At 50.3% G+C, this 72089-nt stretch overlaps 1 protein-coding gene across 1 annotated transcript; it reads right to left on the bottom strand.

Annotated features, from left to right (window-relative positions):
• Positions 1-18396: 18396 nt before the first annotated feature.
• On the bottom strand, positions 18397-48931 carry LOC133341946 (opioid-binding protein/cell adhesion molecule homolog). Its single transcript, XM_061550789.1, has 6 exons — positions 48794-48931; positions 48200-48215; positions 45675-45806; positions 44472-44592; positions 41619-41770; positions 18397-29158 (listed from the first exon to the last, which is right to left on the bottom strand). Exons 1-6 carry the CDS (start codon positions 48929-48931, stop codon positions 29037-29039), a joined length of 681 nt encoding a protein of 226 aa, XP_061406773.1. The 3' UTR covers positions 18397-29036.
• Between the last annotated feature and the right edge of the window lie 23158 nt (positions 48932-72089).

Here is a 72089-nt window from a genome sequence, read left to right as displayed (position 1 = left end):
GCACCAATCGACGTTGTACATCGATCCGCGCGTCCACGTTGTACGTCAAAGGGGTTCGTGTCACCCACCCCAAGCAATGACCGCCACCCCCCCCCACAACCCCCCTACACTGCAGCCACGAGTGGCCGCTACGGTAGGACGGCGTTTGTTTGAAATGGAATTGTCGCGGCGGCGGCAAGGAGGAGGAGTTGGCCGGAGGTGTGATCGCTTTTTTGTTTGTTTTACGTCATAGGAACGGGGATGGATGGGGGGGAGTATTGATGGTATTGATGACGACGCTGAGTGGATTATGATTTTAAGTTGCTTAAGAATTCCTAATTCTCGAGGGATTCTATCGAGACTTTATTCGGCGAAGTACTCAGTAGCACTGCTACAGTTTTGAGTAGTTTTATTTTTGGGAGGGATGGGAGAATGCATTTATTGGTGCATGCTCGGGCCGCAGTCGTGATTTGAGTGTTGGTCCAAGTGGGGGGTGGGGGGGGGTGGATGGGGGCGTGGATTGGTGGGGGGGTGGATGGGTGGGGGGTGGATGGGTGGGTGGATGAGTGGATGGGTGCGGGGGTGGATGGGTGGATGGGTGGGGGGGTGGATAGGTGGGTGGGTGGGTGGATGGGTGGATGGGTGGGTGGATGGGTGGGGGGGGGGTGGGTGGATGGGTGGGGGGGGGTGGGTGGATGGGTGGGTGGGTGATCTGCATGTCCAGAGAGGTTGGAATTCACTGTCTAGAGAGGTTTAAACATTCTAATTATTATGTTGGTCCGTACGGATCAGATGGGGGTGGGAGTGGGGGGGGGGGCAGACATCACGCATCTGTTTGTAGCTGCGGACAAAAAAGGAAGCGAAGTGGCTCACGGTGAGATAACGAAGTTGGTGGTAATGAGATAACGACACTGGTGGTAATGAGATAACGAAGTTGATTCTAATGGGTTAACGTGGCTAATGACAATGAGATAACGAGATGGTATTTGGATAACGAGCTGACAAAATATGAACTCAAACATTCCTGATCGCGTGACAGTTTGTAGCAAGTGCACGTTTTTAAACTGAGCAACCACCCACACACGCGAACACAAAGGCAAAGATCCCCCGTGGAGCCTTCAACAGACTCGGGGCAAGTTCTGTGAGCGAGTAGCACCTATGAAGGCCGGCACGGCTCACCAGCGGGTAGGTGACCAGAATCCGACTTTAATCTCCCTCGTGGTGATATTTTTACACGCCGAACCATTTGAGGTTGAGTCGGCCTAGGGGAGTCCCAGGACTGGTTCAGATAATCGTCACTGGGTGTTGGCCGTGAGCAGGAATCGAACTCGGGCCGCTAGGTTGGTAGCGCAGTGCTCTAACCGCTACACCACCGCTCCCCCCCCCACACACTGACACACACACACTGCTAACAACACTGCATTACCAATAACAAGATTAAGACGAACAAATAGAACAACAGCAACCGTCGTTCGCCACTAAGTGGCGGTGACGTCGCCAAGGCGCGTGTGCCAGGCTAGGTGCACTTTGCTGGCAGGAGGAGGTCACAGGACAGACCCAGGTGCCATGGGTTGACTGCCGTGCCAGGCTAAGTGCAGGAGGAGGAGGTCACGGGACAGACCCAGGTGCCATGGGTTCACTGCCGTGCCAGGCTAAGTGCAGGAGGAGGTCACTGGACAGACCCAGGTGCCATGGGTTGACTGCCATGCCAGGCTGGGTGCAGGGGCATGTCACGGGACAGACCTAGGTGCCATGGGTTCACTGCCGTGCCAGGCTAAGTGCAGGAGGAGGAGGGAACGGGACAGACCCAGGTGCCATAGGTTGACTGCCATGCCATGCTGGGTGCAGGAGGAGGTCACGGGACAGACCTAGGTGCCATGGGTTAACTGCCGTGCCAGGCTAAGTGCAGGAGGAGGAGGGGACGGGAAAGACCCAGGTGCCATGGGTTAACTGCCGTGCCAGGCTAAGTGCAGGAGGAGGAGGTCACGGGACAGACCCAGGTGCCATGGGTTGACTGACTGATGTGGCTGGCAGATGCACCAACTGAGCTCCCTACTGTGCCAACTACAACGAAACATATCTCTGTGTTCAGTCCAAGTGCTTCGTGTGTTATCAAGGACAGTATTGTCAACTCGCAGTATTTACCACAGTATATAATTCTGTTTTTACATCAACAACAACAGTAGACACCACACACGGAGCTCAACTTCTTATCGCTGAATATTTACCCCCCGGGGTCGCTTTGGTAGAACTTGCAGAAAGTTGCAAGTGACTAGCAGCTCCAGTAGCCACGGCTCAAGCGAGATGTAATACTGTATGTGGTATGCCGGGTGGAGACTTTTTATTTTATTTATTTCCAGATTGTTGACTCAAAATGTTTTCGGCAGCGGTGTGTTAAATGCAGACGTTTGAGATTCGATTTTCGTGTCCGTGCTGTCCGTTCATAACGTATTGCGTCCGTTCAGTCCATTTCTGGATTTCTGGAACACGTAGTGAAGATATCAGATCTGATTTTGTTGCTTACATAATCACTATCATCATCACAGTAATCACCATCATAACCATGATCACTAATCATGGTCAGCATCACCAGCATCATCATAATTATCATCATCAGTAGCATGATCTTCATACTCAATACCAGCATCATCAGCATGGCCATCATCGTCACCAACATCATCAAGATCAATATATTCTTCAATATCATCATAATCAACACCATCATTATCAGCATCAAAACCATCATCACCAGCATCACAATTATCATCACCATCATCCTTGACATGATCATAGATCATCATCAGATGTACTTAGTCTGCTGCAGTTGCGGGAAGACAGCCAAGCTCATTCCCAGTCCGGTAAATCGTCTCAACCCATCATTCCTGCGTGGCAGATAAAACGTTTACCACTGTGTGATTATCCAACGATGGCTGTCCCTATGGAATGACATGCGACTGCCATGGGAATGTAGAATTTCCATCCACCGGCTGAGGGCTTCAGTGGAATTCCCGAGAAAGTTTGAACGAAAGCGACTTCAGGCTTTTTTTTTTACGCAACCAAAATATCGCACGGTCATCTCTCGATTATCTGGGGGGTGATGGGGGACAGGGGGAGGGAGGGGGGATCGGGTTGGGGAGGGGAACGGGGGGGGGGGGGGGTGTCGCGAATAAAAGAAATAAAACAAGCACACGGAAAATGACAAAAATATGCAAATAAGACCATACACCAATTAACGTGGAGTCACTCATCATCTGCGAGTGAGGAGCAGATGACCGATGAGTCCGAACCCTCCCCACCCACCCCGCTATAACATTCCCCCACCGGTAATCGAGTCCATTGCATCAACTCATTTCTATTCACTCGTGACGTGGTTTATATGAACATTAAAAACCGGCGCGGCCACGCGTTGCGACATTATTCAGCGGGCCCTTTTCGGGGATTGTTGGCGTCATTTGTTCGTGCCAATGACGCAATCGCCCCGCGGTGGCCAGGAGATGTTAACTCCCTCGCCTGGTATGCAGGATATCGTGCGTTAGATCCCGACCCTGACGCCTGCTGCTGCTGCTGTACATTTGGCGGTTCGCGTGTCTCTCTCCACGTGGTCGAGTGGATTTTATGCCCGGGTCGTCCGGTTTTTTTCCGCCCCTCCACATTTAGAATCAACGTCACGCGTTGCATTTCCACACGACGATGAGCCACTTTGTTGAGCTGTCATTTGTGGTGGCCAGGTCGCTTCTGAAACAGAGCTACGCAGCTCAGTAAGGGGCCTTACCTGGTCAAATAAAAATAAAAATCGCTTAGTCTCGTGTCCATGGATGTTGTACAATCCGACATGTTATCACGTGCTCCTCGTCCCATTGTATTTACGCGCGCGCACACACACGCACACACAGCCACAGGTGTCTGCTGCTGCTTTTGTATCGTCTCCTTCACAAGTTTTTGCCAATGATTACAAACGCAGCGCGGATTTGCGTACCGTCACGTTGTGGGGCCATCGTCAATCCCGGGAATCGTTGACAGTTTTTTGGGGGGGAGAATTTCGCCGTGGTGTGTCCCCGCGTCGCGCGTGCCGATTTGACAACGCGGCGGTCCACGGTCCGTCCCTCCGATACACGGCGCTGCGTGTCTTCACGACGCCAATTTCGATACAACGCGATCGAGTGAACGGAGCGACGTTCGCTCGAGTAGGAATAAGCGTCGTCGCGCAGGGCATCGGGGGTGCTGCTGGACGCTGCATCTCGACGCTACCCCACGCTCTTCTCTGTATTTGCTCGGCCTGCGTTAGGCATCTCGCGTGTTATCGCCGACTGTGCTTCACCCTATAACGCGGTGTTCTCCAGGAACGCAGCAACCACCGTCGCTGCAGGATAACAGCCTGTATGACCGAAGCTAACGACAAAAGATAGATTTAAAGCTTTCGTGACTGCAGGGATTCATCTTCTTGGTTCTTTGGGTAAATTCACGTAGAATGGAAATAATACAATAATAAAAATAAAACATAATAGAATAAAATAATAATAAAATAAAATAATAAAATATAATAAAATAATATTTCCATTCTACGTGACTTTACCGAAAGAACCAAGAAGACAAAAGATAGATATGCAATCGGCTCTAATCTTGTAGCGACCGATAAACACACGGCCGGGGAGCGTGTGCTGATGGTTCACTTATCCGAGGGTCAAACTACGATTACCAAAATGTATTTGGCTGGCGACTACACGTCAACACAAACACACCACGCGCATAGAGAATAAACGAGTAGACAAACGTTGCATCGTTAGCATATCCGTTTCTCTTCGCAACCCATCAACCGCGCGGCCTTCTGGGAGCGGGTACATTTCGGCAGCAATTGATTCAGCACAACTCTGGACCCGGTTTCGACTTTTCAGCGTCTCATCAGCAGAGTCGGGCTCTGCTGGAATCGATTGCTGGTGAACTGGCCACGTGTTGCATAGGCAACGGCTGGTGTCGCGGTTCAGTGTCTCGTCAGCAGGCCGATGACATTCTCTTCACGATACGTGGCGTCTGTTAAACCCACAAACCAAGGCCACTGCGGTCACTGCGTGATGAAATCATGTGAAGGTATAAACAAAAGTTTATCGTCGATGTATTTTCGGATAGGTCGGAGAGGCGGTAAGCAAGCCCCCTCGTGTGTCCTGTGGTTCGTGTGCAATGAAGCCTCTGAGTTACAGAGAGACTCATACAGAACCATTGTTACATCCATTGAGTTACGGAGACTCATAGAGATCCATAGAGTTACATAGAGGACCGTAGAGTTACAGATGGACTCATATAGTTACGTAGAGACTCAAACACTCAAAGAATTACATAGAGAACCACAATTACAAATAGACCCATATAGTTACATAGAGACGCATAGACACTCAAAGAGTCGCATAGATAACCACAGAGTTACAGAAAGACCCATAGAGTTACACAGAGACCCATAGAGTTACACAGAGACCCATAGAGTTACACAGAGACCCATAGAGTTACACAGGGACCCATAGAGTTACATAGAGACCCATAGAGTTACAGAGACCCATATAGTTGCACAGAGACCCATAGGCCACACCCCAAGACCGTTGGCAGTGACTTCAGCTATCGTGACATCGCAGGGTGGAGGGAACGTGCAAACTGACGAGGAGCAGCAGCAACAACAACAACAACACACCTGCTTACACACGAGACAACACGCCAAAACGTTCCTACAAGTGCACAGGCTGAACGCATCGCGCGGACATCCCATGCTATTGATGGCGACGAGAAGCACTCAAAGGGCGCCATTTTACAATTTTAAATCGTTCTCCTAGGGTGGGGGACAGACGGAGGCACATCGTCGTATATAGATGATGATGGTGGTGATGGCGGCGGTGGTGGTGGTGGTGATGATGATGGTGATGATGTCCGTGTGATTTCTAAAAAAAAAAAGTTCGATTGCATGCAATGGCCGGTGACGTGATTTGCTTGATGTTTAACGAGCGCGCGAGTTTTGTTTATTTGAATGTTCGAATTCTCGAGTTCAAGGTGTATACTTGAGTATATATATAAAAAAAATCACACGAACATATATTTTTTACGTTTTACTCCGCGATATAATTTTAATTTCGTTTGTTAACGCCACTATGCGCACATATATACACGAGTGCGTTTGCCTGAATTCCTGCAAGTGCTCTGTCCGTGAAACGTCGAGCGTTCGTTCGCGATCGTTGCGTGGCCGTGGCGATCGTCAGTCAGTGGTTCCAACTTTGGGGCGATTTTAGGGGCGAATCGTTTCCAGCAACTGTTGCCAGCAACGCCTTTGCCCAAGAGCGACTGCCGGCAACTCTGCAGTGGGAACTGGGTGCGGTTTCTCTCCGGTTCACGGCGACCCGCTGGCTCTTGACACCGATTGACCCACGGGTTGTGAATTATTGGGTGAATTAATGGGTGAATTAATGGATGGGAGCCACGGTGGCTCGGAGATGTTAACCTCGCCTGGTACACCGGTATCATGGTGTAACAAAAAAAGTTAAATGTTCGCAATGATTCTTTACTTTCTCGAGACTCGCAAACCCCGGTCCGAAATTCTCGCGGGGTGGTGGTGGGTGGTGGCCGGTGGTGGTGGTGGTAGGAGGTGGTGGTGGGTGGTGGTGGGTGGTGGTGCTGGTGGTAGGAGGTGGTGGTGGGTAGTGGCCGGTGGTGGTGGGTGGTGGTAGGAGGTGGTGGTGGGTGCTGGTGGTGCGTCAAAATCAGTTTCTCGTGATGTCGCAGCAGTCGGATGACGGAATGTTGACGGAATGTTTACGAGCGACTGAACGAGACGCATTCGCGGCCTGTCGCCGCATAGCATCACCCAGCCCTGATGTCGACGAATGGCCAGCTGGCTCCGTGTTCCAACGGCAAAGATTTGACTCCCTCGTGCCCTCTGTGCCGGACGGCTCATCGACGTCGTCTCGGGAGTCATTTCTCGGTGGACGGGTCTCGGCATCGCAAAGACGACGACTCTTGGGGAGCAGTGTCACCACCACCACCACGCCGCGTTCGTTCGTTCGTTCGGGGGAAAGCAGTTGCTGCCAAATTCCGGGTTGCCTCTTGGGGGTCGTCCATAAATGACGTCACGCACCTAGGGGGAGGGGGGTGGTCAGACATTTGTGACGAGGGGGGGTTTGAGAAATGTGACGTCACATCAAAATGCCCAACTTTTAATAAATATAGACAACACGTTCTACTTAATTAAATATACTTTTTAATAAATGTTTTCTCCTACAACATCAGAGTGCAGCGCCACGTTAAATACGCACTACAATGACAATAGTTGAAAGCGATTTGGAGCATGTTTTTTTTTGGGGAGGGGGGCAGAGCATTGTGACGTCATATTTGAGAGGGGGGGGTCTGACTTTTTGTGACGCCGTGTGACGAGGAGGGGGGGGGGGTAAAAATCGTCCAAAATCGCGTGGCGTCATTTATGGACGTCCCCTTGTGACGGAGAGAGCTCCGCATCTCACTCCAGGGGGCAACAGCGACCTCGTCAGGCTGCTGTGCGAGAGGATCCTAGCGGTGGTGAACTGGTGATGTTCTGCCGTACCGCCGATACGGCCATTCGGCGCTGCTGCTGCTGCTGCTTACTGCAGCGTTGGCTGGGATGCACAATAACAGATGACAAACACAACTCAAACCACTGTCCTCAGCCATACTGACCTTAAAAAGGAGCAAACATATATATATTGGAAGCGTTTCGAGGCAAATGGCCCTATGTCATTGCATGTAAATACAAACCTGTCAACCCCTTATCAGTGCCGACCTTATTACAAACCAATTCACACCTTATTGGTCACCCCGTGCCCTTATAAATCTCAACGTTCATCCTACAAAGTCCCATTACAAGGGAGAAACACAAACAAATGGATACAAAAACACACATTAAATTTCCCGTTTTAAAACGGCTGTAAGCCGTATGGACCTGCAAATTCAATTTCCCTGTACAAGAATACGGGCTACACCGTATGGGTTGACAGGTATGTATTAAATACAGGGCAGAGAGTGTCTCCAAATGTGTTATGGAGTGGACTATGAAGACGGCCCACATCGCCTGCACTTTCTGGCGCCTCGAAGTTACGTGTCCGTGAAGGTGGTCCATTGCCCGAAACGTCGTCTTTTTGCGTACCTTTGGCTTTCTTTGGGCCGCTGTGTTCTTTCTCACTCATTCGCAAGTGGGCATCGCATAACTTCACCGTTATTGGCCACGCAAAGAATAATAAATTAGCACCGCTTGCCTGCGTGCGGTGCGAAGTTCACCACGCCGGACGTACAAAGCCACGTGGCCACATCACGTGGTGCAGACACGTGATGCAGATCTGGTCTTGGATCGTGAACTAAAGAAGGGTTTCCCAAACGACGGCCCTCGAAGCTCCTCCACCACCAACCCACCAACACGCTCCGTCTTGACGCTTTTACCAACTTACTCCTCCCCCATTCCAAAAAAACAAATAAACTCGTGCCCACACTTCACGCGCCCGATGATTGTTAAGCACGTTCCACGTGACGCGCTAAGCAACTAACGCGCGCGTGCAACACGTGGACACACACGTACGCGTATAACACGTGTACGCGCACGCGCGCGTGCAACACGTGGACACACACGTACACTGAGATCTCAATCTCAATGCGAATCCGCTCTCTATTAACGCAGACGTCGCCGTTGGTTGCTGAGCGCGCCACGCGGAACGTGTTTAACAATCATCAGGCGCGTGCAGTGGGGGGCGGGGGGGACTGGCGTTTTGGAAACTTACCGGATAGGTCTGCAACGATTCACCCAGTCGACTAATGGTGACGATTCAATTCAGGAATAATTTCTCTTCTGAAACATAGAATCGTTGAATCTAACATAGAATGGTGTTGTGTCTTTATGTGTGCAATATACTAATTCGACGGCAAGGAACATGCTGCAACCCTTCGTGCCAATCCACTGCTGGATCAGGGCCTGTCCACGCCGCTGGAGTTATTTGACCATACTTCACCACGCTGGTCAGTGCGAGTTGATGAAGGCGGGGAGTCACAGACGCGGGACAATCGATTGTTTTTGGTATCGATTGGTCATTCCACGCCTGCACACGGGTGCCCTATAGCAGAGTTCTTCACTCATTTTTAAAGTGGGAAGTGGGGGGCACTTTGGCTGATAAGACATCGTCAGTAGTGTGAGGGCGGCCACACATTTTGAAACCATTGTTGGGTTTGACAGCAGCAGCAGCCTGGTGCCACACTGAAGGCCACCAGGGGTCTCCAGCGGCCCGCGGGCCTTGCGATGAGGAATACCGCCCTCTGGGGCGAGAAAAATGGGGCCAGGTGGGAATCTTAGAGCCTTTTAACAATGATATGCAATGCGTGTTTGGCCTGAGGCCAATGCGATGAACAAGACGGACAATGCAAACGAGACGGACAATTAAACCGAAGGTCGGAAAGACGTGATGAGCGGAACAATCGAGCCGGGCAACACATCCCAGTACATATGGAACGGCGGGGTCAACGTTGGGCAAATGTTGGATCGACGTTGGGCTCCAACGTTGAACCAACGTTGGTCCAACATTGCTCCAATGTTGCTCCAATGTTGCTCCAACGTTGCTCCAACATTGCTCCAACGTTGCTCCAATGTTGCTCCAATGTTGCTCCAAAATTGCTCCAACATTACTCCAACATTGCTCCAATGTTGCTCTAATGTTGCTCCAACGTTGGACCAACGTCGGGGTGTTTGTTGGGGTAGACAGATCTTAGCAAACGGCATGAACGAGACAAGAACCAACGAGAAATTACAAATGATACGAACAATTATTAACAATAACAATAAGTTGTTTTGTGTGATTGAATTAAAGTCATGGCCATATAATTATGGGCAAGGGTGAATCGTTACGTGAGACGATCTATTGTTGCAATGGTTTGGAACATCGCCTTGCTTGCAATGCAATTCCTGGTGACTAAATATATATATATGTGTGCGTCCAGAGCAGCGTTACGTTCGAACAACGAATGGTTAAACTTGATTAATTTATGTTCACATCTTGTTTTAACGCCTTATTCGTCTGTTATGTTCCGTGGTGCGTATTCGTGCTGTGAAATGCTCTCGATGAGGCTGAGAATACAAACAAATCAGAATCAAATCTCACTCCACCGTGTCAAGGTCTCCAGTCTTTTCTGCACGTGTCCACATCCGTGACCTCATTTATTCCGGACCACTTTTCGTGTTTAGTTTGAAGTCTTTACCCACAACCCAGAGGTCGCAACCGGGTACCCGATACCCGTACCCTACCCGATATCCGGCTACCCGTACCCGGGTAGCCGTTTGCGACCCTGGTGCGGCCGGGTACGGGTACGGGTAGGCCGTGAGTCACCGGTGAGTAACCGTTTGTCACTCATTTCGGGTAGGGTACGGGTAGCGTACGGGAACCCATACCAGGCCGGGTACGGGTACGGGTACCCGTTTGCGACCCTGGTGCGGCCGGGTATGGGTACGGGTAAGGAATCAAAACTCGTTTGCGACCTCTGCCACCACCCCACCCCGCACCTGCACCTCCGATTGGCACGGTTGGCTACGTACGGTTAGAAAGAAGTTCGACAAGGTCTACATACATTCCGCATTTCTGGGAGGTTCGTGGAACTGATCAGCTCCTGTACTCCCTCTGCCCAGCACCGCCTACTGTTGTATAGCCACGCCCACTTTGCAACCAGCACCGCCTACTGTTGTATAGACACGCCTACTTTGCAACCAGCACCGCCTACTGTTGTATAGCCACGCCCACTTTGCAACCAGCACCGCCTACTGTTGTATAGCCACGCCCACTTTGCAACCAGCACCGCCTACTGTTGTATAGCCACGCCCACTTTGCAACCAGCACCGCCTACTGTTGTATAGCCACGCCCACTTTGCAACCAGCACCGCCTACTGTTGTATAGCCACGCCCACTTTGCAACCAGCACCGCCTACTGTTGTATAGACACGCCCACTTTGCAACCAGCACCGCCCATACATTTGCATAGACATGCCCACTTTGCAACCAGCACCGCCCACTTTGCAACCAGCACTTAGCAACGCCCTTTTGCACGTAGCATTTGTCGCATATTATACAGTAAAACCCCCCTTACCGATCACCCCTGTTAACAACTAATCGCTTAACGATGGGCATCCATAGAGACCAAAGTGTAGTTTATAGTGCAGTGTATAGTAGTGTAGAGTATAGTAGTATACAGTAGAAGCCTTCTTAACAACCACCCCTGTTACGACTAATGGCGTCCTCTGGTCTAACACCGTTTTGAGACTAGGCTCAAAAGAAAGCTGTCTCTGGTGTGGACCAATCAGTTTCAAAGGCAATGCATATATTATCAGAGTATCTTTTTTGTTTGCATTCTGACCACAAGTATTGTGGTTAATGCAGACATGATTCCTTGTGAAAGGTTTCAGTTTGGTATTTCAACATCTTAACGTCTGTTTTGTTGCCAGACAAAAGGGGAAAACCTATTCTCATATTTTGCTACAGGCAAAGGAGGTCCCATGATGTAACTAATCGCTTAATGACCAGCCTCCGTAGAGCCTAAAGTATAGCATATAGTGTAGTGTATAGTAATGTAGTGTATAGTAGTATAATGTAGAACACATCTTAACGACCACCCCTGTTAACAACTAATCACTTTCCGATGGGCCTCCATGGAGCCTAACATGTAGTGTATAGTAGTGTACAGTAATAACAACCGCCATTCGCCACTAGGTGGCGCCCCCCGGCAGGAGGTCAAGGGGCAGACCCAGTTGTGACTGCCTGAGATGACTGGCCGATGCACCACCTGTGCTCCCTACTGTGCCAACTTGTTGTGCTTTAGCCGCCTCTGTGGCAACTTGCTATGTTTTAGCCATCCAGTCCTCTGCTCATTGTTGTGAGCGTTGCTCCTCTGCACTCCGTTGTTGCTGGAGGGTGACTGCCTCCAGTAGCGTTCTTCACGAGTCTCCGCCACAGAGGCTGCTCTTGACACCCCTGGTACCAGTCATCGGCAAGTACACTCAGCATCACTCCGACTCTTTTCTAGCCCATGCCGCGCCCGTTTAGCCCCCTCTACCCAGCCAAATCGAAGCAGTTTAGTAATGCGGTGGCTGCGCAGGCGGGCTACATAACCCAGCCAATGCAGCGTTTCCTGCTGGAGGAGTTCACCGATGGGACTTCGTCCAGATCTTTCAAGCATTTGTGAGCTCCTCACACAATTCAGCCTGGTTAAACCCAGGATGAATCGTAGGCAGGCCAGCCTAAATGTTTCTAACCGGCGAAGATGCTCCATTAGGGGGATCCCCGTAGAGAAGGGAGGGCATGACTGTGGCCGAGAAGACCTGATGCTTTGTGTGGAGCGACAGACCAGGTAGCTTTCTCGCTTGACTGATTCGGCGTGAGACCTCTGCTGCCAAACCAGAGCCGGTCATTAGCACACTGCCCAGGTATGGGAAACTCTCTACTCTCTCCACAACTGCACCATCACCAATTGACAATTGTGGGTGTGGAGTGTCTGATGGTATAAAATACCTAGGCAGGTGCTTAATTTTGGTGGGGCTGATGGTAAGGCCCCACTTCTTAGTGGCACTCTCCAGATTCAGCAGCAGCGCCTCCAACTCCTCAGCAGATCATCGGCATACATATCATGGTTGACCAATAGGGAGCCATCCCTTGACCGCATCCGGGCATCGATCAGCCTCCAATTGTATCTGTACCAGATGGAAATTCTTCCGGTACAGCCATCGAAGGCTTCGCAAACTACATTGTCTAAATTGATGTTCAATAATATGAGAGCCAGAGGACATCCCTGTCGCACTGTGTACAGTAGAACCCCTCTTAACGACCACCCCTGTTAATGACTAATCGCTTAATGATGGGCCTCCAAAGGGCCCAACGTGTTCGCTTACCGACCATTCCCCTGTTAATGACGGGCTTACAACGAGCACGCGACCCTCAATTTTGGACAGTCGGCGAGCTCCAAAGTGGTCTGACCAGGCCTCAGCCAATCGGCGATGTCCATGTGAGCTTTGGGGAATTGTTTACTTTAGTGTCTGGTGCGCTTCGAGGTGGAAACATCTACTCGCTCAATGACCAAATCACTTAACGGCCCGTTTCATGAAACTGTAGTGGTGTACGTAGTGTGTTTATTGCGTCGCACTGGCGGAAAGGAGGTACTGCAGGTGCGTGCCTCTCCCTAGCACTGGCGTGTACAAGTGAGGGGTTGGGCCCCTAGGGGGCATGGTCTGAGTGCCAGTGGGGAGAGGCCGTGTGAGGACATGGTACTCCAGGTGAACTCGGGAAGGGCACGTGACCGGACGAGTGGATAACGTGGGCCAAGGGGCATTTGACGGGCTGCGTGACCAGAGCCCCGACTCTACCAGAAAGATCTGGAAAGGGGGCGTGGCCATACTCCGCGCTTGGCCACGCCAGGACCGATTAAAGGTGAGTCACGCGTATGCTCGAGGCTCGTCTCGGGGAATGGATTCAGCGGGCTACGTCTACGATCTTCGGGCTTCAGTGTGGACCTGACAGCACGTGGCTGTCTGGATCTGAGATGGTATAGACGTCCCGTCGCGAGTGGGTGTGAAATAGCCGTGGTGTTCCCCGCCAAATATAGTTATCCCGTCAGTGGTTACGAAGTTACCCGTGGTGGTTACCGCTGTATATAGTCTCGCTATTGAGTGGTTATGTGCTACCCTGTGGTGGTCAACACCCTAAGTAGTTATCCAGTGGAAGTTGTGTTGTTCAAGAAATCAACGTGTTGCCTTCAAGTCTTGGCGTGTGTCTGAATAGGACCCACTACAGATCCAATTAACGTCGTTAACAGGGGTTCTAGTGTAAAAATGTTTTATTCACGCTTGTATTACGCTTACGAAGAAGTCTTCCTGTTTAACAATTCTGGAAAAAATCCCGATGAAGCTGGTTGTTGTAATCACCAGCGAAACGTTGTACTCGAATTGGAAATGTTGTGGGTTTACTCTCCAACACAAACACACTGGTGTGCTGAAGTAGTAACTAATTGGCTGTGTGTCAAGCCGTGCCGGGTTTAACGACGCATTTCTATTTACGAGATCTAACCCTGTAATGGCAGTTCACAATGGCATGCTCCTACGCATGATGCCACGGGGTCTCTTATATTTACTGTGAAGCAGATCGCGTGTATTCTTTTACGGTTAATACACCCACAGCATGACATAATGATCTAAGGAAGAGATCGGGATTTTTCAGATATAACTGTTCGACCCGAACTATTGATACTTTGATTTTTGCACTGTCCTTGTACTATTCGCCTTTTGGCGTTGTTATCGGGTTTAAGACCGAAGGTGAGAATGCCATACAGGAGGCTGCAGCTCTGAAGTAGGCCAATACGTTTGAAAAACAAAGAATACATTATTAAAACATTTTGTTTGAATGTTTTATCACATACATGTATGGATAATTTAGACAATGCGTTGTGTTTATTTTGTGTTTGAAGATCTTAACACCTTTTGTATTCTTGCGGGAAAGTTTACAGCCTATTTTTTAAAATGTATCATCAATAGGGATCTTTGTGTATGTGTTTGTACCCCACATTACATCGACAGGAATAGCACAACGTTCTGTTAATCATCCTTTGGGAGGAAACCGGAGAACCAACACAAAAAAACTAAACCAACTTGGCATACAAGGGGATAGCATGCAAAATTCCACACTGATGGATTCACGAAAGCGAGGACAGAAATTGTTCTTAATTGCTCATAAATCATTCGGCAGGCTGACATTATATTAAGATCAAAAATGCCGGAAGAGAATCGGTGTAAACCTCCAATGAAATATGCGAGTCGAAGTGACATCACAACGCTCTGGGCATGGCCCTGGTTGCTATGGTGACGTCATTACAACAACCCCCACACAAAATGGCCGCCATGCAGTCATCATCATCATGGCATAGACCAGTCTATTTGTTTTTAATCTTAAGTTCGTTACTTGTATTAATATTCATGTTAGTTATAGTATTAGTGCTACTGATATAGTTATGCAATGTTATTAATTGTTGGTTGTCTTTTTTTTACATCAACTTACGAGTGGTTCTGCCCGCCCATGAGTTATCTCTTAATTTCACAAGCAATCGTCTGAACTCCCGAGTGGAGTTACAATGAGTCTTATCTTACTCAAATGCGTAATATAATATTGGTGAAGACGGTGATTTGTGATGACACTGTCGTGGTAGAGGCTCTAATTCATAATGTCGGTACTACCACTCGTCTCTTGCAATCTAAACTAAATTAAAATTTTGTTTCATTTTACCAGATAAGGCCCGCTGAGCTATATAGCTCTTTTTAAGAAGCGACCTGGCATTCACAAATGGTAGCTCAACGAGGTGGCTTTCATTACGTGGACATGTAGATCGCAACACAACCGCTTGTGTTAATAATAATGAAAATAAATGATTCAAAATATCACGATCGAAACGTCGTGATATTTTTAATAACTTTATATTAAGTTCGCTTGCTTGCTTGCTTGCGTGCTTGGGTGCTTGCTTGCTTACGACTGTGCAAATCTTTCGGTCGTTTTTTAACCCACTTCCCGTGATCCAATCGAGCTGACATTTTGCACACAGACTCGTTGTGCGAGACAATTAATGTTCGTGAAATTTTTTTTCCAAAATTTTACACTGTTTAGGGAAAATAAATTAAATATGTAATTACCAATTGCTTAATACTGGCAGACAATCATCTGACCCATAGGTGGCAGCCATCTCAAGCCAGAGGACGAGAGGACTCTAGCCGCCACGCATATAAAGGATTTATAGTGAAAAACTTTGTTTTTATGAGTTATACTTATTAATCACTTTTTTTTCTATCTCCAAGCGGTTGTGTTGCGATCGAAACGTAGTGATATTTTTAATCAGTTTTATTATTATTTTTATCTACGTTACTTTACCGAAAGAACCATAGAATAGTAAGTGCTGTGAGCGAGCACTTACAAAGGCCGGCAGGGCACACGGGGGCGGGGGTAGCCAGCACCACGCCCGCACGCCTTTCTCTCTTCCCAGCACTGGATGTTGACATGCACCGCCACATGTACTCATTTAAGGCTGAGCCGACCTAGGGGGACCATTCACACACGCACACACTCACACGTTCCACATCAGCAACACGGAGTCACAAATGGGCCGCGATGGCTGTCGTTATGTCTGGTTGGTCACTGTATTATTTTTTCATTAATTTTATTGTTATTTTTTACACACATGTACGAAATAACTACATCGACTTATCCGTCACACACGCCGGGATCAGTGCTCACACCACGCGGAGTTTTTTTTTCTTCTTCTCCTTTTAATTCCGCGAAAACCGAATAAAAACGGAAAAACCGAAAACAAAACCGAAACCTCCCCTCCCACCCCATCCCGCCACCAAAACCCTCTTCCAAAAAAAAAAACCCCGAAAAATTAAACACATTGAAAAATATATCAAAATAAAAGTGTTTCTAGAATATAACCCAAACTCTGCGCATGCGTGTCTACCACATCAACAAGTCTACCAATACATGGACAGGTAAAGTGTATAGAGCAATAGGAGTGTAGGAAGGGGGGGGAGGTTGGTGGATTGGTGGAGGGGGAAGGAAGGGGAGGCTGGGGTGAAGTGGTGGGTGAATATAGTTGGGGGTGGCGTGTGACAGGTTCGGGTAGATGAGTTCCGCAATCGATTATTCGAGAAGGGGGGTTAAATGGGAATGCATGGGTCTGCCAGGGCATGCTTTACAATATTCGTATAGTGATTGTGTGTCTGTGTGAGAAGAGTACGTGTGTTCTGCGTGTATGTGTGTCTTTGTCGGTCATCTTAAACAATACTGGGTCTCCACTAGGTCGACTCAGCCTCGAATAAGTACCTGATGCGGTGTGTAAACATCGCCACTGGGGAGACAAAGGCGGTCGGGCGTGGTGCTGGCCACCCACCCCCTCGTGTGCCGTTCCGGCCTTCATAGGTGCTCGCTAACAGCACTTGCCCCAACAGTCTGTTAAGGCTACACGGGGAGGATCTATGTCTTTGTGTGCGTGTTGTGGGGAACGGTTGCACGGTGGTTAGCGCGCTACGCGACGAAACCCCGAGACCCGAGTTTGATTCCCGCTCTTGGCCAATATCAGTGACCAATATCTGAACCAGTCCTGGGCTTTCCCAAGGTCGACTAGGCCTTAAATGAGTGTAAACTTCACCAATGGACAGACAATTGCGGCCGAGCGTGGTGCTGGCCACTCCCTTTGATAGGTTCGCTAATTGCACTTGCCCTGACATCCTGTGTAGGCTATACAGGGGAGCTATGTCTTTGTGTATATGTATGCACGTGTGCAAGTGTGTTCATGTACGTGCGAGTGAATATATGCGTGCGCATGTGCACGCATGTGTTGGAGCGGTGGTGCAGCGATTATGACGGTGACCCCACAATTTCTGCAAGCTGGGTACGAATCCCAGCCACAATTACACAACATCAGCGGCGATTGATATCTGAACCTGTCCTGGACCTCCCCTAGGTCGACTCGGCCTTAAATCATTAGGCCAACATATTGCGCTACCTACTGCGCTGTATTTACATCGGCATTCGGCGAGATGAATATGGCCGCGCGTGGCTCTGGCGTGTGATTGGAGCGTATTGTTATTTCTTTCACGATATAATTACGGACACATTATTGTATTAAGCTTCGTCATAGTTTAAGTCAAATCTCAACACTCGTCCACCGCGTGTTGCTCAGAGGTGCAGCAATCCACCCAGTGGCTGCTTGATTATTAATCAGCTACACTTTTATCAAACGCTCGATTAATTTTCTCAACATTGTCGTGAATATAGCGGCCACCAGTGGCTGTTTTAGAGGGGTGTTCACGTTCTCTCCTTTGAATGCTCCGTTCCCGAATCGTTGATTCTCCCTTGCGAGGTATTGACACGTGCACGCTTCACGTATTGACAGGCGCATAATAATCGATATGCGAACCGATATTTATTCGGCGCATCATTATGCCCCTATTATTCCCAACGGACTGCATCAAAGCGTCCCTCCTGCAAGTTGCATCTATCGCAAACGATAGCATTGATCCCTCAATTAATCAATTGATTAATCGCCTCGGCTCGATTAACCGTATGCCGTGACGTGGTTCTGTTTGGAAGGACGTGGGGTTTAATCCCACAGGAAGCTGCCAGAACCTTGTGGGGTAGCGCAATCAAATGAATTGTTGTACCGTACTCCCTATGGCTCCCACGTTCCTGCTGTCTCCTCCTTGGCCCTGTTGATCACTCGAGTGGCCACGTCCTCGGTAGGCCCTCGTACCCCCCCTCCCCCCCCAAGCGTCATTGTTGGACAGGGATTCACAGCTACTACATGTGCACGCTACGGAGTTAAAATGCAAACAGATGTCCGTGACGTAACCCAGAACGATGGTGAGGTCAATGCCTTTATTGCGTGTGGCAAGAAAACTAGCGCGCCTGGAGAATGGCCCAACATATAGCGGGAATAACACATAACGTCCGCTATATATATAAAGGAGAAAGGGCAAGTAGATAATCTGCCTTCTTTCTGTACTGTCTGCAACTCGAACCCCATGCTGGAAAGGTCACGTAGGTGATCGCCCCCTGCTAAACTGGAAGTTTCAACCGCAGCGCTTCACGTGCAGCAAGAAGCCACGTTAAGTTAACAACCACGGCAACACAAAACGAACATTGATAACCACTTCCCGGTGTTTGATCGATAGCAATATGAAGGGGCGTCCGTAAAGCTACCACACTTCTGGGAGGCTCAACCGGGACACGTGGATGAAGCTAGGCAACCCCTCCCTAAGACCCGCCCACTTTTATAAAGTCACGCCCGCTCTGCCACTAGCACCGCATGCGCAGCGAGCGCATTTGGTCATTTGGACGTTGGCTTCGCCCACTACTCCGATCGCCCCTCCCACTGTTCAAACAGCCATGCCCACAACTCGGATATCCCGCCCACTACGGGGGTTGCCCCGCCCACTACGTGGCTAGCTCCGCCCTTTGCCTGGATCACGAGTTAAGAATGAGTCTTAAACCTGGGACTAAAATGCAGATATTCGCCAAAAAGCTTTTGGGGCACAGGAACGGACTTTCTGAAACCACTTGGACTGTCGCGGCCAGAGCAGGAATAGGAATGTTTGGGGTGTTGATTCGGATGGGAAGAGATGCTTTGTCCAATGAATGAAACGTGTGGTTAGGTGGGTGGGTGGATGGTTGATGTTGGTGGGGGATTTTCTCAGTAATATATATCGTACTGTAGTTCAGTGTCTCTATATAACAATAACGGTATTAATATACACGCGCGGACACACATCACCCACAAGTTATGTCCGTCTCCATATACACACACACATACATATATTGTGTTCATATGTACTGTGGACAGACCTTCAATATATATATACACATGGTAACAGAACCTTGGAGACCAGAACCAAGAGAACATGTCATATATTGAAATAGCATTTTTTCCCCCTTAAATGTATGTTAATCGAGCGCAATTCCTGAGAATTGCAATGCAAAGGGGCCAAACGTTAAGAGCGCAAATTATTATGTCGAGGCTAAGAAAACAAAAACACTATCCTGGATTAAGAAAGGTGATGTTAGTGATATTGTGCGCACATTTTTGTCCGCGTGTGTCCCTACATAGTGAGGGGGAGCGGTAGTGTAGCGGTTAGCGCGCTGCGCTACCCGAGTTCGATTCCCACTCACAGCCACCAACACCTGTGACCGTTATCTGAACCGATCCTGGGCCTCCCCTCGGTCGACTCAGCCTCAAATGAATATCCGAGGCGGTGTGGCATCATCGCCACGCGGGAGACAAAGTTGACCGGGCGCATGGCGCTGGCTCACCACCCCCTCACGTGACTTTCCGGCCTTCATCGGTCGTGCCGTGGACTTTAAAAAATATCCGAATGATGTTGGTGACTAAGAACAAACCTTGCAGCTCAGGCGCATGGCAACTGCAGGAAAACGAATTTGAACTGGCAAAAGGAAGGAAGCGATGGCGTGGTGGTGTGGTGGTGGCTAACGTAATAGGTGCTCGCTAATAATGGTGATGCTTCATACGTTCGAGTGAGTCGTAGGTGATGCAAGTTGCAGATCACAATCGCTGAGGAATCTCAGGCCAAGCTGGAAGACATGCAGCAGCAGCAGCAGTAGCATCAGCAGCAGCAGCGGCAGCAGTAACAGCAGCGGCAGCAGCGGCAGCAGCAGCAACAGCAGCAGCAGCGGCAGCAGTGGCAGCAGCGGCAGCAGCGGCAGTAACAGCCGGGTGGGGAGCTGGGACTACGAACAATTATACACTGGTCAACAACAAAAAAAGTTTTTTTTCTGGCCTGGACTTTTGCAGCTGTTTTAGACTAATTTCAGGGTGCTGATTCCAAATCTGTTTTCAGATTTGCTCTATCACATCTCATTTTTATGCTATCGGCATTACCCCATTTTCATTGATTTTACCCGAAATTAACTCTGTCACTTATGATTGCAAGTTGTTGCGAGTCAGTGACTGCTTTAGTGTTATTATAGTGTGTTTATAATATAATTTTATGTAGATATCCACATTTATTTAATATTTTTCTTCTGCAGTTTTGATTGAAAATGCAATATTTGATACCTCAAAAACCTGATGTGATAGACAAAAACTGATGCCAGATTTGGAATCAGCACCCCAAAATTACATTATAACCGTTGGAATACCTTATGCCAGAAAAAGTGTGTTGACCAGTGAATTATCAAAGCTCTGGAGTTCTCTCTATAGTAAGTTGTTTTTTTTTTGTCCATCCATGCTCGAGCTCATTACAGACAACGGCGAATCGTCGCCAACTGCATCTCCGTTGTTGTTGTTGTTGCGACTCGATAAGACATTGACAATCGATTGACAGTTTGTTTCTCATGGTTCTGGTCAAAGGAATCGAGGCCCGGTTTCACCACAAGATTGCACCGACCGTGAGGACTACGGCGGCGATTGAAATCGCGAAAAGCTCGGAGAGGTACAATGATAAGATTGGAAAAAAAACAAGACCTCTCGATGAGAAAATAAACCAACGCACGAACAAATCAATATCCTTGCGTCTCTCTTTTCTTGTATCTACACAACTTGCTATACGAGCTATTTATTAAGCTAGTTTAAGCAATTTTTTTTGTATTGTATAGGCATAGAGCCGCTACGTAGTTTTATTTTTTCCAGAGGCAACCTGGCCACAAATGATACGTCAATGAAGTGGCTCGTCACCACGTGGACATTTATTACTGCTAATCCTACATAATACACGAGCATAATATGACTTTGAGACTCCCCCATCACCTACACATTCCACAAGTAGTGAATAATCCCATATCTGCATTTACCATAAATATGATACATTCCTGTTGATATGCAAATTCCTTTGTCAAGGCTCCCTCCTCCTTTAACCCAGCTTAAATATACGCTGCCAAGCTTGGTGGTGTTCATTCGGACGCTGTCTTTCCGACAGCCCTGTTCTTCACCTGAGGACGGCTGCTTGCGTTGTGGCCGAAACGTCGTGAGAATTGTATTTTATATTGTTTAATATTTATTATTTTATTATTTCCCTTCTACGTGACTTTACCGAAAGAACCACGAAGATGAGCCCAATACTCTCAACGCGTGACGTTGATTCTAAATGTGGAGGGGAAGGAGGGAGGGAGGGAGAAAAGCATCACTGTCAAGCGGTGGAGCAGTGGATTGAGCATGGCTGTTGATGTTATCGGTGGAACGTGAATCTCAGGAGCTCGCTGGTGATGTCTCAACCAGTGGCGTCACAAGTGCTATGCACGTAAGTGCTATGAAGAAGAGGCCCTTGCCCGAAACGTCGCCTATTGTGTGTATGTATATATATATCTGTTTTTGTAAGGCAAAGTTATTGACCAATGTAATGAGTTAGTATTGTTAATTGTGATTGTGTGGCACTGCCAACGCAGCAGCGGAGCAATTTGAACTGGAACGCAATTATTGAAGGCGGATCGGGATCAAAAGTCCCCAATTATTTATTTTTAGTTTTCATTACTTTGCCCATATTTTTTTTTATGGAATTGGTATCGTGCCGCTATTAAACTCCAGATTGCTTCTTTTAATTGTAGATCGTAGTTTTAGACATCCTTGTAACTCAGCCTGCCTAAACGTGTGTAGTTACAAGATAAGATCGGGTGTTTTGAAAAAACGTATTTTAAAGAATAATTCTTTGCTCTAATAGAGGCACCCGATTAGAGACAATCGTACTTAAGAAATTATGACAGAATTAACTTTCTATGAGCTGAATATAGTTTTATAACCGCACTCACACAGACACACATACACACAGACACACATACACACAGACACACAGACACACAGACACACATACACACAGACACACAGACACACATACACACAGATACACAGACACACATACACACAGACACACATATACACAGACACACAGACACACATACGCAGACATACATACACACATACACACAAACACACAGACACACATATACACAGACACACAGACACACATATACACAGACACACATACACACAGACACACAAACACACAGACACACATACATACACACATACACACAAACACACAGACACACAGACACATACACACAGACACACTCCGGTACGCACCAGTATTATCCATATCGACATTATTAATAATATCATGAACTTCACCAACTTCAACACTGCTGAACATTAGAGTTCGTATCGATTGATTAATCGATTCTTTACGCTCGCGACGCATGCACCAATTCGCGCGGGAAATAATCGATGAGTGGTTGATTAATATGCACGCAATTGTATTATCTGGATTAGTCGCTATTCGAATCTACTCCACAAGAGAGGGTGGTGCAGGGGGGGGTGCAGGGAAGTGAGAAGCGAAATCTGCGGAAGCAGGAGCGAAACCCCCGGGGAAGGGACCACTCGGAGCGAGACGCGAATACTCTCGAGCCGCTCCCGCGGATGTCTAATATCCCAAACTGCTCAGCAATACACGGTGCTTAACACAAAATGTCACCACACTTATTCCGGGACTATCGTTTTAAATGGAAGAATAACGGATAATATACTACACAGTAAGTAACATGATAACAAATGCGATGTTAATAGCTTCAAAAAGTCTCCCCACTTATTCGCCATCGTTGTCAACGCGTGCCTGGAATCATCTACTCCGGGTGGTCTCCAGAGCTCGGAGGCACAAACATTTCTCGTAGGTGTCGTTGCAAATTCTCAGAAGTGTTAAAACAATATTTTGAAGCACCCTGTAGTTGAGCGCTAACCAGCCCGGGCATCTGAACGGGGAGATGATGACGACGATGACGATGATGCTGATGATGTTCATGCGCATCGTAGGGTGAACGAATTCTGTCCACCACCACCACCACCACTCCCGCCATGGTCTGTTGTTCCCACAGCGCTCAAGATCACATCGCAGTCGCGGTTGGCCAAAGCTACGAGTTGGGGGGGCCCCCCTTGACAACCAACATGAGATTTGTTTTCAACAACAGTGTCAAAGGACAATACACTTATTTAAACACGCGGTTTACATGTATATATTGTTTTGATAGAAATGCTGTCAATCACGTTCCACGTTATATTTGAATTTCATGAAATTCGAGCAGTAACGTTTGGCGACTGCGAGAAAAATAAAATATATATTTTTTTTGGGGGGGGGGGGTGCCTCTACCGATTGCCGCAACCCCACTGATAATGTATTCACTACACCACTGATAGATCGACAGACAGATGCGATACACAGATAAGGGTTGAGATTCTCCGTGGGCGAAAAATGAAGACGCAATCGAATCCGCGACCGGTTTCACAACAGCCTCGGAGCTTCTAACACGCGGCGAGAATTGATCGCAAGGCGCTGCAACACCAACACAATCTCCAAACCCTCACCCCGACCACCACGTGCACACAACAGGTCGAAGACATCAAAGGTGGGAGCGATGAAACAAATAAAAACACGCGCAAATCAAAGTACAAATCGTCGTATGTACATTTTGTTGTTGTTGTTGTTGCCTTTTGCATACTCATCGTCACTGACAATGAATGGACGACCGTTCAGGGAAGCATCAGAAGCTAAAGCCGTTTGTTGACGGGTCCACTGCGACTGTTCATGTTTGTTCTTGATGTTGTTCCACTTCGCCTTTACGAACCGCGCAGTGAACAACGCCAACGTTTGCCCAACGTTCAGCTGAACGTGGGGCCAACGTTGCAATGATTTTTCAACGTCTCCAGAAGCATCGTTTTCAACGCCAGTTGAGTCCGTTACGCGCTGCACTTGCCCGATGATTGGTAAACGCGTCTCGCGCTGCGTCACGTGGTACACACGCGCGCAATAGGCAAAGATCCCCCGTTCAGCCTCATGGGAGTGTTTGGGACAAGTGCTGTTAGCGAGCACCTATGAAGGTCAAACACGGCACACGAGGGGGTGGGTGGCCAGCACCACGCCCGGCCGCCTTTGTCTCCCTAGTGGCGATGTTTACACACTGCAACAGGTATTAATTTGAGGCTGAGTTGACCTAGGGGAGGCCCAGGATCGGTTCAGATAATCGTCACCGGTGTCGATGGCCAAGAGCGGAAATCGAGCTCGGGTCACGGGGTTCGTAGCGCAGCGTAGCGCTAACCGCTGCGCCACCGCTCCCCACGGTCCTCGGCTGCATTTGACGCGGCCCTCTGTTCGCCGCCGCCGTGTGAAGGCGCGTTTACCAATCATCAGGCTCGTGCGGCGGGCGTGCAACGAATCGTTTCGTGTTTGATATTCAGAATGAGGAATGTGTTGTCTCGAGGAAGGTGAAACCACACCGGCACATTCGTCAACGCACAGTGTGTGGCTTTGAAAGGAAAATAAATAGTCGACGTTTCGGGCAATGACACTTCGTCGTAGCACTTAAAGAGGACCATTGCCCGTAACGTCGCCACTATACATGTTATTTTAATAAGCCACAGAGTCATTATTGACAAATACGTTGGAATATTGTTGTTTGTGCACCACTGACAACTCAGCAGCCCGCATCAACACCACCACCACCACCACCGAAGGTCACGTTGTGATTCGTAACATTACCGCAGTCATCCCACGTTGGGCTCGCTTCAACACCCTTCACCCCATTGGCGTAGACGTCTCAACCTCGTGCCGTTATCATCCCCCGCCCCCCTTCGCTGTGGCATCTACGGAGGTACCACACCGCAGTCCCCCCACGCTGCCACTCCCTCTGTACGATTTCTCAATCGTGCCCCCCCCCCCCCAAATATATGAACACTCGTTCAGTCTTCCTTCCCATTGAGCCCATGAGTCCACTGACACGATATTTGACTCGCTGGGTACCACCCGATGTGGCATCGCTCTTTAGCCGCTGTCAAAGTCGTCACGTGGCCCAAGATCAGCGAAATGTCAGACTCATAATCTTTACATATCCTGGAGGAATTACATGACAATCGCTTGCAATGAGCGTGGGTGGTCAGGTTATTCACTCTCAATGGGGCGCGGTAGTGGTGGCGAGGAGATGGCATCTCCCTCACCCCCCCGCCCGGTACGCATGAGACCCGTGGGTTCGATTCCCTACCCTGGCGGTGCCTGTTTGTATATATTGGTGTCCGCGCGGTCTCTCGCTCTCTCTCTCTCTTCCCGTGGTGGTCGCGTGGATTTGTCTCCGGGTCCCTCGGGTGTCGCCCTCCTTCTCCACGCTTACAATCAGCACGCGTTGTTTAGATTAAAAATGTCTGCGACTCAAGATTCCACGCGTGACGGTGATGATGGTGATGATGGTAGCAGCCACTACGATGACGAGACCTCATCACGTGAGGGCCTAATCGCCTCTGAACAAGAGCCAGTAGCGCAGTGCGCTTGAATCCTGAACGAAGCTGTAATTCATATAATTTTTATCAGTTTTTTGGGGGGAAGGTCAGGGTGGACGTGTGGACAGGGGATTTGGGGCTGTGAGCGAGTTTATTTATTGTCGGACAGATCAGTGGGTCACGTGATCTCTGACTCAACATTAAACACGCGCACAGACACGTACGTCTAGCACGGCCGTGTCCAGTGAAGTAACTTCACCATTGCAACCTTTAAAATATGACGAGCATGATGATGGCGATGATGACGATGCATCGTGCCGCTTGTTGAGAGACAAGGAACTTCCGTGGTTGGCCAATTCGAATGAATTTAGAGTTCGCCTTTGTGAGATGGGGGATAGGGGAACTGCAGACGGTGGGGGATGCCATCCGCTCAGAGCGTGGATATGGCTCTCTCTATCTCTCTCTCTCTCTTTAACATGGACGGGTTCACGATCCCCCAACTTGCTGTACTGCCATGTCCTTGGCCAGCGGCAGTTCTGTACGATTCCCAGGCGCGGCTCACATCAGTGGCGAGTGGGATTCTGGGAAGCGGTCGTGGGCCCTTGTCCCTCGCCGCTTCAGCATCTCGCACCGACCGGCGTGGTGAAGTATGGTCAAACAACCCCCCCAACGACGGGCGCACAGAGACGTGGGGAGACGGGGGGTGGAACGACTTCCACTTCGCGGTGGACTGATAAATGAATGTTATTATTATTGTTATAAAGAACAAAAAAACACGTGATTATACTTCCTTATTACACGAATGAAAACTTTATAGGTTACGTGGGGGGGGGGGGGTTGAAAGAGGTGACTGCGTTTTAGTGGCCACGTGTTGTAGTTGAAATTAAAACGCAGCTGTAAAAAAAACAACCCGAAAGGCTTTAAGGTTACTTAAAAAAGTACTTCGGTAACAACAACAATAAGCGGGCATTACACGCCTTCTCCACGCATCTGATCTGTCCATCCACACGGACGCTAAAAACAATCGATTATACGCATCCGATCAGCCGCAAGGTTGGGGGACTACCTGGGAGTGCACCACTTCCGTAGCGTGTTGGTTGCAAAATAATCGGTTTTCGACATTCAGTGTATTATCAGCGGTAGTCAGCGTCGCACGAATCAACGCCGCTGGATCTCCCCGATGTTTATAATGGGAAAGAACTACCCCCCCCCCTCTCTCTCTCTTCGATATCGGGGTCCCAGTTCGACTCGCAACCCCCTCGCTCTCTGCGGGGTTATTCGGATTGTGGGATTTCACGTCAATTCGGCTCGCCTATTTCTACCCAAGATTCGCTATATGCGTGTTGAATTCGCTCACAGTGCGGCTATGCGGTCGAACGTGGGTCAACATTGTGCGTGCAGCGTGTGCACTACCCGGCAGGCAGCGGACTCACAAAGACAAATATACCCCTATAGCCTTGACAGACTCTTGGGACAAGTGCTGTTGCGCGAGACTGCACCTATGTAGGCCGGTACGTTGTATAACCATGCCCGACCGACTTTACACACGGCTTCAGGTACTAATTTGAAGCTGAGTAAACCTAGTTGAGGCCCATGACCCGGTTCAGATAATAATCACTGGTGGTGGCCGTGAACGGAAATCAAACTCGGGCCTCCGGGTTCATAGCGCAGCGCGCTAACCGCTACACTAACGCTCCCCGCTGTCCCACACACACACACAGATACCCACAGAGAAATACGTCCACACAGATACAAACCGAGATACGACACTGTGTGTGTGTGTACTGTGTGTGTACTCGGCAGGCAGCTGTCACATCGTGCGGTTTCGCTTTGTGCGTGGGGAACCTGTCGTATAATACAAAACACGTAAGAATGATGAGCATCGCCGTTTCGAACATACGTACCAACATTATTTAAGTAACTTTAAAGTCTTTCCACCCCCTCTACCCCTCCCCCCCACCCTACCCCTTAATCACGATTGGCAAAGTCTCAACGTCACAATGGGCAGCCCGGAAACACGTGGCCTGAACAATCGCCAGTTGTGACGTGGAGAGATATGACGTATGTAGCTGTGACCTCTACAACTGTGACGTGTACAGCTGCACGTGTTGATCGGCCCTTGTGTTGATTTCATGACCGTTCAGACTCTCATTGCTGCTAAATAATAATCTTCACATTATTAGTACTACTGCTACTACTGTAATTATGCATTGTCAGTATTACTACTACTACAATATTACTTATGCAATTATTATTGTGTGGATTATTGTTGAAGAATGCGAAAAAACCCAATCGTGAAACTGCGACATGACAACTTCTATCCGTCTCTTGTTCTTATTTTTTTTTGCTAAAGCGTAGCCTTAAAGATTATTTCAACTCAAGAAAACAAGTATTAAATCAACCGCAATGCAACCGGATAATTGGTAGGTCTCCTGTAATTGAAAACAAAAATCTACCCACGACAAAGTATTTTAAGCTACAGGGACCAGAACTGCATATTGCTCCAAGTACTCTACACATCACATCACCTGCAGCGGTTTACATCACGGCTGTTGATGCTGATGGGCGAGCGGTGGTGGTGATGGCATCAGCATGATGTACGTTACCGCCGAGTATCTGATGAATATCCAGAACATTCGTCAAACGAAAATAATCACTTTGTGATAAACACAACGAACCCAGTGGGGGGAAATTTGACAGAGATTGCGTTTCGATGTCTTGATGTCGGCCAATGCATCTCAAGCGATGACTGCGGGACAAAAAGGGGGCTTCCTTTTTCAACCCCATGTTGGCAAACAGGGCAAAAAAAAAACATTTTCCTTGCCACACATTCCCGGCACACCACGGCCAGTATACAAGCACGTGTCACCATGGGCTGGTTAGCACTGGTTAGTAGGAGCAGTGGTAGGTCCACACGCGCTTACAAGAGGGACAAACCGTCACACTCTTCCGTGATAAAATTAAGCCCTGAATAATAGATATGAGGTCTTACGATCAACGATGTATAATCATTCATATGAATAGGCTACATTATGATGGGTTTTTTTGTTGTTGTTACCATTGCATTATTGTTATTCTTTATTGTTGTTATTATTCTTATTGGTTGTGAATATTGTCCTCGTAGTCGTCGTCGTTGTTGTTGTTGTTGTAGTTGACAATGCGTTGTTGAAGTTTGCTGTTTGATGTTTGTTGTTGATGGCGATGACGTCATCCGCGTTGATTGGTGGAGCCGTTTCATTTTAGTTGCAGGAGACCGTCTGGGTGAAGAGGAGCAGAAGGAACGTCGCGTGGAGGAGAAGCCACGGGCTCGCCACGGCCTTCGCACTGACACCGTTGTTGTCATCACGCACTGATCCCGGGCCTAGGGAGACACACAAGCGACGAACTGACTCACTAGTGAACTTACTTTTTTTTTAAATCACGTTTTTGTAAAGAGGTGAGGTACCAGCCACGGGCTGCCCCCCACTTCCGCAAGCCGTAGTGACCAGCATGGTGAAGTATGGTCAAACACTCCCCCCCCCGCTCTCCCCCCCCCCCACCCCCACTTGACTGGCAGTGTGAGAAGGCCTCCATCCAGCGATGGAATGACAAAGGGCAGTAGTTAATTACAATTTTTTTTTTTATATTATTTTATTATTTCCCTTCTACGTGACTTTACTGAAAGAACCAAGAATACAATTATTATGATTGTTTCATTATCTCTCTTGCTTCTTGAAAAAGTAAAAAAACTTAAATATATTTTTTGTTTATTCACCAGGTGAGGTCCACTGAACTATACAGCTCTTGTTCAGAAGCGACCTGGCCACAAATGATAGCTAAACGAAGTTGGTTTATGTGTGGGTTTCTAACAGGCAAATTCTCTAAACGCATGTTTCTGAATGTGGAGGAAAAAAACCGGAGGACCCGTAGAAAAATTCACGCGATCACGGGGAGAGAGAGAAAGACGCCAACTTCAAATGTACAGACATCGTCAGGGTCAGAATCGAACCCACGACCTCATGTACACCAGGCGAGGTAGTTAATATCTCGTCACCGTTTAGCCTTCAACAGACGTTTCAAGCAAGTGCTGTTAGCCTGTATCAGCATCTATGAAGTCTGGAACGGTACACGAGGGGGTGATGTGGCCAGCACACCACGCCCGACCGCCTTTGTATCCCCAGCGGCGATATTTACACACGCCGCACCAGGTACTCATTTTGAGGCTGAGTCGACCACGGGGAAGCCCACGACCGGTTCAGATAATTGTCCCACTCTAGACTGAGTCTGAATCCCACTAGATACTCGTGTAACATTCAAATTACTCCGTATTCAAATCTACTCCCTGCCGTATTGTAATCGTAGCAGCCTCATCAATTACCTACAGAGACTCATACATTAATTATCCATATAGGAACATTCATGTATTGGTTGTACAAGCCCAGTAATTGCTCATACGGTAATTTAGCTCAATTCCCCGAACTGCAAACACACCAGCGGCAGTGTCAAAACACATTCACTCACATCTTCTGTTTCCTCCCGTCTAGGGCAGTGTCCTTCACTAATTCTCAGAAGAGATGGGGGGGGGGGGGTCGACGACGACTACCTTCAACGATAAGACATCATCGGTAGCGTGAGAGCCGCCACACATCCCCCCCCCCATTCCAATACCACCCTCCCCCTCCGTTGAAACGGAGCTCGCTAACTCAGTGCCCCCCACCCCCTCTACACCAAAGTTATTTACTTATTTTCCAGGGCTGGGGGAGAGGGGGGGGCACTTTGGTCGATAAGACATCATTAGAAGTGGTGTGAAGGCCGCCACACATTTTGAAATCATCGTTGGGTTTGACAGCAGTACGGTGACGATGACGATGATGGTGGTGATGGTGATGATGGTGATGATGGTGGTGATGGTGATGATGGTGGTGATGATGGTGATGATGATGGTGGTGATGATGATGGTGATGATGATGATGGTGGTGATGATGGTGATGATGATGGTGGTGATGATGATGGTCATGATGGTGGTCATGATGGTGATGATGATGGTGGTGATGATGATAGTCATGATGGTGATGATGGTGATAATGATGATGATGGTGATGATGGTGGTGATGATGATTAGGATGATGATGGTGATGATGGTGATGATGGTGACGATGATGGTGATGATGATGGTGACGATGATGATGCTGTTGATGATGGTGGTGATGATGATGATGGTGATGATGATGGTGATGATGATGGTGATGATGGTGGTGATGATGATGGTGATGATGATGATGGTGATGATGGTGGTGATGATGATTAGGATGATGATGGTGATGATGATGACGGGGTGTGTTGTCACCATTTGTGTTTGGTGTCGGGGTGGCCGCATGTCAGGGTGCCACACTGAAGGCCACCAGGGGGGGGGGGTGGCAGTGGCCCGCGTGGCCTTGCGATGGAGAACGTCGCTCTGAGATGTCCAACATTGCTGCACAAGCAACCGTCATCAGCTGGGACAACCACAGCAAGTACTTCAGCAGTTTGTTTTATTGCCGTGGTTGTCCCATCTGATGACGATTGCTTGTGTTGCGATCGAAACGTCGTGATCTATTTTATTTTTCTACCGACGTGACTTTACCGAAGGAACCAAAGAGTATAGTCACGAAAGCTTCAATTCAAGACATCGCTGCTCACTTTAGACTGAGCCAGGATTCCACTCGTGATGTTTAAATTTGTCATGGGCTCGTGTATAATGAGAACGATCGTTATCGTCATCGTCATCATCGTCGTCGTCAGCTCTGATGTATCCACTGCTGGAAAAAAAGGTCGTGCCACTGATGATGTATGTGGGGTTTTCCGAACTCCAGTCCTCACGGCCCCCTCACCACCACTACCACCAATTCACCCCCCCCCCAATCAAATACCAATTAACTCGTCCCACGCTTCGCGCGCCTGATGATTGTTAAACGCGTCCCACCGAAGCAATTAACGCTGTATGCGTAAATGGAGAGCCAATTCGCGTTTAGATTCGAGATCGGTGTGCCCGTGCGTGTGTACAACGTTGTTCCACGCGTGCGTGTTGTGCACGTGGAAAATGTGGCTGTGTGTGTACACGTGGAACACGTGTGCGCGTGTGCACGTGGGGACGCGCGTGCGCGTTGTGCACGTGGCACACGTGTCTGTTGTTCAAAGCGTCACGTGGGACGCGTTCAACAATCATCGGGCGCGGGCAGTGTGCAACGGGTCGGGGGAGAGCAAATTGTTCACAGGGGAACGACGGAGCGTGGTGGTGGTGGTTGGTGGTGGGGGGGGGTGGCGGCGAGGATTTGAGTTTGGAAAAGCCTGGTCACGGTCTGTGGAGTCGGTCCATTGTCTGCTTATTCATTTCTGAGCACGAGAGGGCGCGAGAGGCGTGTCTACGGGGTGGCCTAAAAGTTAGGACACAGGGTTGTTTTCAGGGTGGCCCAAAAACCAGGACACATAAAGGGTTATTTTAACAGGTAGGCTTTCGTGTGCAATATCATCCATAACATAGTTTTTTGAGTTTGATCGCGTAAATGTGTCGTTAAACCAGCCACCACCTGATACAGCCAATTACTAAAGTTTTTCACGGAAACAGAACATGCCAATTCGTTACTAGTACAGCACAACGGTGCGTTGGAGAGCAAATCAACTACATTTACAATCCGAGTACGACGTTTCGCTAGTAATTACAACAGCCAGATTCGTGGAGACATCTTCTTATTTCGTTCCTTAAATAGATGGGTTTTTATTACTATACATAGTGGCCCAAAAGTTACGATACATATAGGGTTTTTATTTAGGGTGGCCCAAATTGGGGTTATTTAATTTACTCCCATACTGGCATTAAACATTTTTATTTTGTATTCGTTGAGCTTCATATGTTATCTATTGGCATTAATATCTATTTACTTTTTGCTTGTCAGATGACATTTAAGACTGGAGAGAAAATGCACTGAACACGAACGTATTTCAATAAGATTTGTGTACGTTCAAAAAGCAATCTGCAATCTTTAAAGCGTCCTGAATTCATTGCAAAACGAGATACCATGCATCATGCATGATGTTCAAGGAAGTCTATGTACGGGATAATTTACTTTTTGCCGGAATGAAAATTATGAAGAAGAAAAAGAAGAATCGGCTTTACCCTCTCCGGCAATAACACAGGAGTTGTTAAGATGTTCAAGCACCAAACAGACACAGACACACATTACAAGGCATCATCGAGTCTGCATTAACAACACATCATGCTTGTGATAAAAAAAAAACACGCGAACAAATGTTCTTTGATAATAATGTGAACATTGTATTTGAACCCGAGTTGGCCAAATCGGTGCCAAAGACAATGAATACGTTATCACAGGAAGTCTATTTAAACATTTGTTAAAGTAAGCGAAGCATGCCTGTGTTAATTGTTAAACATAAATACAACCATCCTAATGTGTCCTTCCTTTTAGGCCACCCTGGACATCTGTGAAACTATTTGACAGCTTCTTCTTGGTTCTTTCGGTAAAGTCACGTAGAAGGGAAGAAATAAACTAATACAAATAAAACATAATAAAACAATTCTCACGACGTTTCGGCCACAACGCAAGAACCAAGAAGATGAATCCCTGCAGTCACGAAAGTTTTAAATCGAAATTTACTTGACATCTATTCTAGATTTGAAGCTTTTGTAACTGCAAGGATTCATACGTTTTGTTTTTTTCGGCAAAGTCAAACTACTTGAGAACAATGACAAAGAGCTCCGTAGCTCGTCGGATTTATTCAGGATGAATACAAGAAAAGATTATATTTTTCGATTTAAAGCTTTCGTGACTGCAGGGATTCATCTTCTTGGTTCTTTCGGTAAAGTCACGTAGAATGGAAATAATAAAATAATAAAACAAAACATTATAAAATAATAAACTAATAATATAATATTATAATATAACAATATAATGTAATATTATTTTATTATTTTATTTTATTATGTTTTATTTTTATTACTTTATTAAAAAGAAAACATAATAAAATAATAAACTAATAATATAATATAATAATATAACAATATAATGCAATATTATTTTATTTCATTATTTCCATTCTACGTGACTTTACCGAAAGAACCAAGAAGAAAAGATTCTGAGAAGACGTGGGCCACACGTGGACCCTGGATGGCACCATTGACGTTTTTATTTATTTCAACAGGTAAGGCCCCACTTACCTATGCGGGTTCTTTTTCAGAAGTGACCTGGCCACAAATGATAGCTCAACGAAGTGGCTTGTCAACACGTGGAAATGTATAGCAGCCAAATACTCCAAACGCGTCATATTGATTCTAAACGTGGATGGAAAAATCTGGAGGATCCGGTGAAAAATCCACGCGACCACGGGGAGAGAGACACGGAAACTCCAAATACAGTATATAGCAGGCATCAGGGTCGGGATCGAACCCACGACCTCCTGCACACCAGGCGAGGTAGTCGACATCTCCTAGCCACCGTGATGATGATGATGATGAGAGAGACTTGCACACTCCAAACATAGAGCAGGTGTCAGGGTCGGGATCGAAACGACGACCTCCTACATACCAGGCGAGGTAGTTGACATCTCCTAGCCACCGTGATGATGATGAGAGAGACATACACACTTCAAACATACAGCAGGCGTCAGGGTCGAGATCGAAACCACGACCTCCTGCATACCAGGCGAGGTAGTCGACATCTCCTAGCCACCGTGATGATGATGATGAGAGAGACATGCACACTCCAAACATACAGCAGGTGTCAGGGTCGGGATCGAAACGACGACCTCCTACATACCAGGCGAGGTAGTTGACATCTCCTAGCCACCGTGATGATGATGAGAGAGACATACACACTTCAAACATACAGCAGGCGTCAGGGTCGAGATCGAACCCACGATCTCCTGCACATCAGGCGAGGTAGTCAACATCTCCTAGCCACCGTGATGATGATGAGAGAGACATACACACTTCAAACATACAGCAGGCGTCAGGGTCGAGATCGAACCCACGATCTCCTGCACACCAGGCGAGGTAGTCAACATCTCCTAGCCACCGTGATGATGATGAGAGAGACACGCAGACTCCAAATACACAGCAGCAGGCGTCAGGGTCGGGATCGAACCCACGATCTCCTGCATACCAGGCGAGGTAGTCGACATCTCCTAGCCACCGTGATGATGATGATGATGAGAGAGACATGCACACTCCAAACATACAGCAGGTGTCAGGGTCGGGATCGAAACCACGACCCCCTGGAACACCAGGCGAGGTAGTTGACATCTCCTAGCCACCGTGATGATGATGAGAGAGACATACACACTTCAAACATACAGCAGGCTTCAGGGTCGAGATCGAACCCACGATCTCCTGCACACCAGGCGAGGTAGTTGACATCTCCTAGCCACCGTGATGATGATAAAGAGACATACACACTCCAAACGTACAACAGGCATCAGGGTCGGGATCGAACCCACGACCTCCTGCACACCAGGCGAGGTAGTTAACATCTCGCCACTGTGGCATCCAAAGAGAGTGTCCAGTGAGTGACGCTACCCTGGACGAGCCAAGGCAAACATTCGCCTGCTGATAATTCTCGCCAATTAACCCGGTATTCGGATCAATATCTCCATGTTTCTGTGCCGCTGCTGCTGCTGCTGCATGAGCACTACTCCTCACGCGTTGAGGTCTCGGTGCACACGTGGGCCCGAGACGCGTCTGCACGCCAACGATTATGAAGAAAGAGCACGTGCTACGTCTTCGTTAACCTCGACGCATTCGTCAATATTCTACAACACGGAGACACAATACGTTTTGTTATTACTGGAGTATTGTCATTATAGTCGCCTAATCTGCACGCGTGTTGGGATTGTGCAGGTACCGTGTGCTATGCTGGCCACCCCCCCACCTCTCCCCTGCCACAATTACTCCAGATAATCGAGGGTTGACGACCCAGTAGTTGTGGTTTATAATCAGGCAGTTTCAACGATACATTTGCATTTATCATGCTGTATAATTGCACGCAAAAATATATTGCTTGGAAAAAGTGACAGATTTTGAAATTATCTGACTTTTTTGGGGAGGGGAGGGGGGGTATCTCGAATCTATTAGGATAAGATGGATTCAGGAAGAATCAAATAATGGGGAAGTATGGTCAGGGTCTATGGGTAGTGTTGAGTCTATGGGTAGCGTTGAGTCTATGGGCAGTGTTGAGTCGAGTCTGTGGGTAGTGTTGAGTCTGTGAGCAGTGTTGAGTTTATGGGTCGTGTTGAGTCTATGGGTAGTGTTGAGTCTATGGGTAGTGTTGAGTCTATGGGCAGTGTTGAGTCTATGGGTAGTGTTGAGTCTATGGGCAGTGTTGAGTCTATAGGCAGTGTTGAGTCTATGGGTAGTGTTGAGTCTATAGGCAGTGTTGAGTCTATGGGTAGTGTTGAGTCTATGGGTAGTGTTGAGTCCATGGGTAGTGTTGAGTTTATGGGCAGTGTTGAGTCTATGGGTCGTGTTGAGTCTATGGGCAGTGTTGAGTCTATGGGCAGTGTTGAGTCTATGGGTAGTGTTGAGTCTACGGGCAGTGTTGAGTCTATGGGCAGTGTTGAGTCTATGGGCAGTGTTGAGTCTATGGGCAGTGTTGAGTCTATGGGCAGTGCTGAGTCTATGGGTCGTGTTGCTATTGCGAGACAGCGGTGGGTCCGTGATAAACGACGTCACAAAGCAGTCCTTTAGAGAGAGCCGCAGAGTGAGGAATATTCACACTGGAGAAATCCGATGAGCTACAAAGCTCTTTGTTCTCACCCCCCCCCCCCCCGTTTCCCAGTGACGACTGTGAGCCGGCTGAGTGGTGCGGTGGCTGGGCAGTGTTTTACTCACGTGGAATGGGCATCGACACGATGACGCAGGCGGTGAGGTGGTGGGGGGGCGGGAGGGGGGGGCAATGGGCGTAGCCATGTGGGGGGTTATGGGGGGGGTAATGGGGGTGGCCATGTGGAGGGTTAGGGGAGGGTAATGGGGGTGGCCATGTGGGGGGTTACGGGGGGGGGGGTAATGGGCGTGGCCATGTGGGGGATAACGGGGAGTAATGGGGGTGGCCATGTGGGGGTTAGGGGGGGTAATGGGGGTAGCCATGTGGGGGTTACGGGGGGGGTAATGGGGGTGGCCATGTGGGGGTTACGGGGGGGGTAATGGGGGTGGCCATGTGGGGGGTTACGGGGGGGGGGTAATGGAGGTGGCCATGTGGGGGTTACGGGGGGGGTAATGGGGGTGGCCATGTGGGGGGTTACGGGGGGAGGTAATGGGGGTGGCCATGTGGGGGGTTACGGGGGGGGTAATGGGGGTGGCCATGTGGGGGGTTACGGGGGGGGGGTACAAGGGGATAGGTGAATAGGGGGTGGTGGTGGTTGTTTGGGGGGTATGGGAGGGGGGGTCCGCAGCGGATGGTCGAGTCGTAGTTGGTGTTGGAGGCAGCACGCGCCGGTGATGTTTGTGACATTTCCGCAATGGATGAAGGAAAAAAGAAAACAAATAAAAACGACACAGACACAGGACACACACGCGACACACACACAACATAGACACACCACAAGACACACACACGCCAAACGACACACACAACACGACACATCATACGATATACACACCACAAGAAACAACACACGACACACACACACCAAACGACACACACAACAGGACACACACACAACACTCACACAACACACACGACACACACCACATGACACACACACCACACGACACACACACCACACACACACACCACACACACACACCACACCACACAACACACACACGACACACACACCACACACACACCACACACACACACGACACACACACCACACAACACACACACGACACACACCACACACACACAACACACACGACACACCACACGACACACACACCACACCACACACACCACACACACACAACACACCACACCACACAACACACACACGACACACACACCAACACAACACACACACGACACACACACACCACACACACACACAACACACACACGATACACACACCACACACACACAACACACACACGACACACACACACCACACACACACACGACACACACACGACACACACACAACACACACACGACACACACACACCACACACACGACACACACACGACGCACACACACACACCACACGACACACACCACACGACACACACACGACACACACACAACACACACACGACACACCACACCACACAACACACACACGACACACACACAACACACACACCACACGACACACACACCACACGACACGCGATTACCAAAGGAAATTAGTCAAACAACGTGGTCAGCGCGTTGGGGGATGATGCCAGCACAGCCATGCAATTGCCGTAAGTGGATTCATTAAATGGGTGAACAAACACGCTTCGTGCATTTTGTGTCTCTGGATATTTTTTTTTCAACGGGGGAGCGGTGGTGCAACGGTTAGCGCTACGAACCCGCCGCCCCCGAGTTCGATTCCCGTTCAGGGCCACCGACACCACGGTGACGAATATCTGGACCGGTTCTGGTCCTCCGCTTAAAGCTCAACTCAGCCTTAAATGAGTAACTGGTGCCTCGCCACTCGGGAGACAAAGGCGGCCGGGCGTGGTGCTGGCCACCCACCCCCTTCTCGTGTGCCGACTGGGCCTTCATAGGTGCCCCTGAATAGCACTTTCCCCAATGCTCTGTTAAGGCTATACGGGGGATCTTTGTGTGTGTAGGCTTAAGGGGAGCGGTGGTGCAGAGGATGGAGCACCACGCCACTGATGTGACCACGGCTCAAATCAGTGGCGAGTGACCACGTGAACCGCTCCGTGACCTTTAAACTTCGATGCACGCAGCATTATAATGGTGCCCCTCGTGTCGCTTGTTCAAAATAAAAAATAAGCTTTGGGGGGGGGGGAGAGACAAAGGCGGCCGGGCGTGGGTTCTCGAAAACATCAGCCGACCTCGTGCCCTCCGTTGCTGGCCTCCTGCCCTTTGGTGGTGGCTTGCCCCGGCAGTCTGCGTGGGCTACACGGGGGATCTTTGTCTGCGTTTTCAATTAAAATTGTCTACTTTTAGGAGCTTAAGCAGCCAGCGGAGATGATTGAAATCGATTGTTAACTGTTGAGGATCAATGTCGACACCTGCCCACGGAGAGTCATTTATAATCAGCGGGGGAATGAATGTGTGAATTATTAAGTTAGCGGCGTGCAGGCGCCTCGAGGAAGGGATTCATCCAGCAGTGGATTGATTGTGGCTCATTGTGAAGATGATAAAACTAAAATATTTTTTTATTTTTATTTTACCAGGTAAGGGTCCACTGAGCTAATATATTTATTTTCTAGAAGCGACCTGGGCTATCACAAATGATAGCTCGTCAAAGTGGCGGAACACGTTGACATCGATTGCAGTGAAATATTCTAAACGCGTGATGTTGATTCTAAATGTGGAAGGGAAAACCGGAGGATCCGGAGACAAATCCACGGAACCACGGGGAGACTGACACGCAAACTCCAAATATACAGCAGCAGGCGTCAGGGTCGGGAATGAAACCTACGACCTCCTGTACACCAGGCGAGGTAGCTAACATCTCGCCATGGCGCCCTATGATGATCATGACGGGCTGTGGAATGTCTGTTTAGTTATTGTTTCGGTAAAGTCACGTAGGTAACAATAAATAATAATAAAAATAATAGAAATAATAATAGAAATAAAATAATAAATCACGACGTTTCGGAGGCAACACAAGTCGTGATTTATTATTTAATTTTTATTATTATTTATATAATTTTTTATTGTTTATGTTTACCTACGTGACTTTACCGAAAAAACATAAGAGTATGAATCCTTGCAGTCACGAAAGTTTCAAATCTAGAATCTGTTTAGTTAGTGAGGACAGCTGCTTGCTTTGTGGCCGAAACGTCGTGAGAATGATTTAATTATGTTTTTATTTATTTTATTATTTCCATTCTACGTGACTTTACCGAAAGAACCAAGAAGATGAATCCCTGCAGTCACGAAAGCTTTAAATCGAAATTTAGTTTGTGTATGTTTTAGTGTTGGGTAAAGCGGTGGTGCCGAAGTGGTTATAGCAACGCTGCGCTTCGACGGCACTCACCAATGCGCACTGACCAGCGTGGTGAAGTATGGTCAAACAACCCTCACAATGGGGTCGGTGTGGCAGGACCTCATCCAGTAGTAGATTGACAAAGGATCTGTGTTTGAACATTTGCTAAAATAAATTAAATAACCGTTTGTGAGTTAAGAAAAATAAAATTACAATTCTGTGTGTCCTGATTTTTGGGCCAACCTGTATATCCTCCGTGCCCTGATCCAGGATATCAGCAATAATCGCTGCATCGTCTGACATAGCCATTGTGAACCTCATTAGAGAGATAGCGGGAGAGAGAGAGAGAGAGAGTGGCTGACCCAGGCGTCCCATTAACGTTCTCTGACTTGGCCATTGTGAACCTCATTATAGAAGTCGAATCAACCAGGTGGGCTGCCTGGCTCTGGGCGGTTTCACGGTGGCCGTGTCAGAGGCACTGGGCTGGCACGGCTCAGATTCCGGGGGTTTCTGAATTAGAATCAGAATCTGAATCTTTATGTAGGAGGAGGGAGGGAGGAGAGAGGGAGGGAGGAGGAGGAATTGGATGCAGCTCTTTTTTACAGATCAGCAATTTGCATCAACAAAAAAGTGCAAGAAAGGATAGAGAGTAGGATAAAGGTCAAGCAAGTGAATAAATAAATATGGATATTAGCAAAACAAGACAAGAATCCCCTACATAGCTGTAACATACTGTTGGGGCAAGTTCTGCGAGAGAACACCTACGAAGGCCGGCACGGCACACGAGGTGGCCAGCACCACGCCCGGCCGCCTTTGTCTCCCGAGTGGCGATGATGACACACCGCACCGGGTACTCATTTGAGGCCGAGTCGACCTAGGGGAGGCCCAGGATCGGTTCAAAAAATCGTGACCGCTGTTGTTGGTCCGTGCAGCGAGAATCGTAGCACACCGCCGCTCCCCATTGCAGACGCGAGCATCACCGAGTGTCGCACGAGGTTCGCGGCGAGTCGATGGGGTCAACCGGGGTGTTCGCTGAAATCGCAACTTTCGAAATGAACGACACCGATTGGACGGCCACCATCCCGGGGCTTGCCCCTGCGCGGGCAAGGCGCGCGCCCCGGGTTGATGCGCTGCCCGGAACCGTCAACGCTCCGATGGTTTCGAAGCCGCGTTCCTTATCTGCGGCGCGCCTTCCCCCTCTCCCCCCGGTCTCAACACCTCTCGTCACCCGGCCTAGGCGTCTCGTCTATCAACACTTCGGGGCGTTGATGGATCGGTGCAAAATCATTGCGCGCGTCGATGGACAAGCGCGCCGTGATGTGCGTCGATGGATCGTTGTGTTTGTTGCGCCCATCAATGAATCGATTAATCTTTACGCGCGCGTTTCGATGAATCGATGGGTCTTCATGCGCAGCTACGAATCGACGAGTCTTTACGCGCAAACAATGAATCGACGATGTTTTTACGCGCAGAAATCGATCGACGAGTAATTGTTTACGTCGACGGATGACTGCGTCATTGCGCGCGTCGATAAATCGATGCATCTGTACGCAACAGAAATCAATCGACGAGTCATTGTTTAAGTCGACGGGCGACTGCGTTCGCAATGCGCGCGCCGACGAACCGACGAGTCGTCGAACGAGCGACCATTCCGTCGCCGGGTCGTCGTTTTGAACGGTCGACGGCTCGCAGCGTCGTTGCGCGCGCCGCTGACTCTGACTCGACGGGGTGGTGGAGGCCACTCACTGTAGAGCAGCATGCTGGCGTTGCTGGCGCCCAGCACGTTGGCGGCGACGCACGTGTAGTTGCCGTACGTCTCCTCCGTGACGTTCACGAACGTGAGCAGCGAGTGGCGCCCGCTGCTCTGGATGTGCAGCCCGGCCAGGCCGTTCAGCAGCCTAGAGGGGAGGGGGGAGGAGGAGGACACGCGCGTGTGTGTGTGAGCGTGTGTGTGTGAGTGAGAGTTCGTGCGCGTGTACGTGTGAGTGTGTGAGCGTGTGTGTGTGAGTGAGAGTTCGTGCGCGTGTACGTGTGAGTGTGTGTGAGAGTGTGTGCGCGTGTACGTGTGTGTGAGCGTGTGTGTGTGTGAGAGTGTGCGTGTGCAAGAGAGTGCGTGCGTGTGTGAGAGTGCGTGCGCGTGTACGTGTGAGTGTGTGTGAGAGAGAGAGTGTGCGTGTGTGTGAGTGTGCGTGTGTGAGTGTGCGTGCCCGTGTGAGTGTGTGTGAGAGTGCGTGTGTGTGTGTGTGTGAGAGGTCCCCAGGACCGATTCAGATAATCGTCACTGGCGTTGGATGGGCCGCGAGCGTGGACTCGAACTCGGGTCTCTGCCGGGTTGGTAGCGCAGCGCGCTAACCGCTGCGCCACCGCTCCCCACCATCATCAATATCAGGCGAGAGGGGAGCAGGTAACGGTGGCCTTCAGAAGCCTGCGGACGAGTAACCCGTCGTGCTTTTCCCATAGACCACTGACGACGATGATGATAACGACGACGACATCAATCGTTCTCATTATTCAAGAGCCCATGACAAATTGAGAAGATCACGAGGGGACTCCTGGCTTAGGCTGACGTGAGCAGCGATGGTGACCAGATTACAGCAGAGTTTTTCATCGCAAGGCCACGGGCCGGCCCCATTGGTGGCCTTCAGTGCGGCCCCCTGACGTGCTGCCCCCCCCCCCCGACACAAAACACAAATGGTGACAACCCCCATCATCATCACCATCATCATCATCGTGCTGCTGTCAAACCCAACGATGGTTTAAAATGTGTGGCGGCCTTCACACTACATTGCTACCACCACAACCACCACCATCATCATCATTATCATCATCATCACCATCATCATTATCATCATCATCACCGTGCTGCTATCAAACCCAACGATGGTTTCAAAATGTGTGGCGGCCCTCACCACGGCTGATGATGTCTTATCGGCCAAAAAGTCCCCCCCCCCCCTTCTAGAAAAGTAGTGAACGACACAACAGTAGACATACATGAGGCCTGTTAGCGAGTACCTATTGAAGGCCAGCAAGGTGCAAAAGTGCGGTGGGGCAACTACGAGTTGACCACCTCTCCCACACTCGCCGACGCTTCGTAACTGATTTGTGTAATTATTATTTTTATTTTACCAGGTAAAGGCCCATTGAGCCTTGTAGCTCTTTTATCAGAAGCACCCTGACCACAAGCGATAGCCCAACGAAGCGGCTTACCACGTGGGAATTTATAGCAGCGGCCAAATACTGTAAACGCGTGATGTCGATTCTAAATGTGGAGGGGAAAACAGGAGGACCCGGAGAAAAATCCACGCGACCGTGGGGAGAGAGACACCGCAAACTCCAAATATAGAGCAGGCGTCAGGGTCGGGATCAAACCCCACGACTTCCTGTGCACCAGGCGAGGTAGTTAACATCTCCTAGCCACCGTGATGATGATGATGAGAGCGAAAAAGTGACACGCAAACTCCAAATATACAGCAGCAGGCGTCAGGGTCGGGATCAAACCCCACGACTTCCTGCGCACCAGGCGAGGTAGTTAACATCTCCTAGCCACCGTGATGATGATGGTGAGAGAGAGATACGCAAACTCCAAATACACAGCAGCAGGCGTCAGGGTCGGGATCAAACCCCACGACTCCCTGCGCACCAGGCGAGGTAGTTAACATTTCCTAGCGACCGTGATGATGATGATGATGAGAGAAAAAGTGACACGCAAACTCCAAATACACAGCAGCAGGCGTCAGGGTCGGTATCAAACCCCACGACTTCCTGCGCACCAGGCGAGGTAATTAACATCTCCTATAGCCACCGTGATGATGATGAGAGAGAGAAAAAGTGACACGCAAACTCCAAATATACAGCAGCAGGCGTCAGGGTCGGGATCAAACCCCACGACTCCCTGCGCACCAGGCGAGGTAGTTAACATCTCCTAGCCACCGTGATGATGACGATGATGATGAGAGAGAGATACGCAAACTCCAAATATACAGCAGCAGGCGTCAGGGTCGGGATCAAACCCCACGACTCCCTGCGCACCAGGCGAGGTAGTTAACATCTCCTAGCCACCGTGATGATGACGATGATGATGAGAGAGAAAAAGTGACACGCAAACTCCAAATATACAGCAGGCGTCAGGGTCGGGATCAAACCCCACGACTCCCTGCGTACAAGGCGAGGTAGTTAACATCTCCTAGCCACCGTGACGATGATGATGAGAGAGAAAAAGTGACACGCAAACTCCAAATATACAGCAGGCGTCAGGGTCGGGATCAAACCCCACGACTCCCTGCGTACAAGGCGAGGTAGTTAACATCTCCTAGCCACCGTGATGATGATGATGATGAGATAAAAAGTGACACGCAAACTCCAAATATACAGCAGGCGTCAGGGTGGGGATCAAACCCCACGACTTCCTGCACACCAGGCGAGGTAGTTAACATCTCCTAGCCACCGTGATGATGATGATGAGAGAGAGATACGCAAACTCCAAATACACAGCAGCAGGCGTCAGGGTCGGGATCAAACCCCACGACTTCCTGCGCACCAGGCGAGGTAGTTAACATCTCCTATAGCCACCGTGGCACCCAGACTACCTCCGGCACCGACCTGCGATCCTCCTTGAACCACGTGAAGCTTGCGGAGGGATCGGCCTGCGCCTCGCAGCGCAACATCACGGAGCGGCCCACGGGGACTCCGACGCTGCGAGCCTCGGTGATGGTGGGGGCGTCTGTGGGTTGGGGGGGGGGGCAGGGGGTGGGGGGCAGGGGGGGAGGGTTGGGGAGGACCCGGTGGGCAAGAGGGTCGTGGGCAGAGGAAGGATGGGTTTACGGCAGTGGTTCTCAATCATTTTGTTCGGCGACTGTGCATTTTGTTTCAACCGAGACACCCGTCACTCCTCTCGCCTGACGACCCAACGCGGTGCTGAGAAATATGAATGATCATCGTGAATATGTTCAACAATTGTCCATTTTGTTAATATCATGTATATTTATCGTTTATTTTTTAATTAAATTGTATTATTTTCATTTTATTACATATTTCATCATCATTATTTTGTAACGGTTAATTCCCACCACCACCAACAACAGCTGCCGCTGTTCGCCACTCAGCGGCGGTGACGTCGCCACGGCCGCCTGTGCCAGGCTGGGTGCACCCTGAGGTTGTTCACGTGGTTCGCCGAAGGCTCACAGCTGATCGGAGGGAGCTCACGTGACAGACCCACCAGGTGCCATGCAGTCGACTGAATGAGATGACCGGCAGATACATCACCGACAACAACCGCCATTCGCCACTAAGTGGCGGTGACGTCACCACGACGCTTGTGCCAGGCTATGTGCACCTTGAGGCCACGTGAAGTGTCGAACGCCCGCTGGCAGGAGGTCACGGGGCAGACCCAGCAGGTGCCACGGGTCGACTGACTGAGATGACTGGCTGATGCACCACCTGTGCCCCCTACTGTGCCAACTTGCTGTGCTTTAGCCACCCGGCACTCCGCTCGTTGTTGTGAGCGTCGCTCCTCCGCCCTCTGTTGTTGTTGGAGGGCGACTGCCTCCAACCGCCCAGCAGCGTCCTTCACGAGCCTCCTCCACAGAGGCCGATCTTGACACCGCTGGTGCCGGTCATCGGCAAGTCCACTCAGCAAAAAGATGCATCACCACCATCACCTGCAGCAGGAGTTTCAGCAGCAGCAGCAGCAGCGGCGGTGGCCAGGGGGTTGCGCGTCGCGACCGACTTGCAGTGACGAGTCTTACCGACTCGCAGTGACGAGCCTTACCGACTCGCCGCTGCACCGAGGCGAGCGAGACTCACACTTAACGGAGACGCGGACGCGGCGAACGTCGGGAGCGGAAACCTCGTTGGCTGCGCTGCACTCGTACTCGCCCGCCTGGTCCCTGCGGATGGACTCGATGTCCAGGAATTCACCCTCCTCAAACTCCAGCGCTGAAGTGGGGCCGGGGGGAGGGGGGGGGGCGGACACACACACGCGCATGGGTACGCAAGTACAGAGTTGTGTGTGTGTGTGTTTACCGATGTTCGATCGTGTGTGCTCAGGTGTGTGTGTGTGGGAGCGGTGGTGTAGCGGTTAGCGCGCTGCGTTACGAACCTGGCGACCCGGGTTCGATTCCCGATCACGGCCGACACCCGGTGACGATTATCTGAACCGGTCATGGGCCTCCCCTAGGTCTACTCAGCCTCAAATGAGTCACTGGTGCGATGTGTAAACATCGCCACTAGAGAGGCAAAAAGCGGCCGTGCGTGGTGCTGGCCACCCACCCCATCGTGTGCCACAGTGCCGGCCTTCATAGGTGCTCGCTAACAGCACTTTTGCATGGTTACACGTGTGCACAGGTGTGTACGTGCGGTATGTGTGTGTGTGCGTGCGTGTGTGTATACACTGGTGTGCGTGTGTTGTGCGGAGCGGTTAGCGCTCTACGCTACGAACCCGGCGACCCGAGTTCGATTCCCGCTCACGGCTCAGAGTCGAGCCGTGACAGGGCTACAATGCTGCCGCTGCTGCTGCTGCTGCAGCTGCTGTCTGTAATCCAGCACTGTCGAGGCAGCAGCTGCAGCAGCGAGGGTTTGTTGATCACCGCACCGATGTTGTTGTGAAACCCCCTTCTTGCTGTGGGCGTCGAGGGAGGAGGTGGTGCCGTGCCCTGCACGAATAGATATCTTTCCCATTTGTACGGGGATAGAGTGTTTCCCCCTCGCACGAGTGCGTGTTCTCCGGGTGTCCCGGTCTCCTCCCACACTAATCAACAACTCATTAGTCATCTTAATATGTCGAGGACGGCGTGGGTGGTTCCTGCGTGATGCTGAGAGGCAATGCGGATGAACGACGAAACCACTTTATGTGATTGATACTACGAATGATCATCACGCTAAGCATGATTATAGGAATGATAATTACCTGCGTAGTTATAATCTGAACCATTCCTGGTCCGTGACTGATGCAAATGAATGATCGATGATGACGACGACGATATAGTCTTCTAATTGGACCGCGAAACTCGCCGCACCAATGTGGAATTTCCACCACTTGGGTTCTCTGGTGCGTTATTTCAAGATAAATGAGTAGCGCCCCCCCCCCCCCCGTGACGGACGGACAGGGAAGACGGCGGGGTAGAACAGCCGAGCTTCAGCAGGGAGTGATGGATTACATACAGGGTGCATTTACATAATATCGCGATACGATCACAAGTGCATTAGAGTTGGCGAATTCAAATGCTCTCGTATATCAAATACTCCTTCTCTCCCCCCCCATCTCTCTCTCTCTGTCCCCCAGTCCATCCATCGCTCCAGATTATAAATAGATGCTGGGAAATTGTGGGGGGGTCGTGGGGGATGTAACTTTCCTCCTCTCCTCCTGCGGCCCGGCCTCTCCCAATTAACGTCCCAGTTGCTCTGATTTATCCCTTAAAAGTCAACACAATTCTGTCGATAATAACACCGCTGTCTGTTACGCGTGGCCTTAACAATATACAAACATATTCTTGGTTCTTTCGGTAAAGTCACGTAGAAGTGAAATAATAAAATAATAAAAATATAAAACGATCAAAATTCTCACGACGTTCCATGTGCTGTGAAATCCACACCTGATGATGATTGCTTGTGTTACAGGATTTTTAGTGTTTTATATTTTTATTCTTTTATTATTTCCCTCCTACGTGACTTTACCGAAAGAACCAAGAATATGAATCCCTGCAGTCACGAAAGCTTTAAATCGAAAAATATACAAACATCTAATAACTTCTTCTTCCTAGCGTTGTTCCCACTGTGGCGCAGGGTCCGCTTTTCGGCATTGTCTTCTCCATTGGCTCGGTCCAGGGCATCTTCAGGGGATGCGTTGACCGTCTTCATGTCTTCCTTTATTCGATCCATCCATCGCTTCTTCGGACGTCCGCGTGGACCGCCGATGTTTCGGACCAATGGGTTCTTATTTCACAACGCGTAGACAAGAGGCCAGAGATGTAAAGGTAGATAGAGAGAGAGAGGCTGGTTGCATAAACCATCAGCACGCGACACCCCGTGCGGTCATTATCCTCGAAGCAGCAGCAGCAGCAGCAGCTGATTTTGGACTCAGCCATCGAACAAAGGCGGTGGTCACCGCGTTGTCGCGCGGTGCTTTCAGATGCGCTGCTGCTGTGGCCGTCTGGAACGCTCTTCCCTTCCGATATCGGGAAGCCGCCGGGAGCTGTGCACTTGTAAATCACCATTATCATCTCGATTGACAACCTCATTTCTTTAGAACCGTTTGTTGTGTGCGTTAGTTTGTTGTCCTTCCACCGCACGGTCGGCTACGTACGGGTGCGAAATAAGTTCAACATACATACCTGCCTTCTCCATGTGCTGTGAAAAAGGGTCATTGCCCGTAACGTCGTCTATTACATAATTGACGTAAATCGTTGCTTGTTTTTTTTCTTCATATTTGCTCTGACTTATAGTTGCTTCAATGCTGCACTCAGTTTGTATATTCGTGCTGTAGTCATGTTTGGTGACTCGGGAAACTCACTCACTCACTCACTCGACTGGACATCCGTAAAAAAGGAGCTTCATTGCTCATCGGATTCTTCCAGGGAAAGGTAAAATAAAATAACAAATTCCGACTGAGACCGACTCATCCTGGCCACTAGAGGTCTCCCACGTGTCTCTGTCCCAAACGAACTTCAAACCCACGGCAGCTGTACCGCCCTTCACGCCCGCGTGGCCACGGGACGGAGAGGCATTTGCGATCGGAATCCTCGCAGCGAGAAGTCTCGGAGAACGGCCCGTGGATGTTGATATCACAGAACTGCTGCCGAGGTTACATGCCCACGCCTGGGTGAGGGAGGGGGGGTGCTGGAGGTGTTCCTTCGCACGGCGACTGAAGCCACGTTGTTGTTGTTGATGTTGTTGTTGTTTTTAGAGCAGGTGCATCTGATCCAAACCATTGCCTCCCGGCAGTCTGTGTCGGGCTCGATGGGGAATTGCGACGCCTTTGTCTTTTCGTGCGAGAAACTGGTCTCGCTCGTCTCCTTGGTCGACTCCAGCCTTTCAACGAGTTCCCCGTTCCGGTGGGTGAACATCGCCACTCGGGGAGGAGACACAGGCGGCCGGGCGTGCCGTTCCGGCTTACACAGGTGATACTCGCTGACAGTACAACAGTCTGTGAAGGCTACACTGGGGGCGGGGGTGGTTGGGCAATCCGTGTCTTTGTCGGTGAGTGCAGAGAACGCGGCGCGTCCTCCACTCATCCATCTTCTCCCCATCCCATTCCCGTCTCAATCCCACCGCCTCTCAGCCACTGTCGTGCCAATGCGATGGGAAACGATCCCCCCATCTGTCCTCGATTAAACACGTTGTTCGGCTGCCGCTGCTGCCGATGCTGCTGCCGATGCGGTAGTCGTTGCGACAAAAGAAGGCGCGGACATCAAAGGCGATGACTCAACACACTCGTAGGTGTAACTGCTCACGAAGCCGGGCTTTTCACGCCTTGATGCGATGGCGTTAACCCCCCAACCCCCTTGCGCCGCCGCTGTTCGCCCTGCGGCGCCGTCCGGAGACGAGGCTACGCGGGAGGAGGAGGAGGCTGCAGCTTTGCTCTCGACCAAACAGTTTCGAGGGACAATGTTGTCGTACATTGTTGTCCACCCGCGTGTGTTTGCATCAGAGGTCGCAAACGGGTTTTTTGATTCCTTACCCGTACCCGGCCGTACCCGTACCCTACCCGTACCCAGCCGGGTACGGGTAGGGTACGGATATCGGGTACCTGATTGCGACCTCTGGGATGAAGCCATGTTGCAGGCGCGGGTGGGTTGATTCTAGGAACTTGAATTGTGAGAAGAGACAAGACGTTGGGAAATGAGTGACAAACAGTTACTCACCAGTGACTCACGGTCTACCCGTACCCGGCCGCACCAGGGTCGCAAACGGGTACCCGTACACGTACCCGGCCGGGTTCGGGTAGCTGGGTATCGGGTAGGGTACGGATATCGGGTACCCGGTTGCGACCTCTGGTTTGCATGCTGCTGTTTATTTTTTTTATCACAAGCGTCGTGATGCGCGGTTAATGCAGACTCGATGATGACTTGCAACAGCTGTGTTTGGACTTCTTAACACCCCCTGGTGGTATTGCCGGAGACGATGAAGCCCATTGTTATCACGACTCCCCCCCTCCAATATCACACTCGCCAAGAGCACTGCTGCCTTGAAGCGAAAACAATAGAGAAGCGACGACGTTTCGGGCGATGGCCCTTAATGCATAGCGCACACGTAACGAAAGGTAAGATGCGCAGAGAGAGAGCCCGTCTCTAACACATCGAATACTCAAAGTATTTTTTTTCTTCACACTACCGGTCCGGTCAGCCACGCGGCCTTCTGGGAATGAATCAATACATTTAAGGAGTATTAATTTCCAGCGAGCTCGTTACTGTGAAATCAACGGGGCTGAAGGTATGCACGCGCTCGTGATTACTGCCGAAATGTTGATATGTTTTTAGTGCGATGAATAAGGACCATTGACTGAAACGTCTAATATTCAAAATTGCATATCTGTATATTTGTTTAAACCGTTTCGGGCCACGTAGTGTTATTGACCAATGTGCTGGGCTGTCTCGCGAAGGGGCCTCACGGTGACGAGGAGATGTTAATTACCTCGCCTGGTATACAGGAGGGCGTGGGTTCGATCCCGACCCTGACGCCTGCTGCTGTATATTTTTAGTTTGAATGTCTCTCACCACGTCTAGAAACACAAGTTTAGAGTATTTGGCTGCGATGCATTTCCCGATGATGATGATGATGAGCCACTTCGTTGAACTATCATTTGTCAAAAAATAGCTATATAGCTCAATGGGGCCTTACCTGGTAAAAGTTTAGTAGAGTTTGAATGACCGCATTTCGCATGAGCCATAATCATAATCTTTATTATCCTAGACGAGAAGCAGGAATCTGGTGGAGCTTTGAAACTATTAAACACGAAATTAAACTATTCTATTTTAGCGGATAAGGCCCACTCAGCTGTGTAGCTCGTTTTCAGAAGCGACCTGGCCACAAATGATGGCCCAACGAAATGGCTCGTCGTCATCACGTGGACATTTCTAGCAGCCAAATACTCTAAACGCGTGATGTTGATTCTAAATAGTGGAGGGAAAACCCGGGGGACCTGGAGAAAAATCTCTAGAGAGAGGGAGACACGCAACCTCCAAATATATTGGCGTACAGGGTCGGGATCGAACCCACGACCTCCTGTATACCAAGCGAGAAAGTTAACATCTCACCACTGCGGGGAGCCCCTTAGGCAAATCAACACTAACGTATTATAAAAGATATAGGAGTAAGATAGAGAAAACATTTAGGAAGGCAATACATAAATAAATGCACGTATAAATAATGAATGTAAATAAACCGTGCAAGTAAACATTGCACTCGTACGTACATTGCCGCAGATGTTGTCAACAACAAATACAAGCGTGTGCAAGGGAGCAAAACAACACAAGATCACACAAAGACTACAACAACAACACACAGCCCTCTCAATCACATTGCACGATATCATCGGTTAAGGACCGTGGGTTTAAGATTTCAGTTGCAAATGTGGCCGGCACTGATCGTGTGTTAGGAGGATATTATTCGAAGGGAAGATTTACGAGGTGAAGGGAGGAAACGAGTTGTTCCAAAGCGTTAGCATACGAAGTGGCCGTGACGTCACCACGGCGCTTGTGCCAGCCTAGGTGCGCCTTGAGGCCACGTGAACGGCGCGAGCGGGTCACGGGGCAGACGCAGGTGCCACGTGTTGACTGACTGAGATCACTGGCAGTTCACGGACTTACACAGAGGCAAAGACAAAGATCCCCCATATAGCTTTAACGGACTTTTGGGGCAAGTGCTATTAGCGAGTGCCTATGAAGGCCGGCAAGGCACACGAGGGGGATGGGTGGCCAACACCACGCCCGGCCGCCTTGTCTCCCTCGTGGCGATGTTACACACACACACACGCGTAACCACACAAAACAGCTAACAACACATAAATCCCCCGTATAGCCTTAGCCGACTGCTGGGGCAAGTGCTCTCAGCACACATAGGTAGGACAAAAACAAGACAGAGATCCCTCGTATAGCCTCAACAGGCGTTTGGGGCAAGTACTGTTCGCAGCAGCAGCAGGCGCAGCAGCAGTAGCAGTAGTAGCAGCAGGAACAGCAGCTGCAGCAGCAGCAGCTCCAGCAGCAATAGCAGCAGCAATAACAGCAGCAGCAGTAGTAGTAACAGCAGCAGCACCAGCAGCAGCAGTAACAGCAGCAGCACCAGCAGCAGTAGTAGTAGTAACAGCAGCAGCAGCTGCAGCAGCAGAACCAGCAGCAGCAGCAGCCGCAGCAGCAGCCTCAGCAGCAGCAGCAGCCGCAGCAGCAGCCGCAGCAGTAGCAGCTGCTGCGGCAGCAGTAGTAGTAGTAACAGCAGTAGCAGTATCAGCAGCTGCAGCAGCAGCAGTAGCAGCAGCCGCAGCAGCAGCAGCAGTAGCAGCAGCAGCAGCAGCTGCAGCTGGTCAGCAGCTTTGGGCTGACCATCGCACAAAGACGGCGGTCACCACGCGGCGCGCTTTCACGCGCGCTTCTGCGGCCGTCTGGAACGCTCTGCTTTCTGATATTAGGAAGCCACTGGAGCTATGCGCCTTCAAATCGTCCAGATTGACGAACTCATTTCTTTAGAACTGATTTTTTTGTGTTTAGTTGGTTGTCATTCGCCCGCACCTCCCGTTAGCACGGTTGGCTACGTACGGTGCAGAAGAAGTTCGCCGTGCAAGGCACCACCTCCTCCTCGAGGTTCACGCGAAGAAGGGAGTTTCACAACCACATCTGCCCGGTGATCCACCAATCCTCGCTGCTACCTCCACAGTGCTGGATCGGAGCTAGCCACGTGCGGCAGCGTAGCCGCCCGGCTCGATGCGTGTAGGCTACCTGGGGGAGCTTTGTCTTTGTGTGCGAGTGCGTTTGTGGGGAGCGGTGTTTTGCGCTCGACGCTACGAATTTGGCGATCGGAGTTCGACAGTTAAGTGCTGTATTACACGTCTGACGGCTGTCTCCCAGTTAGGACAAATGGGCTTTGGGTCAGAAGGACGTGGCAGGTGGCTGAGTGGGTGGGTGATTGGTCGGCCGCGTGGGCGGGTGATTGGGTCGGTGGGTGGGCGAGTGAGTGGGCGAGTGGCAGGATGAGTGGGTGTGTGGGTGCGTGCGTGCGTGAATCAGTGATCGGGTGGGTGAGTGAGTGAGTCGGTGGCCGTGTTTGTGAGCGAATGACTGGATGGGTGGATGAGTGTGTGGGTGCGTTGGTGAGTGACTAGGTGGGTGGGTGGGTGAGTGAATGAGTGGGTGAGTCGGTCTGTGGGTTGAGTGGTAGGATGAGTGGGTGTGTGGGTGCGTGCGTGAATCAGTGATCGGGTGGGTGAGTGAGTGAGACGGTGGCCGGGTTTGTGAGCGAATAACTGGATGGGTGGATGAGTGTGTGGGTGCGTTGGTGAGTGACGAGGTGGGTGGGTGAGTGAATGAGTGGGTGAGTCGGTCTGTGGGTGAGTGGTAGGATGAGTGGGTGTGTGGGTGCGTGCGTGAATGAGTGACTGTGTGGGTGAGTAACCGGGAGAGTGAGTGAGTGTGTCGGTGACTGGGTTTGTGAGTGAATAACTGAATCACTGACTATGTGGGTGGTTAAGTGAATGAGTGGGTGGGACGGTCTGTGGGTGAGTGACTGGGTGGATGGGTGGGTGAGCGGATGGGTGTGGATGCCAGCAAGAAAAGTGGCCAAAATTCTACACTTAAGTGGATTTATTTATAGATAGAAACATCTCGAATGATCTCTGTGTCTCTCCGCCTTCTCATCACGCTGTGCCTGTCTGTCTCCCGCTCTCTTCAGATTCTGCAGCGCAGCTGATTTTTGTTTCCAGAATCAGTATTGGGGGTAATTTTTCGTAATCTCAAAAGCAAAAAAGAAAAATCCGCATCCCACATTTCTAAAGTCCCGGTGAACTCTCCCTCACTGCTCTCCATCCGCCCCCTCCCCACTCCACCACCCCCACTCCACCCCTCTCCACCCCCTCTCCACCCCCTCTCCCCCCCCCTCCACCCCCCCCCTCCACCCCCCCCCTCCACCCCCTCCCCACCCCCTCTCCAGCCCCTCCCCACCCCCCCCTCCACCCCCCCCTCCACCCCCTCTCCACCCCCTCTCCACCCCCTCTCCACCCCCTCTCCACCCCCCCTCCACCCCCCCTCCACTCCCCCCCTCCACTCCCCCCTCCACCCCCTCTCCACACCCCCTCCACACCCCTTCCACCCCTCCCCCACCCCCCCCTCCACCCCCTCCCCACCCCTCCACCCCCCCTCCACCCCCCCCTCCACCCCCACTCTACCCCCTCTTGATTGTGAAGGATGCAGCAATTTGCATGGGGATGGCGAACCGGCGAGTGGAGTACGGTGGCCTTGCGTTCAGCTCACTGCTCTACGAAGCGCGGTGCAGGGACCCGTCACGGCTAACATCAGTGGCGAGCGAGGGCAGTGCCAAACGCCCAGTAAAAGACGTGGCCGTGACGTCACCACGGCGCTTGTGCCAGCCTAGGTGCACCTTGAGGCCACGTGAACGGTGCTAGCGGGTCACGGTGCAGACTCAGGTGCCATGTGTTGACTGACTGAGATGATTGACAGTTCACCGACTTACACAGAGGCAAAGACAAAGATCCCCGTATCGCCTTAACAGACTTTTGGGGCAAGTGCTGTTAGCGAGCAACTATGAATGCCGGCATGGCATACGAGGCGGTGGGTGCCCAACACCACTGCCCGGCCGCCTTTGTCTCCCTATCCAGCTGTGGATTGGCACGCACGACCCGTGTAATATTCATCGCCGGAGGCAATGAACATCTTGTGCTCGTGGGCGAAGTGCCCACTGCTGGTTCGGTGGAAACTTTTAATGAAATGGGTCATTAATAATGCATGCCGCGCTATTGAACAGCGCCCACTGTGATGGTTGCACGCATCCGCGTGTCGCCCAGAGCGGCCTACGGTCACTAGCCCTACCACTAGCCCTACCACTAACTATACAACTAACCCTACCACTAATCCTACCACTAGCCCTACCACTAACCCTGCACCGTAGCCATGAAACTCACCACTAAACCCGAGCCGCAACTCTGCACCAATAACGCTCACCATGGGGTCGGCAACCTGCAGTTCTTTGAGGACCGCTCAGATGCGTCATTAACTTATTTATTCATTAAGGTGACCGCCATCTCGTATTCACCACGTGGCCATTGCGGGCTCTTGAAATATTCGGGTAGGGGCTGTTTTTATATTTTTACCGAATAAAAAATCCACAAAATACTTATTCACGTTTCATTTTAGGTTACACGAATCTCCCCCAGTCCCCCCACCCCACTAACCCACCAGCACCCTGGCTCGAACCGAGACCGCGGTGTTTTTGCGCGTCTGAGGCTGGGTGGTGCTGGGTGGGGGAGGAATTGATGACTTCTTTCCTCCGGCGAGGTCGTTCCCGGAAGCGGGCGGGGGGGGGAAATCATTTTCATTTTTTATTCTCCTGCTTTTTAATTCTCATTTTGGTTAATGGCTCCGGCTATCACGGGCCGAGGCCACGCATCTGGCCCTTTTGACTTTGATTAAACATCGCCCACAGCGCCCTTTCTGTCTCGGAGAAGGGGGGCTGAAGAAGGGGGATCAAATGGGGGGGGGGCAAAGCGGGGGGGGGGGGGGGGCACAGTGGGGGGCAGGAATGTTGGGGGATGGGGTGGGGCGGGGGGAGGTAGGAGCAGGTGGGTGGGAGAGGCAGGGAAGGATTCCAATCTTTATCACTCGGGGGTGAGTTTGCCAGAGATTGGCTCCACGAGCCCCATGGGCAAGGTACGGGTGTGCGCGTGTATGTGTATGTATGAGTGTGTATGCGTGCATGTATGTGTGTATCTGTGTGTGTATGTGTGTATGGATGTGTGTGTGTCTGTGTGTATATATGTGTGTGTCTGTGTGTGCGTGTATGTAGTGTAGCGGTTAGCGCGCTGCACTATGAACCTGGCGACCCGGGTTAGATTCCCGCTCACGGCGAACACCAGTGACGATTATCTAAACCGGTCCTGGGCCTCCCCTAGGTCGACTCAGCCTTAAATGAGTACCTGGTGCGGTGTGTAAACATCGCCACTGGGGAGACAAAGGCGGTCGGGCGTGGTGCTGGCCACCCACCCCCTCGTGTACCGTTCCGGCCTTCATAGGTGCTCGCTAACAGCACTTGCCCCTACAGTATGTTAAGGTTATACGGGGCATCTTTGTCTTGTGTGTGTATATACGTGAACGTGATCTTTGTCTTTGTGCGCGCGCGCGTGCGCGTGTGTGTGTGCCCCGTGCGTGCGTGTGTGTGCGTGCGTGTGTGTTTGTGTGTGTGCGTGCGTGTGTATTTGTGTGTGTGTGCCCCCGTGTCTGTGTGCGTGCGTGCGCCTGTGTTGTCACAGCACTGGATGGGTGCACTGGGCTGGAAACCCCTCCACCTTAAATTCCATTACCAAAGAATCACAGAGAGAGAGAGAGATTTTTTTTTAAATTAGGGAATAGGTGTCTATAACGGCTCCGGGCCAACTCAATTTGGCAAAATCAGGGGACTGAACCCCTACACACCACCCCACCACCTCCGTTCCACCTTCCCACCCTCGGGGTTCCTCCAGAAACAGCAATCACTGCAGCCGACCCCGGCGCAATGGAGAAGGAAAGGCTGCGATGTCTCTGTCGGGAGTTGGGACCGGTTACCACCTGGACGCGCGCTCCAGATTCCAGTCACCACGATGGGAGGCAGGAGAGGACGGAATGACATCGCGTCGTGCTCACATGACAAGAGCGTCGTGCTCACATTTGTATTTACGCGATCTAACCCCCCCAAAAAACGCCTATATTGTAGAGGTGTGTGATGTTTAACCACGTGAGTTGTGTAGATCTTTTTCAGAAGAGACCTGACGATCACAAATGATAGCTCAACGAAAGAGGCTTATCATCGTGTGGATATTTATAGCAGCCCAATACTCTGAACGCGTGATATTGATTCTTATACGTGGAGGGGGAAAAACCGGAGGACCCGGAGAAAATCCACGCGACCACGGGGAGAACACGCAAACTCCAAATACGCAGACGTTATGGTCAGGATCGAACCCATGACTTCCTGTATACCAGGCGAGGTAGCTAACATCTAGCGATCGTGGCGTTCTTCCTTTACTGCTGCTGCTCTTGCTGATGACACTGACACTGCTGATGATGATGACACTGACACTGCTGATGATGATGATGACACTGCCGATGCTACTGCTGCTGCTCTTGCTGATGACACTGATACTGCTGATGATGATGATACTGACACTGCTGATGATGATGACACTGCCGATGGTACTGCTGCTGCTCTTGCTGATGACACTGATACTGCTGATGATGATGACACTGCCGATGCTGCTGCTGCTGACATTGCTGATGACACTGATACTGCTGATGATGATGACACTGCCGATGCTACTGCTGCTGATGATACTGATACTGCTGATGATGATGACACTGCCGATGCTGCTGCTGCTGACATTGCTGATGACACTGATACTGCTGATGATGATGACACTGCCGATGCTACTGCTGCTGATGACACTGACACTGCTGATGATTATGACACTGCCGATGCTGCTGCTGCTGACATTGCTGATGACACTGGCTCCTCTGCCACCGCCTCCTTCGCCACCTTCACGGGTGAAGACGCCGCAGTCATTAAGGGGTAGGGGCGGAAGGGTGGGGGGCGTGCGCCGTGAATCCATTCAATTAGCGACGGGGGAGGAGGAGGGAGGGGGGTGGGTAAGGTGGTGGGGGCTCTAACCCAGAGACGGGGGCGGCTGAGCGCGTGCCCCCCCCCCCCCAGCTGACTACATCCCCCCCGCCGCGGCCAGGGGGGGGGGTGGGGTAAGAAGGTGACGTCACGTCTCTGGCGAGAACGAGTGACTGAGAGGAATTCATATTGTTTGGGTCTTTCGGTAAAGTCACGTGGATGGGTTCAAAATTAATAAAAAAAAATAAACAAAACAAGCCACGACGTTTCGATCGCAACACAAGCACCCGTCTTCAGGTGGAAAAAATGTGCACCTGAAGACGGTTGCTTGTGTTGCGATCGAAACGTCGTGTTTTTTTGTTTATGTTTTTTTATTCATGTTGAACCCATCCGCGTGACTTTACCGAAAGACCCACACAATATGAAGTCCTCTCACTCACGAAAGCTTCGAGTCAGGACTGAGAGGACGTGAAGAGGGAAGGGCGACTGGGCGGAGTTGGTGAGAGATGGAATCTGTGAGCGGCGAGGAATAGCACGATGGAGGGTCGGTGGCCAGCACCACGCCCGTCCGCCTTTGTCTCCCCAGTGGCGATGTTTTTATATTTAAAAAACACACACACTGCACCATCCTCATTTAAGGCTGAGTTGACCTAGTGCAAGGTCAATGACAGGATTAGACATCATTCACCATGAGCGCGTGAACCCTAACGCTCACCAACAAAGACAAAGATCCCCCGTATAGCCTTAACAGACTGTAGGGGCAAGTGCTGTTAGCGAGCACCTATGAAGGCCAGCACGGCACACGAGGGGTGGGTGGCCAGCACCACGTCCGTCCGCCTTTGTCTCCCTAGTGGCGATGTTTACACACTGCACCAGGTACTCATTTGAGGCTGAGTCTACTTAGGGGAGGCCCAGGACCGGTTCAGATAATCGTCACTGGTGTTGGCCGTGAGCGGAAATCGATCCCGGGTCGCCAGGTTCGTAGCGCAGCGCGCTAACCGCCACACTAACACCCACCCACACACACCCACACACACACCCCCACCCACACACACACCCCCACACAACAACAACAACCGCCATTCGCCACTAAGTGGCGGTGACGTCACCACGACGCTTGTGCAGGCCATGTGCACCTTGAGGCCACGTGAAGTGTCGAACGCCCGCTGGCAGGAGGTCACGGGGCAGACCCAGGTGCCACGGGTCGACTGACTGAGATGACCGAGATGACTGGCTGATGCACCACCTGTGCCCCCTACTGTGTCAACTTGCTGTGCTTATTCCACCCGGCGCTCCGCTCGTTGTTGTGAGCGTCGCTCCTCCGCCCTCCGTTGTTGCTGGAGTGCGACTGCCTCCAACTGCCCAGTAGCATCCTTCACGAGCCTCCTCCACAGAGGCCCATCTTGACACCGCTGGTACAAGTCATTGGCAAGTCCACTTAGCTCCACGTCCTCCTGTACCACATCACTCCATCTCTTCTCTAGCCCGTGCTGCGCCCGTTTAGCCCCCTCGATCCGGCCGAACAAAAGCTGTTTCGGCATGCGGTGGCTGGGCATGCGGGCTACATGACCCAGCCAACGCAGCCTTGCCTGCCGGAGGAGCTCACCGATGGGACTTTGTCCAGATCTTTCAAGGATTTGTGAGCTCCTCACACAATCCAGCCTGGTTAAACCCAGGATGGATCGTAGGCAGGCCAGCCTAAATGTTTCCAATCGGCGAAGATGCTCCATTAAGGGGGTCCACATTTTGCAAGCGTAGAGAAGGGAGGGAATGACCGTGGCCGAGAAGACCTGAAGCCTCGTGCGGAGCGACAGACCAAGTAGCTTCCACACAGCGTTACGCAACCGATGAAAAGATATTGCCGCTCGACTGATTCGGAGTGAGACCTCTGCTGTTAAACTGGAACCCCCACACACACACACCCACACACACACACCCACACACACACCCACCCACACACACCTCCACCCACACCCACCCACCTACACACCCCCACCCACACACCCACCCACACACCCCCACCCACACACCCACCCACCTACACACACACACCCACACACCCACCCACACACGCACGTGCATCACGCTCTCGAGTGATCAATCGAATGGGAATTGCATTTTCTTCCAAGATCACTTGCTTGGTTATATTATCAGCGACTGCAGATGTTCTCTGGATATTATTCGGGGGGTGGGGGGGGGGCTTGCATTGGACGCCGCAAAAGCCCAAGGTGTGAATTAACCACCCCCCCCCCCCGTGTTGAAATTGAAACGGTAAGAAAAAAATAAAAACGTTCCCGTCTCATTTTTGTTCTCCCTCTCGAGTCGTCAACGCGTGATGAAGTTGATTGTTTGGAGCGGGTGGCGCTGTGCTTAGCAACGCAACGCGCTACTACAACAACAACAACAATCCGGTCGCACGAGTTCGACTCTGGGTTCCGTGTGACGACTTCAGTGGCGAGCGGCGTCATCAAGTCTCTTCCTGGACTTTTTCACGAGAGGGGTCGAATCAGCCTTCAACATGAGTAGTAATGTACCCTGTAGAACAGGGGTCGGGAACCTTTTTGACTGGGAGAGCCATAAAAGCCAAATATTTCTAAATATATTGCATTGAGAGCCATATAGTATTTTTAACGTATAATAAATTAAATGTCTTACTTTTAATGCGACTTCTGGTGCCGCGTGGTTTTGCTGATGGCCTTCTAGTCTGGTTCATACGTGGTGAGGTTGAGCTTCATGCAGGCGTTGAGGCCCAGTGACCCGTGAAATTTATCTTCAAAACTAATTTCTGTTACTTAACAATGACACAGTATATTAAGCAATATCACAAGTATTTTTAAATCAGTTCCAAACTGATTTTTTATTTTATTTTTTTCAACTCAAAATTGTCTGGGAGCCATATGCCGTCACCGAAAGAGCCATATATGGCTCGCGAGCCATAGGTTCCCGACCGCTGCTGTAGAATCATCAGCACTAGCGGGGAGGAGGGGGGGAGACAAAGGCCGCTGGAAGTGGTCTTAGCCACCCCCAGCCGCACCCTCGTGCGTCGTGCCCGCCTGCATCACGTGCTCGCTAAGGGGCGGGGGCGGGGGGGCGGGGGGGGGCGGGGGGGGCGGGGGAGGGGGAATCTCCGCTTCGCCATTCCGCCCGCGTCTCGCTGGAGCAGCGATCAGGCGATGGAGCGTTGATATTAAGCGGTGGGGGGTGGTGGGGGGTGGTGGGGGGTGGTGGGGGGTGGTGGGGGTGTAGTGGGGGGGGTAGTGGGGGGGTAGTGGGGGGGGGGTAGTGGAGGTGGTAGTGGAGGTGGTAGTGGGGGGGTAGTGGGGACGGGTAGTGGGGGGGTTGTAGTGGGGGTGGTGGGGGTGGTGGTGGGGGGGGTGTAGTGGGGGTGTGGGGGTGGTGGGGGGGGTAGTGGGGGGTGGTGGGGGGTGGGTGGGTGGTGGGGGGGGGTGGTGGGGGTGGTGGTGGAGGGGTATAGTGGGGGGTGGTGGGGGTGGGGGTGGGTGGTGGTGGGAGGGTGGTGGGGGGGCTTTGGCAGCGGTCAGCCCTTTGTTTTAATTAACTTTTTTTTTGCCTGATGCCCATCTCGTGCAATCAGCGGCGCTCCATCGGCACAAGAACTTCACGCTGCACGTGAACTCTGCACCTGGGCACCCCCCCCCCCGCCCCGCTTTTTTATTTTAATCAGAGATGCGAGAGTTTGACTTCTACACTTGGTGGCGGAGGAGGAGGAGGACGGGGGGGGGGGGTTCACTTTGTCCCTCACATAAGACATATAATTAATCGCTTCATTTCTGCATCTTAATTGTAAAGTAGAGAAAATAAATTAATAAAGGTGTCCAGTCTGTGCGGGGCATTGCCCCCCCCGCCCCCCACCGTGCCACCCCCCCCCCCCCATGATTTTAATTATTTTCAATCGAGGTTGAGAATTTTTTATTTTTCTTCTTGGTTCTTTCGGTAAAGTCACGTAGAATGGAATAATAAAATAAAATAAAACATAATTAATAATTCTCACGACGTTTCGGCCACAACGCAAGCAGCCGAAAGAGCCAAGAAGATGAATCCCTGCAGTCACGAAAGCTTTAAATCGAAATTTGTTTTTATTTTAAATTAGCCTATGTCCCTAAGTGCAAAACGAAAGTGTGGGGGTGGGGGGGAGGGGTTACTGGGGAGGTGATGGGGGCAATGCTGGATTCTCCTAGTAGCAAAAGTTGTATACGTAGTAGCTACTACTGCATATGTAGTAGCTACTACTGGATATGTAGTAGCTACTACATACTACATATGTACATATGTAGTAGCTACTACATATGTACGGGCCCCGCACTTTCAAGTGCCCCGCGCTAAATTATTTCAAGCTATCAATTCCGGTTCAGTCATTCTACACTTGCTCTATTACTATAGTACTATACCGCCTTCAACTTTTACGAACGACCGGGTGTTCAAGGTTAGCGATTTGTCGTATTGTCTGCCAAATGAACAAATACAATTACTTTATTATGCAAGTAAAAAATGTGTGTTTTAATTTATGTGTTTTTATTTATTTAGGGCCCCTTTATAACATCACATGCTAGAGGCCACGAGCTTAATCAGGCACTGGGTGCGGGGGGGGGGAATTGGGGGGAGGGAAATGTAATTATTCAGTTTAACACGGAGCACACTATCGCGAACAATATTATCCATAATAACGTTCGTTTTTTTGTTGTGTGTGTGTGTCCGGTTCGATCGCGTAAATATAAATGTGTCGTCACACCGCCAACACCCGACACGCAGCCTATTAGTTAAAGGTAACAACCAAAAGACCGTGCCTAATTAATAAGTACCTTCAGCACCCGGGCGATGCTGTCGGAAGAGTTCACGCGCGGTCGCCTTTACAATTCCAGTGGGTTTTAATTCGACCCGAAGCGGTGGCAGGGGGGGGGGAATTATTCACGATTCAGGGAAAAATCGACGCCCCTTGAAGCCGCCGGTTTGGAATGGCCATCGCCCCGGAAGTCGATCTCTCAATTGTCGTTGTGGGTTTCAGTCTCTAGACACACACAAGAGCCGGTGGGTGCTGGGGCAGTCACCAAGTCGACGCGTTCCGTTGACGTGACACAAAGCTTCCTAATTTGGCCGTTGTCGCAGTGGTGGCCATACCTTGACGACACATTTATAACACGTTCCTGCGGAGGGAGCTGGTAGGAACGTTGGGTTGCTCGGTCAATGGCCAGGGTCAACGGCGGCGTGGTGTATTCCGCAAATATGTGAGGGCTGGCCAACAAGCCGGCCGTGAGTAGGTTAGACGTTGAGTTTTATAAGGGCACCAAGGGGTGACTAGCCCCCTCCCCCCCCCCACCCCTCCCACCCCCCCACCCAGCCCCAACCTCCCACCCAGCCCCACCCAGCCCCCTCCCCACCCTCCCCACTCAGCCCCTCCCCACCCAGCCCCTCCCTGCACGACGGACACAATAATCCCCTGTGGGCTGGTGTAACCAGGAGGTTCCTACCAGTATTATTTGGTTCTTTCGGTGAAATCACGTAGGTTAGAAAATAATAGATCACGACGTTTCGATCACAACAAAGCAATCGTCATTCTAACCCCCAATAAAACCGCCCTCTACTGTGGGGTGTGTGATGTTTCACCAGGTAAGGCTCCGCTGAGCTACACAGCTCTTTCTCAGAAGGACCTGGCAATCACAAATGATAGCTCAACCAAGTGGCTTATCATCTTGTGGAGATTCACAGCAGCCAAATACTCTAAATAATCCAAACCCGTGCTTCACTCTGCCTCACCTGCAACAATGTAAACTTTTCTTGCGCGTTTTAATTCTCGTTAATAAGGTCCGATGCTAATTTACGCATTGATTCAGGCGAGCCACCACTCAGGCATGGGGCTCGATTGTCAGGAGGGTTGGATTCCTCGCCGATGCTACGTTGGGGGGGGGGGGGGTTTCTCATTCGTCGCGACGTTTTCAGCCCTAGATTAGCGACGAGGGTTGGTGAATCAGGCGCAGAGAGGGTGCGAATCTCCCTTTCCCGTGGCGTGGTCGTCGAGGAGGTGGTGCCGGGAAAAGGCAGCAACAGCAGCATGTTGACTCGTGAATAACCATTCGCAGTTTAACAACGTAGCAGGCTTTCGCGACCAATATTATTCTAATAAAGCAGTTTTTTTTTGGGTTAGCTCGCGTGAGTATAAAGTTGTGTCGTACCCCTCCACCACCCGACACAGCCGGTAAGGTTTATCACGTAACGACGCGCCAATTATTATTGACGATTTCAGCCCAACCGGTGTGTTGGAGAGTAAATCCACAAGATTTATCACTTGAATACGACGTTTCGCTGGTAATTACATCCAGCATCATCGGGCGATTTGCCCGATGATGCTGGATGCAATTACCAGCGAAATTACCACAGCAAAACGTCGTAGTCAAATTGTAAACGTTGTGGATTTACTCTCCGACACACCGATCTGCTGAAGTAGTAATTACTAATTGGCCCGTTGTTTACGTGACAAACATTACTGGCTGTGTCGGGTGGTGGAGGGGCACGACACAACATTCACACTTACGCGATCTAACCCAAAAACAACCTTATGAATAACCATTCTGCTTCGCACCTGTACGGGGGAGGGGGGGTGTGGGGAGATCGAGCGTTGCTCCCTCGCGCAAGGCGTGGGGTTTTCTCCGCGACTGCACAACTCATTTCATCTCAATATGTGGAGGACTGCAGAGCTCGGGAAATTGTTGGCACCGGCTCACCGCACGGGCGGTGAGAGGCAATGCCTATTGACGACGAAGCCACTTTATATCGTTCTCAATGATATACATGATCATGAACACAACTCGTCATTAATAGGACTGAAAACATGTTTTTAAAATCATACTTTACAAATATTAGCGGCAGGACTTTAGTGGAAAAATAGCCTACCACTCACAGTACGACTCTCCTCGATGAAACATAAGTACTATTATTGTTATATCATTATGAATTATCGAGCGTGGGCTCTATGTACGTTCATTCCTGCTCCGTCACAGGTAATCTGGGGATAGAGCGTTGCCCCCTTGCTCGCGAATAGGCGTGGATTCTGCGGGCGTCTCCCGGTGTCCTCACGATCAAAAAATAAAAACCCCAACACAGCCCGAACTGTGCCCTCCTGAAAGTAAACACAAAAGAGTCTTAGAACTCGGTGAGACTTTCCTGGATAAACAAGTTGTTGTATAATTTAGATTTGTTATCGAGCTGTGGACTCTATGATGTATAGAGGACCTGTTGTCCCCCCCCCCTGAGACGTGGTGGGGTGGGGATGGGGGTAGCTGCGGCATTTTCAACAGCGATGGTGGAAGGGCCTCCTTTGCCCAAAGGCCACGGAAACACGCCAGCCTCGGCGGAACGCTGAAACATCCAGCAGGGCTGCCAGAGACGGCGAGGCGTCGTTACAGTCTATTGGCTCTTTTGCTCTTTTATTTTAATCGATAATTAATTAAGCCCGCCCGGCTATGGCGTGTCGCGTGCGTGGGTGCGTGCTCGCGTGTGTGTGTGTGGGGAGCGGTGGTGCAGCGGTTAGCGCTACGCTGCGCTACGAACTCGACGACCCGAGTTCGATTCCTGCTCACGGCCAACACCCAGTGACGATTATCTGAACCGGTTCTGGGGCCTCCCCTAGGTCGACTCAGACTCAAATGAGTACCTGGTGCGGTGTGTAAACTTCGCCACTGGGGAGGCAAAGGCGGTAGAGCGTGGTATTGGCCACCCACCCCTTTGTGTACCCTTATGGCCATCATAGGTGCTCGCTAACAGCACTTGCCCCTACAGTCTGTTAAGGCTATACGGGTGATCTTTGTCTTTGTGTGTGTAACCGACTCCTGTCGTAGCGTGCAAGGAGAGCCGTTGGGGATGATAGCGGAGAGTGTGCTCAGGTTTTAAACATTAAAAACACATTCCTGCGGAGGGAGCTGGTAGGAACGTTGGGTTGCTCGGTCAATGGCCAGGGTCAACGGCGGCGTGGTGTATTCCGCAAATATGCCCGACTGTGAGGGCGGGCACAAGCCAACGTGAGTAGGTTAAACGTTGAGTTTTATAAGGGCACCACGGGGTGACCAGCCCCTCCCCACCCACCCACCCCTCCCACCCCCCCACCCAGCCCCTCCCCATCCCCTCCCCACCCAACCCCTCCCTCTCCGCCGAGCTCCTCCCTGCACGACGGACACAATAATCTCCTGTGGGCTGGTGTAACCAGGAGGTTCCTACCAGTACAATATAAGCGTAGCTTTAATCCTTTCTGGTAGACTCTGGTAAACAAAAAATATAACAAAATAAAATATTTTATTTTTGATTTTATTTTTCTACCTACGTGACTTTCCCGAAAGATCCACAGAGTATATTAACACCTGATTTATTGCCAGAAAGGGTCAAACCTCTTTTGATTTTTCATACTTTGATGCTGGCAAAAAAATTGGTCCCATGCTTCTGAACAATTAACAACACACAATATGTGTGTCATTGCTTCATGCCTGTCGGTTATAATGAAGAGAATCAGAATATTTATTTATACTGGAGGAATCCGAGGAGCTATGAGGCTATTTTTTTTTGACAGACATCGAGGAGGGACTGTTAAGAACGTTCCAATAAACAGTACAAAAATACAACAGTCGTGCAAAGTGGTGCAAGAAAGGTGCACAAATCACACAAAAACATACAAAATAAAACTAAACCATCCTCATCCAACCAGGCAAAGCCTAGGGAGGTATTCACTTATTTTTAAAAAGCGACCTGGCCACTAATGATAGCTGACAATGTGAAAATTCACAGCAGTCTGGGAGGCAGATGCCCCACGGGGGGCACGCGACTCGTTTGGGATTTTCGCCACCGTGTTTTTGTTCGTGAGCGGATGATCGAAAGGCCGACTGCAGCTGGGTTCGTAGCCGAGTGCCCTAACCGCTGCACCACCGCTCCCCACTCTTTTTTTTCTTCCTTAAATTTACTTCACCCCTTGCCACGCAACACACGCGCGTGATGGCACTCCACGTTGTAAAAAAATAAAGAGAAGACGAAACAACAACCCAGAAGCAGAGACCTGCGATGGGGGTGCAAGAGGCAAGCGTGGAGCAGTATTCACAAACAAGTCACGGAAAGGTCTCTTGCCAAACACCGCCTCCGCAAATCAAGTCCCGAGCCATCAACTCGGAATTAGTCGAGCTGCCCATGCAGTCCTCTCTCGACAACAACCTGAAAGTTTAATGCCGATGAATAATACTTCAACTCCGGTGGGTGGTGGGGGGGAGATGCAGTGGCACGGCAGAATTGAGTTCCCGTGTGATGTACGGAGAAGGGGGAGGGGAGGGCGACTCGCTCGCGGAGCCGAACGGAGACAACGAACGGGAGGCGATGCCGCGCAGCCAGCAACAACCAATGGGAAGGGTCGATTACCAGCATAGGTGTGTGTGAGTGAGTTGTGAGAGCATGGGGTGTGTGAGAGATTGTGAGTGCATGGGGTGTGTGAGAGAGATTGTGAGAGCATGGGGTGTGTGAGAGAGATTGTGAGAGCATGGGGTGTGTGAGAGAGATTGTGAGAGCATGGGGGTGTGAGAGATTGTGAGAGCATGGGGTGTGTGAGAGAGATTGTGAGAGCATGGGGTGTGTGAGAGAGATTGTGAGAGCATGGGGTGTGCGTGTGAGTGAGATTGTGAGAGCATGAGTGTGTGTGTGAGTGAGATTGTGACAGCATGGTGGGGGGGGGGGTGAGAGATTGTGAGAGCATGGGGTGTGTGTGTGTGAGAGAAATTGTGAGAGCATGGGGAGTGTGTGTGTGGGTTAGAGCGTGGGTTGCAACATGGTGTGTGTGTGGGTTAGAGCGTGGGTTGCAACATGGTGTGTGTGCGTGAGCTCGTGCATGGGTACATTTGGAGCGTGGTTCTCTGGCATGGAATCGAACTCGTTTTATTCATGACGATTCCTGTCCTATAACAGAAATCGGGGATAGAGCGTTGTCCCCTCTCTCGCACAAGGCGTGGTTTTTCTCGCGGTGTCTCCGCTTTCATTACCGAATTGTCACAATAAAAGCGACTCATCATGAATCGTCCGAAAACATCTTCAGATTACGGAGAGAAAAAAATCTCAATGCAGCCCCAGGTGCCTCCGAAAAAAGAGTCTCAAATAAACGCGTAAGTTATTACGATAAATTATATTTGTTATCGAGCGCGGGGTGTTATGGAGGTCTGTGTTTTTTTCATTTCCATTAAACCCGAGCTACGTGCCGCTGCGTTGAGGGGGAATGAACTCCTCTGCCCGAAGGCCACTCCGTGAAATGCTGAAATATCCAGCCGTGCTACCAGCAGCGGCGCGAGGCACCGTTCATTCACGTTGACAATGGTGGCGAACGAGTGGAGACTTTGTGTAAGCTATTAACATGCATTTGTCATGTTACAGTGCGTTATTAGCCGTTCTTTTTCCAATAAAAACGATAGTCACATGTTAGTGTGAACACTTCTTATTTTTTTAAGCAACTGTATATTGGTTGCAGTTTTATTCCGTACTCTTTGATTCTTTCGGTAAAGTCACGTAGGTATAAAATATAATCGATAAGCTAAACAATTAAGCCGCTCCCCCCCCCCCCTCACAACTCACGTGTGTGTGTAACAGGCACGCGAGGAAGACAACGTTTTACATCGGCGTTCAGCAGTGGCAATTAAACGAATTTCTGTACTATTAATGCGTGTTCTTCATGGTTTTTGTTTGTATTTCCATTACCTGTTGTTGACTGCGGGTGTATGATGAAGACAAAACACCATTCACCGAGGCCACATAACCCCACCCACCCTCATCCAACCAACCCACCCACATCAAACCAACCCACCCACCCTCATCCAACCAACCCACCCACCCTCATCCAACCAACCCACCCACATCCAACCAACCCACCCACCCTCATCCAACCAACCCACCCACCCTCAACCAACCCACCCACCCACCCTCATGTAACCCACCCACCCACCCTCATCCATCCAACCCACCCACCCTCATCCAACCAACCCACCCTCCCTCATCCAAACCCACCCACCCTCATCCAACCAACTCACCCACCCTCATCCAAACCCACCCACCCTCATCCAACCAACCCACCCACCCTCATCCAACCAACCCAACCCACCTCAACCAACCAACCCCCCACCCCCATGCAACTACCTACCCACCCTCATCCAACCAACCCACCCACCCACCCTTATCCATCCAACCCACCCACCCACCCTCATCCATCCAACCCACCCACCCTCATCCATCCAACCCACCCACCCTCATCCAACCAATCCACCCACCCTCATCCATCCAACCCACCCACCCTCATCCAACCAACCCACCCACCCTCATGCAACCCACCCACCCACCCTCATCCAACCAACCCACCCATCCTCATCCAACCAACCCACCCATCCTCAACCAACCCACCACCCACCCTCATCCAACCAACCCACCCACCCTCATCCAACCAACCCACCCACCCTCAACCAACCCACCCACCCTCATCCAACCAACCAACCCACCCTCAACCCACCCACCCACCCACCCTCATGCAACCCACCCACCCACCCTCAACCAACCCCCCACCCTCAACCAACCCACCCACCCACCCTCATCCAACCAACCCACCCACCCTCATCCAACCAACCCACCCATCCTCAACCACCCCCACACCCATCCAGCCAACCAACCCACCCACCCTCATCCAACCAACCCACCCACCCTCAACCAACCCACCCACCCTCATCCCACCCACCCACCCTCATCCCACCCACCCACCCACCTCACCCAACCCACCCACCCACCCACCCTCAACCAACCAACCCACCCACCCACCTCAACCAACCCATCATCCCACCCACCCACCCACCCACCCTCATCCAACCAACCCACCCACCCACCCACCCTCATCCCACACCCACCCACCCTCATCCATCCCGTGGCCCATCCCTCCGCTATTCCAGGCAATCAAGAGCCTGATTACAGCGAAAGGTTTATCCCAGCGGCAGATGGGGAGAGCCACGGCCCCCGTTAATTCATCGCAAGATGCGGCCTCATTCGCGACGGCGTCCCGGGTTTAAAACATTTAGCGCGGTGTGGCTCTGAAATTACGCGCGTGCAAACGGAGCATCAATAACTCACATCTGAATAACAACAACAACAACAAACAAACAACTGGAAACTAAAAATCGTTGTCTTGCTTTTGCTTCCCTATCCACGAGGGAGAAGCTGCCACATTCGTGGGTTGTTCTTTATGAAGACGGGTTTCAGCCCCAATTAACGCAGAGTTGCGTTCATTCATCGCGCTCGTGAGAGGGGAAACCGGAGGCACCCGTGAAAAACCCACGCCGTGGTGCGTGCGACGGGGCAACGCTCTATCCCCGTCGAGATTCGTCCACCTTGCTGCTGTACCGCCTTCTCCTGGCCAGCCAGGACGCAACACCCACAAGGGAGTTTCGCTCAGAATAAAGGGGTTTTATTTGGGGGTGAAATCCCGTAAATATAAATGTGTCATGAGGCCTACTTTGCCAGTACCAAAATATAATGATAGGGTTTTTTCCCTTTTATTCTGGCGACAAAACTAAAATTTTAGCAAGGAATCATGTTTACATTAACCACAATACTTGCAGTCAGAATGCAAACAAAAAACAACACTCTGATAATGTATGCATTGTCATTGAAACTGAATGTTTCACACAAGAGACAGCTTTCCTTAGAGCCTAGATTTGAAGCTTTCGTGACTGCAAGGATTCATACTCTTAGGTTTTTCGGTAAAGTCACGTAGGTAAAAAATAAAAAATGAAATAATAATTGATGAAAATATAAATAAATCCAATTAAATCAATTAAATTTAATTAATTAATTTTCATTTATTATTATTGTATTTTTTTTACCTACGTGACTTTACCGAAAAAAACTAAGAGTAAGCTTTCCTTAGAGCCTAGTCTCACACGGTGTTCGCATTCTGACTGCAAGTATTGTGGTTAATGTAAACATGATCCCTTGCAAAAGGTTTCAGTTTTGTCGCCAGCAAAAATGGGAAAAAAATTTTTTTTTATAAATGTGTCGTTATCCCACCACCACCACCCGACGCAGCCAATGAAGTAATGTTTGTCACGTAAACACAAAACGCGAAAATAATGTGACGACTTCAGTACACATCGGTGTGATGGAGAGCAAACCCACACCATCTCGCTGGTGATCACCACAGCCATCTGCATCGGGGGCGAATATGCCAGGATCGCGAAGCAGACAAATCACCCGACGAAGCTATATACGATCATCCACCAACCCTCGCTGTTCCTAGCTGCCTCCACAGCACTGGGTTAATGCCAGCCACGTGTAGCAGCCGCAGCAGCATTAGCATAGCCATCACCAGCGCCACGTTAAAACAATAACAACCACAACAAGCGAAAAATATACCGTGAAATTGAGCATTACATTTGGACCAAATGGGAACGAGGGCGATCGTTACGAGCACCGTTAACGACTCCGCAAGCCAAACCATGAAGGTTTGGGGCACGTCTGAAGCTCAGCAAGAAATTCACGGAGCGAAGGTGGCAAATCAAGAACCCCCCGTAGGGCAGAGAGAAAGCCCGGGGCAGATCGAGTGACTCTGAAGACAGATTCATGAACCTCGCCGTGAGCTGCTGCTGCTGCTGCTGCTGCCTCCATTATACAATCTGCTGCTACTGTAGATATTATACAATCTGTGCGGTTGTCATTATACAATCTGCTGCTGTAGTCATTATACAATCTGCTGTAGTCATTATACAATATGTGCTGTCATTATACAATCTGCTGCTGTAGTCATTATACAATCTGCTGCTGTCATTATACAATCTGTAGTCATTATAGAATCTGCTGCTGCTGTCATTATACAATCTACTGTAGTCATTATACAATCTGCTGCTGCTGCTGTCATTATACAATCTGCTGTAGTCATTATACAATCTGCTTCTGTAGTCATTATACAATCTGTGTTGTCATTATACAATCTGTGTTGTCATTATACAATATGTTACTGTCATTATACAATCTGCTAATGTATTTATACAATCCAGGATATCCTGAATAAATCATTACAGATGGTCCTGCCACAATATATATACATATTTGATTAAAGATGCTATCAGCCCAATTCATGAGCTGCGTTTATTATTCACGTCGGGAGGAAACCGAAGCACCCAGAGAAACCTCACCCCTCGTGCAAGGGGGCAACGCTCGATCCCCCAACGCTCCCTGCTGCCCCCACAGTGACGGATTACAGGCTGCCACGTGCAGCAGCGTAGCCACCACCGCCACCACCCGTCTGGCTAGCCGTGTGTGACGCTGCTGCTGCTATTCGTGGCACCTGATGTAGGCAAATCCTGGCTTAACGCGTGGTGTTCCCACTATAACGCATTTTTCGCTATACCGCGT

This window comes from Lethenteron reissneri, chromosome 13 (assembly GCF_015708825.2).
Source record: "Lethenteron reissneri isolate LAM-NWPU_2019-01 chromosome 13, ASM1570882v1, whole genome shotgun sequence".
Classification (NCBI taxonomy): domain Eukaryota; kingdom Metazoa; phylum Chordata; class Hyperoartia; order Petromyzontiformes; family Petromyzontidae; genus Lethenteron; species Lethenteron reissneri.
The sequence above is the reverse complement of the archived record's forward strand: the minus strand, read 5'-3'. Positions and strand labels throughout refer to the sequence as shown.

Coding starts and splice junctions, on each gene's coding strand:
- LOC133341946 (XM_061550789.1), bottom strand. CDS start 48,931: ATGTTCACCCACCGGAACGGGGAACTCGTTGAAAGGCTGGAGTCGACC. Junction 44,593..45,674: donor CGTCCGCGTCTCCGTTAAGT/GTGAGTCTCGCT, acceptor CCCAACCCACAG/ACGCCCCCACCATCACCGAG. Junction 29,159..41,618: donor CGCCAGCATGCTGCTCTACA/GTGAGTGGCCTC, acceptor GTGTCTCCCTAG/GCCCGGGATCAGTGCGTGAT.